Below are 72,089 nucleotides of genomic sequence, written 5' to 3'. Positions count from 1 at the left end.
TGAGAGGAAAGAAAACAAATTTAGGATTAGCTAATTGACTAAAGTACTGAAAAAATCTTTTTCAGCTTGGCTGATTTTAAATTAATTATTTGTACACTTTTAAATCTGGCTAGCAAAAAAAAATCATAAAGGCTAATTACAATGCTCAAGGATTTACAAAGATTTTAATCTCTCTGTCATTTATAAAGCCTGTAATTAGCATATTTTCAAATAATAGACTTGTATAGCAGGTAATATTATCATGACTCTGTCTTTAATTCATTTGATTAAATAGCTAGTTTTAAATTGAAGTCTCACATAATGAAGAAAAATCCTAATATTTAAGTTTTAAGCTAAGGATTCACATTTTTAAAATAGGTATATTAAAGTTTACTAATAAAATCAAGTTAATATTCATAACAAAATTATTGTATTCTGTTAGATTTAGATTGCTATTGAACCCATTTTTCTACTAAGCAGTTATTTAGAAGAAGAAGGAACAATATACCTTGATTTTCCAAAAGAAATAAACTCTTCAAAACTGTCTGTCAAATAATGAAACCACCAATTTAATTACTTTTCTCATTCTCAGGAACATAAAATGATCTAATTTATAATTAGTGTTGTTATGACAAGTGCCTAATAAACTTATAATGATTTGACATAAGGACTGAATTTTCATTGGAACTAGTGGAAAGTTTTATGAGTTGAGGCTTTACTAACTGCCAAGCATATTGATGAAATCCAAGTCTAATAAAAAATCATCCTGATCTTTGCCATTTTCTAATTAGAACTTTAGGTACTAAACACTAAAAATATAATATATATAATATATAAATAAATAATGAAGTTATTGACTTTTTATCAAAAAGAACAAATCCTTATTGATTTTATTTTTATGCCTCGTTATTGCTTTTATATGAATTATTTTCATATTCATATAATACAAACATGATAATGAATTGGCAGATGTACAGTATAGCTGTACAACTAGTATAAATCAAACTATTTTCTCATAAACCCTACCTACACACACTGATATAATAACAAGAATCCAAGTCTGAGGATTATAATATGCTTTTTGAATGTAAATTCTTCATTTTCAGTACTTGGAACAAATCCTTCATTTTGAGTAGCACATTATATTACTTTAGAATGGAAACTCTGATTCCAAAAACAACCAAAACACAAACCTGCACTCACACATTCAGATTATAGCAAGTGAATTTTTTGTAATGTCTCATTTTTGAAAAGGAATTTAATGCATATTTTTTTATTACAATGTCTTTGTAATCACACAATATGCTCCCAGGAAATTAAAAGTGGAACAGCTAATCCAATATCCTGCCCCTTGCAGGGGTCTACAACTGATGCTTCCAAGACAGTTGAAAATCACGAAGACATTCTCAGATTCCTAAGTAGGTAACTTGGCCATAACAATATTTGCTTCCTTTAAAACCTCAGGTGATTCATTTGAATATAGAAACATAACATTCAAATACATTAGATCAATCATAAATTTTCTATCAGCTGAAGAAAACTCTCTCATGTCAATACAGTAATCAAACTAGTTCATCCAAACCTCGGAATACCTTTTCACATCTCTAAACCAGTATTTCCTTCGAATGCCACACACATGATCTCTTTAAAAGAAATTGGTAAATTTGTCATTCTAGTACATACACTTTTAATAGAACGTATGCTTTTATTTTTTTTTCCAAATATTTTCCTATTCTGAGTTTGAGTTCATAATGATTCAACCACTATCTATGTAACCAATAAATCTTATTTTTAAACGAACTTGCAACTGAAATGTTTGTTTGTAATGATTTTTTCTATTCCTTTATTCACTGTCCCTTCCATTTTGCATCTCCTAAATCAAGTGTCCTTAGGGCAGTTCCTGGTTTCCCAGGGTCTCCCACCAATGCCATACTCCTCTCAGTCCAGGGTCTCACACCAGAGCATATCACTCAGACCCCCCAGCACACTCTCTAAATTTCACTACCTATTGTGCCTCTTTTTTCCTCTTCTGTACCTACTGTCCCTCCACTAGTATATAAGGAATGGTTAGTTAATCTAATAAATTGTCTTAAACTAAGTTTTCCATAGCTGCAGTTAATTTTCTCTATCAAAATAGGTGTTGTCTAAATGCATTGTGGCATTGTGGATTGGATCCTGAATCAGAAAAGGGCAAGCAGCGGGAAACCACATGACATCTAAATAAACATTGGGGTACAGTTAACAGCAATACACCAATGTTGGCTTCTTAGTTTTGATAAACATACCAAGATAGTTTAATATGTTAAAGGAGAAAGAGCAGAATGAATAAGGAGTCTCTATGAACTCTGTATTATCTTTGCAACTTCTCTGTAAAACTAAAATTAGCCCAAAATAAATAGTTTATTTTAAAAACAGATGTTGCATTTTAAAATAAGACTTCAGTGGATGAACAAACATAAAGAATAAAGAAGATGGAAATTTCAGGTAAAATGATGGTGTTGCAAAGAGAGAAATGAAGGTCAGTCACTCCTCACTTTACCTCATAGAGGGAACTGCCTCCTTCTGGCTTTGCAGAAGGGTTGGCTGCGAAGGAAACTGCATTCATTTGCATGACATCTGGTCAGGCCAGGGCATAATCTCAGATTTGTTTTTCAGAAAGATGAATCTTGTTGCATATTGAGTGTGGCCTTTAGGAAGGCAAGAGAGGACACAGGTGAACAGTTAAGGAGTTGCTGCAGAAATGTCAGGCAAAAGCTGTCCCAGACTAGAGCAAGCAAAGAGAAGGAGAAATGCTGAATCAAAAGATATTAAGGAAACTACACTGGATATGGTGAGAGAAAGGGAAGAATCAAAAATGATTCCAAGATTTTTTTTTTTTTGCTTAGGTCACTGAACAGATGACAAAAAAACTGACTGGAAAAGAAATTACAGAAGAAGGAGCCATTCGATAGAAGGAGGCAAAGATGATAAGAATGCACATGCTTATAAGGTGTAGAAATTTTAAGTAGAGATGAAAGGATAAACTCAGGAGAAGGGTCTGAGTTGAGATGGAAATTTGAAAATCATCAACCTGAAGGTGACAGGAATGAATTTATTGAAGATTATGCAAATAGTTTTTGAGATAACCCAAACAGATGCACATTTAGAAGAGAAAAAGTCAAGTGCCATGCTATAAAAATACATGGCCTAGAGATTATTAACCAGGTTATTTATTAAGGAGATTCACAGCCGTATGCTAAGGAATTTATACCAAAAAAAAAAAAAAAAAGTAACTTGTAGAGAAAAAACTGATTGTAAAAACTAATTTTGCCTCATGTAAATGTTTATATCACTTTTTCATTGTTTATCCCTGAGAAATACCATAATTGATAAAGAAATTTAAATATACAGGTAAGTACAAATAGAAATGATACACATGTAATACTTATTAACTGTTTTCCACAGACACACATTTATTTCTCTGCAGTCATAATGTTAAAAAATCAGCATAGAGAGTTTTCTTTAATATGAAAAGACCTGTAAGTTCTATGATCAGCAATCTATATAGTTACATTTTGGTTAAAATCAAGTTGGTAAAAGCTAAGATGATGACAAATTTTACAAGAATAATTCTATAATTATCTATTTAAATAATTTTCTTGCAAGGAGAGCTATCACTACAGTGCAATTATTGGTCTACAGTTGGTATAATTCCCCCCTCATTTAGGTTTCTCTGTAAAAGAGATTTATTTCGCAGAAGCATAAAGCATTAGCAGTTGCACTTAACAGAGATTTCATGTTGCACTGGTTGTGAAATTGAACTAAAAGTCAAAAACATGATTTGCTGTTCCCTTTGGAATAGTACTTCATTTTAATGAGAATTTCACATTGGGAAAATGGAAATAATGATTACATTGCACTTGGAAATCTGCACATAAAAAAACAAAAGTATTCACAGAGGGATATATATACATATATTTTAGACCTCTACCCACAGAAAAAAATTATATTGGCTTTATCTATATTTATTAAACACTACTTGTCTCTTCTACTTAAATGTTGAAAGGTAAGTTATATTGAATCTCACCAAAAGTAACCCTACAAAGTTTATCCTATACCAACAGATGTCTTAGTCACAATGTAATTTCAATTCAGAAGCTGAATTGAAATAATAAAAAATGGGTATTTCTAAAAGTAGACTGGAAAAGCGAGACTCCTTAAGCTACGAAAAACCATTTCCCAAGAGAATAAAGAAACAAGTTGCAAAGTGGGGGAAAACATTTGCAAAAGACACACCTGAAAAAGGATTGTTGCCTAAAATACACAAAGAACTCTTAAAAGTTAATAATAAGACTGACTAATAAATAGGCCAAAGGTCTTAATAGATACCTTACCAAAGAAGATATAAAGATGGCAATTAAGCTATATAAAAAGATGTTCCACATCATACATCACCAGGGAAATGCAAAGTCAAACAACAATGAGATGCCACTACACACTTCTTAGAAGGGCCAAAATCCAGAACACTGACAATATCAAAGCTGAGAAGGACATGGAGCAGCAGGAATTCTCATTCATTGGTGGTAGGAATGCAAAATGGTACAGCTACTTTGGAAGACATTTTGGTGGTTTCTTACAAAACTAAACATATTCTTACCATATAATCCAAAAATGGGACTCTTTGATATCTACCCAAAGGAGTTGAAAACTTACATGCACACAAAAATCTGCATGGCTGTTTATATCAGCTTTCTTTATAATTGCCAAAATTTTGACACAACCACGATATCCTTCCGTAAGTAAATGGATAAAATGCGGTACATTCACATCATGGAATACTTTTCAGCACCGTAAAAGAAACAAGCTATCAAGTCATACAAAGACATGTAGGAAACTTAAATACATATTACTAAATGGAAGCAGCCAATTTGAAAATTCTACCTACTACATGATTCCCAATGCATGACATTCTGGAAAGACAAAATTATGAAGATAGTGAAAAGATTAGTGGTTGGTGGGGGCAGGGCAGTGGTGAGGAATGAACAGTCAGAACACAGATTTTCAGGGCAGTGAAAATACTCTGTATGATACTATCATGGTGGGTACATTTCATTACACATTTGTGCAAACCGATGGAATGCATAACACCAGAGTGAACCCTAAGATAAATTATGAACTTTGAGTGATTATGATGTGTCGCTGTAGATTCATCAGTTATCATGTGTAACATATATAGCACTATAGTGGGCATTGTTAATGAAGGGGGAGGCTATGCATGAGTGGGGACAGGAAGTACACCAGAAATCTCTTCCTTCTTTTCAGTTTTGCTACAAACCTAAAATGCTCTAAAAAAATAAAGTTAAAAATAGTTTATGATGACAGGGATGAATTTTGACTCTTCTCTCTCTTTAACTTGCACTGTCCCTGAGACTGTAGGTATTCTGGCTTGACTCTCTTCCTATTTTAGTTTCAAATTACCTTATAATACCAAGAAGAATTTTGCTCTAATTAACTGAAGACAGATCCTGCAGGAAGAATATTGATCTTTTTAGGTTATTTTGTGAAAAAAATGTAATATGCTATGTGGAAGATTGTAATGAAATTATTGTATCATAGAGATAAAATATGACTGTTATATAGTTAATAATTAATACTCAAGGGTATGTGCACTGTAATTAGTACAATTTAAGTACAATGAATACGGAATGGCTGTTGTCTATATGGACTGACAAATCTGGATAGGCTTTAAAGGACAGGATTTTGAAAAATGCTAAGCATGACTTTAAAATAATGATATTCTGGGACTCCTGGGTGACTCAGTCAGTAAACATCTACCCTTGGCTCAGGTCATGTCTCAGAGTCCTGGGATCGAGTCCCATATCAGGCTCCTTGCTCAGTGGGGAACCTGCTTCTTCCTCTGTTTGCCATTCCCCTTGCTTGTGTGCTCTTTCTCTCATGAGACAAATAAATAAATAAAATCTTTAAAAGAAAGGATAAAGTAATGATAGTCCTCTTTATTTTATATCACCTTATGGTATAAAAGTGACTTTAAAATCCACTAACAAGGGGCGCCTGGGTGGCTCAGTGGGTTAAAGCCTCTGCCTTTGGCTCCGGTCATGATCTCAGGGTCCTGGGATGGAGCCCCGCATCCGGCTCTCTGCTCAGCAGGGAGCCTTCTTCCCTTCCTCTCTCTCTGCCTGCCTCTCTGCCTACTTGTGATCTCTGTCAAATAAATAACATTTTAAAAAAAAATCCATTAACAAGGTTATGAGATAAGCAATGGCATTGTAACCGGAGTTACTAAACTGGATATGGAAAGGAAGAGATCACATTAGACTCCCCAAAAATATTTAAGGGAAACTGGTTTTCAATTTTAACTCCATACCTTACTAGTTTTATGATCTAAGTGAATCATTTTCCAGACCTAAAAAATTATGAATAATAATATTTACCTCAAAGTTGTTGTTAGTAACTTTTGAAATTATATGAGAAATAATTCTTTAAATACTAAATATGTGTGAATGCTTATTATTTTTAGTTGTATTTCCTAATCAAATGGAATCAACCAAAAATGTCATCTCTACTTTGATGAGTAAAATTCAATAATTGGCAATGTGAACTATATCCCACATGCAAAATGAAATACAAACTTCCAAATTTTAGAAAATGAAGGCAAACACCGTGATGTAGTCCTGTTGAAATTAACACTAACACCATAGGCAGTTTATATGTATAATATACATAACAACTACTTTTTCAAATACAGTATTTCTCCTAAGGCTCAGAAATGACACCTGGACATGTCTATATATCATTCAACATTTAAGTCAAGAAGAACATCAAGTGTGCCAGCCACTGGCTCAGAACAAGTGAATGAGGCCAATACACAGATACACTTCCCTGCATAATGACAGGCAGTAATAGGAAAGACAGGAAAGTCAAAAGAGCTCTCCACAGAGTTCATTTTTTTTTTTAACATTTTATTCATTTATTTGACAGACAGAGATCACAAGTAGGCAGAGAGGCAGGCAGAGAGAGAGGAGGAAGCAGGATCCCTGCCGAGCAGAGAGCCCAATGCGGGGCTCAATCCCAGAACCCTGGGATCATGACCTGAGCCAAAGGCAGAGGCTTTAACCCACTGAGCCACCCAGGCGCCCCATCTCCACAGAGTTCTTGCAGACACAAGGCTCTAGTAACCCTTGGTTCTGTTTTAGAGTATTTTCAAGGATGGTAGGAGAATCAAAACTTGTTTTGTCTTCTGAGGAAATGGTTTTTACAATAACTCTTTCCAGAAAACTTTTCCAATGACTCTTTTTAACAATGATTGTTTCAAGCATTTCCTTCAAAAAATAGTAAGAGAAAGTTTGGCAATGCATAAACTCCCTTTTCAGTTTGCATCAAATCATAGAGATGTTGTTAAACATTGTAAAAGAACGGGCTTAAGAAGTTGTTAAGAATCAGCCAAGAAGCCTGCAGCCTCAATAAGGAGGTGGATGGGCATTACTAAATGGTAAAGGGCAAGGTGTACAAAGAAACTAAATGCAATATAAAATAAGCAGAGCCCAGGAATCTCAGCCTTATAGAGAAGGTTAGAAGACTGACTGTCTCAGCAACAAGCCGATCATATAAATTCTAGGACGCAGGAAACTGAAAAATAAATAAAAATCCCGAGTTTTATTTAATTTAAATAATTAACTGTTCATTTGGGGAATATAGAAAATCAATTATATCCTTAAATGATGAAATGAAGAATAAATATCTTGACAGAAAATTGAGATTGACCTCAGCATCTGTAGCAATAGAGTATTTATAATTTCTTATGAAATGCTTATTATTTTTAAGTTGTATTGCCTGATCAAATGAAAACCATGAAGATTGTCTTTAATTAGCAAAGTTCAAGCAGTTGGCAATGTGACTATATCTCATATGCAAAGTAAAAATGTAATATTCTCAATTTTTAAAATAAAGGCATACACAATGATGCAGACCTATTGAAATTAACACTGATTCCATATGATGTATACATATTATGTAATATACTATTTATTAATTTAATTTATTAGATTGGAGGTATAGAAATTAAAGACAAATGTTAAACAGGATCGTTATCACTTACCTGAAATTAGTTGGTTTTATTATTGGTAATGTGCTTAATAAATTCCATTAATAATTTGTCTCTATAGTTTTTTTTTAAATCAAATATATTTACAAGTTCCAGATAAGAATTTCAACAAAACAGAACAGTTTCACTACTTATGCTACGGCGTTTTATCACTTGATTCAATCAGAAATGGCAAATGCTTCAACTCATTTCAACAGTGAGTTGAAAAATGTGTGTAAATGCAAATTAGTAAAAAGTTTCTAACAGGTACTTTGACAATAAGAATAAAAATATACATTGTGCATAAAATTTGACCTAACAATCTTATTTCTAAGATTTTGCACTGACATAACTACATAGTAAAACATGTGACCACAGAAATGTCCATCATAGTATTATTTACAATAGTGAAAAAAGGGAAACAACCCAAACTTTAGTAGAGGATTGACGAAATACATCATGACGTCATTTGAAGACATGAGTTACTGTGGTCAAGAAATATATTAACTGACACAGAAAAATTAAAGGTTAGTATTGACAGGATCTCATACTTACACATTATAAATGTGATTAAATTTAATTAATTTGAAAATTACTATATAGTTTAGAATAATTTCAAATAGATCAATTCCTGAAACAATTCTGAGTCATTGTTTTTCCTTTTGAATGACAAAAAGAGGTTTAGAGACATTAATCTCAGAGTAACACAGGTAATAAGCTATTTGATCCAATAAATCACAAATTTAACATTTTACAAGTTTTGTTTGCACATCTAGCGGCTTGGTAATGTCAGGTTTAACTGGAAACAAATTGACAACACTGCACTAAATTCAGTGAAAAAAGTAGATATTGGTTGCCTAAATACATACAGAACTGATCTCACTAGTATGTGTACAAAATCCAATTATCTATTTTTTTCCTTTGAATATATGTTAGCATCATGATGAGCATAAATCGTGTATCCCATCATTAATTTTGTTTCTTAAAGCCATTACCCTAAGACTAACCAGGTCTCCTGCTTATCAAAGTAATGTTTTGAATATTTCTGACTCTGTGCACCTATTTTTGAAAAAAGTGAAATGTGGAAAGCTGTTTTAATTTATCTGCTTGTTCTTATTAAAGAAAAAAGGTATCTATGCAAAACTGCAGCTGACATAAGAAAAATAAAATTTATGACCACCCGTTACTCTGACTTAAATATTTGTAACTGAGGAATTAAAGTATTAGGATAATTTCATAGACTGTAAAGGAAAGAAATGTTTCTCAAAGGAGGTGTGTCATGCAATTAATGTAAAACTATAGTTAAATCTTTGCACCATAGTCTTGCTGCCTGAGACAATAATACAAATGAGCATTGGAGGTCAGCAAAGACAGGAAAGAGTAAAAAAAAGGTATCATGGTCCAAACCCCCAAAAAATCTACGTATACAGATTTCAACATTTGAATGGGATTAGGTGCTGGAACTTATTTATTTAAACAGCAGTATTCTAACCCAAAGACAAATTCCATCTTGCAGGTATGTTCTTGGCGAGGTAAAGCAATGTTGCCTTGAAAAGCTATTAAAGGAGGACATAGAGTATTAAAGTTATTTTTAATTCCATCTTAATTATATTTATACCTAATGTTATTAATATTCTATGTCCATCAATTTTGTTGTTATGTATAAAGTAATGTACTAAGTATTGAGAAGGAAGTCAAAGCTGAGTAAAAACGTACCTTCATGGATAAGAAATCTATAAGGGAGAGAAGACATGCTCCTACACTAACAGTATGCAAGTTAAAAAGTGATTAAGCATCCTATAGATGTGATGGAAGTTCAGAGCAGTAAGAGACCACTGCTAGCTCTGTGGTTGAGAAATGGGAAAGCATGTGAGCCAAATTTTAATTTATGGGAGGAATTTAGAAAATTAAACATGATGAGGTTAAAGCAAATCTGGAAGGAGTTTAGAATATGGACAAAGATACAGGATAGATTAATGAGAGTTACGTGGGAACAAAAAGAGTTTTCCTAAAGTAAACCCACTTTGAGACAATAAACTTTGGAAGAAAAAAAATCTAGAAAATGGGGTCAGAAGCAGATTATGGAAGATGAAGAAAGTCGTCTTAAGAGGTTCACACGTAATTTAGTAAGTAACAGAGGGATAGAAACTAGGACAGAAAACAGTGAGATCATATAAGTTTTCAGGAAGCTCTTCTATGATATATGGGATGATTTGGAGAGAGAACAATCTGGAGAGAGCGCAATCAGTTGAGACAGAGTGTTAGTCTTACTAAAAAGTGAGGGCGTGGGATTGGCAGACCCGGGGAGCTATAGATAAATGTGACAGATATCTACATGACATCTGACAATATATTATCTTTGTGTGAGATAACATTGACGATAACTGTGAAGCTTACTTCAGAGTGACTGAGAGTATAGTTTAGTAATGAGAAACATACACGGAATGAATGCTAGAGGATGGGAAATGAGGAAATCAGTTTTGACATACTGAATTTGATGACCTGAGGGATAACCAGGTTGAGGTGTTTAATAACTGGTAATGTGGCACTGAGGCTTATTTTGATAATTTAAAGGGTAATTGCAATATAGCAGATTACAGTATTGATCCCTATGTATATGTTGTAATAGCCTGTACTTATGGTTGATGTATACTGTTTGGTCGTGACAATCTCTTTAATAGATTGAGTGGGGGCGCCTGGGTGGCTCAGCGGGTTAAAGCCTCTGCCTTCGGCTCAGGTCATGATCCCAGGGTCCTGGGATCGAGCCCCACATCAGGCTCTCTGCTCAACAGGGAGCCTGCTTCCCTTCCTCTCTCTGCCTGCCTCTCTGCCTGCCTGTGATCTCTGTCTGTCAAATAAATAAATAAAATCTTTAAAAAAAAAAAAAAAAAAGATTGAGTGGTAGAGTACATGTAGCCTGGGTATATAGGAGCTCTGCATTCTTGTTTAGATTAGCTGCACATGGCTGTACAAATTTTGCACAACTCACTTTCTTCCCCTTTACTGGATCAAGAAGCTATAGGTGACCTGATTTTTTTTTTAAATGTATTGTTTTAAATAAACTGATTTTTCAAGTTTATTGAGTTGCACATGATGAATAGGAATTATAAACATTTAAGGTATATACTTGGTGTTTTGATATATGTATATATTGTGAAATAATTACCACAATCAAGCTCATTAACATAACCACGGCCTGACATAATTACCATTTTCTTTCTTAGCGATTGTGTGTAGTAGGAATCTGTAAGTTCTACCCTTTTAGCAAATTTCAAGTACAAAATACAGACCATAGTAACCATGCTGTATATTAGATCTCCAGAACTAATTCATCTTGCATACCTGAAACTTTATACCTTTTACCTAACATGTCTCCATTTTCACCTAAAGTCCACCCCTGGTAACTGCCATTCTATTCTGCTTCCATAAATTTGACTATTTCAGATTCCATGTATAAAATAGATCATGCAGTATGTGTCTTCCCATGTCTGCCTTATTTAACTTAGCATAATGTCTGAAGGTTCACCCGTGTTATCATAAATGGTAGAATTTCCTTCCTTTTTAAGACTGAATCAAAATCCTGGTGTATATGTGTGGATATAGATATAGATAGATATCATATTTTTTTTTCATTCATCCACCAATGGACACTAAGGTGGTTTCCACATCTTAACTAATGTGAATAATGCTGCAATGACCTGAGAGTGCAGATATCTCTTCAAGACCAAAATTTTATGCCCCCTGGATATATATCCAGTTATATCAGAGTATATTTTTGAAAAACCTTCATACTGTTTTCCATAATGGCTTTACCAGTGCACATTCCTGTCAACAGTGTACAAGGGCTCCCTTTTCTCCACATTTTCATCAACACATGTTATCTTTCTTTTTTATTTTCCTAACAGCCATCCTAACAGGTATGAGTTGATAGCTCACTGTGGTTTTAATTTGCACTTTTGGATGAGTTAGTAATGCTGAGCACCTTTCCATGTACCTGTTGGCCCAAATATATAAAACAGTAAAAAACATAAAGGAATTTATTGATATTAATACAGTCATAGTAGGGGACGTTAATATGCCACTTATATCAATGGGCAGATCTTCTCAACAGAAAATAAACAAGGAAATACTGGCTTTGAATGACACACTGGACCAGATGGACTTAACAGATGTATTCAGAATGCTCCATCCTGAAAGAGCAGAATACACATTCTTTTCAAGTGCACATGGAACATTCTCCAGAATAGATCACATATTAGGTTACAAAACAGGCCTTGACAAGTACAAAAAAGATTGAAATCATACTATGCACCATTTCTGACCACAATGCTATGAAACTAGAAGTCAACAATAGGAAGAAATTGGGAAAGACTTGGAGGTAAAACAACATGCTACTAAACAATGAATGGGTCAACAAGGAAATCAAAAAGGAAATGAAAAAATACATGGCCATTTGTGTGTCTTCTTTGGAGAAATCAGGTCCTTTGACTATTTTTTAAAATGGATTACTTGTTTTTTGCTGTTGAGTTGTATGAGTTCCTTATATATTTTGGATCTTAACCTCTTACCATATGTATGATTTGTAAATATTTCTCCCATTCTGTAAGTTACCTTTAAATCTGTTAATTATTTTCTTTGCTGTCCAGGAGGTTTTGGTGTAATCCCAGTTGTCTGTTTTTGCTTTTGTTGCCTGGGCTTTTGGTGTGATAACCAAAAAATAATTGTCCAGACCAATGACAAGAAATTTTTCTCTATTTTTTTCCTAGTAGCTTTTTTTTTTTTTTAAAGATTTTATTTTAAGTAATCTCTACACCCTATATGGGGCTCAAACTTACAATCCCAAGATCAAGAGTCACACATTCTACTCAGTGAACCAGATAGGTGCCTCTTCTACTAGTTTTAGTGTTCCAGATTTTATGTTTAGGTTTATAATTCATTTTGAGTTGATTTTCATATACGGTATGAGAGAAGGGTCCAATTTCATCCTTCTGCATGTTGATATACATTGTTCAGAAAATTAGACTAATTTAAATACCTAATTGGTAGCCAATTCCTAAATACCTAATTGGTAGGATAAAAATTAAGTCATAGTTATTTGGCAAATACCTGAAATCATCAAATTCCATGACAGGGTAGAAAAATTATAATTATATAGAAATTTAAAAATAATAATAAAAATATTTAATATTTTAAGTAATTATTTAAATCAGATGCAAAAGAATCTATAATTTTTGTTGAAAAATAAGAGATCAAAAATACATTTATCTTTCTCCTCAATAGACCATTTTGAAATAACATTAAAAGAATAAATATTATATATACCCACAATAACAAAGATATCTGGAGAAGGGTTTTGAGTAAAAAAGAATTTTTTAATTTGGAAAAGTTCTTTGATGCAAAAAAAATTATTGATGTAGCAGACTTAGACTAACGTTTCACAATGGAGAAAAAAGACCAAATGTAGAAGTGAAATTCAATATGTTTGTAGTCTAATTAATAAACTGAAGTACATAAAAAAGAAAGCAGAATTAAAAAGAATATATTGAGGGGCACCTGGGTGGCACAGTCAGGTAAACACCCGACTCTTGATATAGCTCAGCTCATGATTGCAGGGTTGTGAGATTGAGCCCCATGTCAGGCTCCACGCAGGACTCATGGAGCCTGCTTAAGATTCTCTCCCTCCTTCTCCCACTGCACCTCACCATCTCCTCTCTAAAAAAAAAAAAAAAAAGAGAGAGAGAGAGAGAGAGAGAGAAAGAAAGAAAGATTGTTTCTCAGATCTGAAAAACATCAAGCTCCGTATTGAAAGGATCAGTCATGTGTACAGTTCAGAGAATTTAACACACACACACCCCTCAAGGAAAAGCATCAAAATATTAAATAATGTCAGCAACAAAAAAATATAAATAAATGTGAATTACATGGGATTAGTATTCATCACTGGATGAAGGCAGACATTGGAACAATACCATCAAAATTATAGGGGAAAATGGGTTTCAATTTTAAATTCTATCTCAGACAAACTAGCAATTGTATACCCATTAGCAAAAATAAATAAATAAACCTAGACCTAAACTTCACACCTTATGTAGATATTAACTGTAAATTGATCATATTCTTAAATGTAAAATGTAAAACTCTCAATTCTTAGAATATAAAAGGGGACAATGTTTAAGACCTAGGATTTGAGAAAGAGTTCTAGAAATAACATGAAAAGCACATCCACAAAACAGTAACAACAACAAAATGATACATTGGACTTAACCAAAATTAAAAACATTTGCTCTTTGAAAGACACTTGTAAGAGGACAAAAGAGTATTATAAAACAATATTTGTAAGCTCTGTATCTGACAAAGAACTTATAAGATATACTATATACACATATATATAAAGACTTCTAAAAAACTCAACAGTTTAAAAAAATAACTAGTGTTGTAATTAGTAAATGAGCAAAAATCATGAAGAGATACTTCACCAAGTGGATATCTACAGGGAAAATAAATTCATTAAAAGATGTTTCCCCTCACTAGCCATAAGGGAACTAAAATAAAACCATGATGAGTTATCATTACATACCTATTAGAACATATAAAATACAAAACAGTGACAAAACTAAAGCTGGTGAGAATGTAGAAATACTAGATCTCTCATAAATTGCAAGAGGGAATATAAAATGGTAGTCTCTCTGGAAATATTTCATCAGTTTCTTTAAAAATATGTATGTGTGTGTATACATATACATATATACATACATGTACATATATACACACTTACCAGATGACCCAGCAATTACAATCCTCACTATACCTTCCAGATAAATGAAAACATGTCTACATAAATAACCTACACACAACTGTTCATGACAGCTCTATCTGTAGTAGACCAACAACTCTAAACAACCAAAATGGTCCTCAGTAGGTGAACAGTTAAACAAACAGTGGTACATGCATACTATGGAATACTAGTCAGAAACAAGGGAGAACAGGCTATTCACATACAACTTGGATAGATCTCAAGGACATTATGCTAAGTGAAAATAATCCATTTCTAAAGGTCACATACTGCATGACTTCATTTACATAGAACTATCAAAAGACAAAAAATGGAGAGAAGAGAATAGAGTAGTGGTTCCCGGGAGTTAGAGATGATGCAGAGGGGGAGACTAAAAAGGAGAGGGATGACTGACGAGATGGAAGCGGTCGTTACATGAATCTACACATGTGATAAAAGAACAGAACTATGTACTGTGTATAAAAGTGTCAATTTTCTCATTTTTAAATATTTGTGTTTATTTAATTATTTTTAGAGTAGGGAGGGGCAGACGGAGAGGCAGAAACTTAAGCAGGCTTAACACCCAGCATGGAGCTCAATACGGGGCTCCATCTCACACCCCCCCTCCCGAGATCATGACCTAAGCCGAAATGAAGAGTCAGATGCTTAACTGACTGAGCCACCCAGGTGCCCCTCAATTTTCTCATTTTAATATCATGCTATTATTTTGTAAGATGCAACCACTGAGAAAGACTTGGGAGTATATGAGACCTCTCTGTCCTATTTTTAGGATTTCCTATGAATCTATAATTATGTCAAAATAAAAAAAAGCTTTAAAAAGGTAAATAAAACATATTGTATGGCTTAAAATATAAGTCAAAATTATATCATTAATTCTGTGATAAAAATGAACTACTTTGACATATGGCTCTTTAAACACATTGTGGTTATAAAAAGATGGACTTCCTGTATATATAACACTGTCTTTGGGTCTGCATGTCCTTTACTAAGCTAGGCGATATTTTAAGACTCATCAAAGTGTAGTAGAAAGCATGTTTGGATTTAAAGAGATCTGAGCTTCTTCTATCCAACGTCCAGAAGTTGTTAATTTAAGAAGTTTACCAACTATGTAATCATAAGTAAAAAATCTCAGTTCATTTGCTGAACTTTGGTTTATCATCTTTAAAGTGAGGATAATAAATAGAGATTATATAGTTTTGTGGTCAAGAGAAAATACAATTTATAAGGTGATTTCTACCAACATTATTCCATTTTTGTTTTAAAATTGAATTTGTCTATGTTGGAAGGAACTTACATCCCTTCACAGAACAATGAGTATAACCTACTTTTATAATTGTATCATGATAGGCTACTTAACATATGTTTGTTTCCAATTTAGAAACTTCATGAAATAAAAAGAACAAGCAATGTCTAAATTCTGCTGCAATATTTGTAGGAAACTGAGGATCCCCCCCTGAAAAAATTCAGGGAAAGACAAATGCTGAAGAGGAGGAGATGGAACAAAAACTGAGCTGCAAACAAATACTAGGGAATAATAATGTACTGCTTATGTGTGTGTATTTAGCTTGCTAAGAGAGCCCATGTAATAAAGGACATAAAGTATGTGAAATAACTTAAAATTTGCAAAAGAAAAAAAAATCTTCAAAAGAATATGTGCTCTCTATCCACCCACCTTCACTTCCTTTCCCTTCTCCCACCAAGATTGGGTTGATGCTAGGGTAGCACTTCTTTTAAAATAAATCAGAATGCATATTCAACTTACATCATTACAACTCTTGAACCTGCCTAATGAGTTTGCACAACCTTACTTTTAAGTTTTATTTCATATACTTTTCCAAATAAATATTTAAGACCATATTAAGACCTATACCTAACAGAATTAAGGTAGGATCCTGAACCAATCTGTTCATGTTATTCTCAAAGATGTGTCTCCTACTTTAAAAAAAATTAATTTTGTAGGTCATCAGAACAATGCTTGATGCATTTGTTCTTTTAAACTTAAACCAAATATTTTCACATTGAAGGATGTACATAACTCGAAATTTTTAATTATATGCAAGTAAAGAGCATAGGTTTTGGAATCAGTTAAACCCATTTTGAGTCCTTACATGAATCCATACATTTGATAAAAAGGACAGAACAATGTACCCTGTGTAAAAATGTTGATTTTCTAATTTTAAAATTATTTATTTATTTATTTATTTATTTATTTATAGAGTTGGGAGGGGCAGAGGGAGAGAATCCTAAGCAGGCTCAGTGCTCAGCATGGAGTTTAATTCAGGGTTCAATCTCACCACCATGAGATTGTGACCTGAGCCAAAATGAAAAGTCACTTAAACCGAGTGACTTTTGGGAAAAAGAACTGACTTTTTCAACTTGTTTCCTCACATATATAATGAGAATCTTAGAATTTGTAGAAGAATGAAATTAAAAATTCTATATAAAGCTATCTGCAGTATATGGCATATAATAGAGGCTTACTACTCGGGATCATTCTCATTCACTAGATCACCTATTAACCTCCTTCTCACTCTTGTTTGTTTTTGTTTTTGTTTTTTAATACTTCCGGTATGTCCCTTAGTTTTACATGTACTTTCCTACCATATCCATCTCATTTAATTTCTTCTGCAAATACTCACCAGACATTCTCCAGCACAAGGTACTATGCCATGTGCTTTGAGATGTTACAAGATTCTCTCTCCTATCCGGACAAGAAAATAAAACTAGGACACAGTATTACAGTAGCAAACAGGTGATTAGTAACTCTGCAGTGCTACTTTCTGAAGGTTATTGGTAGGATGGTCTTTGGAGAACACCAAAGATTCCTAAGAAGAAGGAAATTTTAAGCTATGCTTTCGAGGTATTTCAGAAGACAAAAAATAGGTAAAGAATTCCAAGTGGGGGGGGGGCGGAACCATGAACAAGATAGTCCAAATAGTTTCCATAATGTTACGCTAAGGATTTCGGACAGACCGAGGAAACAATGGGAAACCAGTGAAGAATTTTGTTGCTCAGCAAAGTACACATTGTACGAGTATCTAGGTTAAGAACTGTGTATAATATCCTTCTGTGAAAAGCATATTGTCTAAAAGTCAACTGATTGAAAATTAATGTATATAAGACATTTCTGAATTTCCTGTAGCCAGTCTATAAGTCAAACCTAAGCACCGCTGATCAGAAGATTAAAAGGCTTAAGTAGTCAAGAAATGATAAATGATAAATTCAATGGAAGACAGTACCTCTGTCTGATTCCCGGCAGTGCACATATTTGATGACTTCCTGCCTTCTTTATAATGTTGAAAAGAGAATTCTTAAAGCAATAATCTACAAATTAAGAGTAACTCATTCAGCCTGTCAAAAAATTAAATGGTTGAATGTCCCTAAGTATCTAGCCAATATTTTACTCACACCTGCTATAAAGAGTGAAGAGCTTTTCATTGCCTCTTTCCTCCTCCATTCTAAAAAAATAATTTCACAAGTTTAGAAGTTATATATATATGAATGTATTTTTTTATTTATAATACATATTTTCATATCTATGAAAACAATTATTGTGGATGGGTAAATGCCATGTTATGAAGAAAAGAAATGGAAATAATCTTGTCATGTGTTAAGGAAGAAAGGTGACTGACTTGGTGAGAATTTTATTTGCCTCTTTCCTTTTCCATTCTGGATAACTAAAAAGTAGAGAGAGCCAAGTTGTCCTTAGTTGGAGTTTGGATTTGGTTGAAATAATATAATTAATATTTTTTCATTTGTATCTTGGCTTGGGTAATTGATTCTAATAGTAGATAATAAAATAAATAGAGCTATTGTTTTATAAAATAGTAAAGAATATTGTATGCTGTGCTTGAAATATATTTGGATGTAACAGAGAACTTTAGACACACATCGTGCGAATTGTGTTTCATCCTTTCTTTTTAGGGATTACTGCTCTCAAATACATGGAGCACCTTAACATCTTCTCTCTGTTGTACATTTTAAAAAGCTACAATGTACAGAGAACTAGTCACCTCAATATGTCAAAATTGCACTACTCAGACTGTGGCATTTTATTCCCTATCAAAATGTCTTGAATATTTTCCTGGGCCACAAAAACTGAACAAAGTATTTTTGACCAAAGATGTATATAGATTCCAGTGCCAATTGTGTTTTAGAAATCATATTACTAATTTTATTAATATCTCTAATGACAGCCGCCTTGCCTTCCATGTTTTTGCATTGAGTAGGGAGTGCTACCAGATCGTAAAGCAAGTAAGTTCAGCTTCGTAGAAAAGTCAAATAGTTGCTGCGCATACAAGATGGAAACACAGAAATTTGAACGTGAAGGAGAAAAGTCAATTAAATGGTTATTTATCCCTGTGTTGTTAAAAATCTCAGTTAGAGTAAAGAAAAAGTGCAAGGAATCATTAAACAGATATTATGAAACCTATGAGATTATAATGCAGATTTAAACATTCTTTACTAAAAAAAGAGAAAAGCTGATCTTTTGATTAAATAATACTTTTAGCTCTAGTCATTTCAAACTATCCAAATTTAATTTTAATTAATTAATTTAGGTATATGAATCCATTAAAATGTAAAACGGTATTTAACTTTTAAAACATCAGAGAGGCATTTTTGCTTGCGTCAGAAAGCTTGTTAAACTTCTAAACTACTTCACTTTACTGAAGCAGATGTTTCTTTGACTATCAGTGACTTGGTATTCTAAGATAACACAAAGAAAGTGCATTCAGGACATATAACATGAGATGTGACTAGCAAGTAATGTGACTGATCTGTCAGCAAGCATACTAAGGACTAAACATCCAAATGAACATCGTATTTCTAAGCAGCCACTTTGGGAGATCAGACACATTTCAGTGGTGTTGCCACCACTCAAAACATTTCAAACTTCTTTAGCATGCTCTCAGAAATAATTTATGAGCCATACAAAACTCGGGCTCATTGCTTTATAAATTGCACTCGTATAGCAGTAACTTGAAGCAAAGCAGAATTGAAAAATAAAATTTTCTCTTTTGTTTACAAAAAGGAACTTACATTTCTTTTTGCTTTTCCCTCAGACCTTCCCCCTCTCATGATCACTCTCTCTCATTCTCTCTTTCTCTCTCTCTCTCACAGATAAATTAATAAAATGTCTTAAAAAATAAATAAAAGCTTGTATGCCTTTGAGTTGGCTGTCAAAATGCTATGAGCTCTGTCTGACAGGAAAGTTAATCAAACATGACTAATAAACATTCTCATACCTCTAAATTTTCTTTTACTTATTGACTTCCCCAAACCTGCTTTTCTTTTGTTATTACTGTGATCATTAATGGGAAGTCCATCTTTTCAGAGTATGAGGTTTGAACACTTTGACACTCCCTATCCTATCCCTTCTACACAGGCATCACTTTCCTGATGTTCATTCTTCCAGCCCTCTCCAAATGCTCTTGACTTAACCTTTTCATCTCACACGTGGACCACCACACTATACTTCAAATACGCCCACCTTCCTTTATTTGCACATTCTCCCAATTCATTGCACACACAGCCTCATCATCTAATATTCCAAAATTACCTACTTTATACTGTCTGGTGAACTTTTGTAACCCTATACCACCTATCACAATTTTTTACACAATATAAAAAAAATTTTTATATCCTTATACAGAAATCCCCATTAATTGTATGATAGTAATATTGTCTGTAAGAGTCCCATACTACATCTTAACTATGGTCTGTGAATACTAAATGAGGCAAAAAGAAATTTTTTTTCTTTAAAGATTTTATTTATTTGACAGAGAGAGAGAGAGAGAGAGAGATCACAAATAGGCAGAGAGGAAGGCAGAGAGATGAGGGGAAGCAGGCTCCCCACCAAGCAGAGATCCCAGTGCAGGGCTCGATCCCAGGACCCTGAGATCATGACCTGGGCCGAAGACAGAGGTTTAACCCATGAGCCACCCACATGCTCCAAAAAGAAATTTTTAAAACATATATAAACAGCACTCTCTAAGACTCTTTGGCTTAGTACATTTCCATTTAGTCTCACACCTGTGAGAAAAGTACTATTTCAATTTCAGTAGCAAAAAGGCTCAGAGAAGTCAAGACTACTATTCAGCAGGAAGAGTTCATGCTACATAGGAACTCATTGCTCTACTCTCAAAATTTGTGTCCATTTTAATCCATCCTGTCTTCAAAGGGACTAAGAGGTGATGATATTTAGCTGTCTTGACTACACCTATGCATTACAATCTTTTGTCAAGAGGTATTGAACACAATAGGGAAACATTCAGCCCAGTTTATTTACTTACCTGTTCCTTTACTATGAATCCTCATGTTGATAAATAAAATCTAATTCTTAGTTTTTCCTGAAAAATTAAAAGAAATTTGTAAGAAACAAGCAATGTATATTACACAAATAATAAGTGCATGTTGTGTGGAAGGATGTGGGAGAAAGAGCATGCTTGCTACTGCATTGAAGTCAAAATAGAAATTTACAGTTTTTGTTTTAAAGTTTTAATATAAAATAAGCTGACTCCTGGCTTGTATTTCTTACAGAGTTAGCATGGTTTTACCAAGAGGGTCTTTACATTTTGACAGTTTATTTTTCCAAAACGGATTTGTTCAAATATATATTATAAAGTTCGTACTTCATTATACACCCTCAGCAAAACAAAAAGTCTAAATATGCTTAACGATTCCGTTTTTGCATAACATAAGAACATTACTTAATGGTGCTTGAATTAACAAAATGAATTGAGCTAATTGATGACACCCCTTCTTAATGATACACTGACTTTCTGAGTCATCTCTTCTACTTCTGTCAGTCTCATTAGCCCAGGGCCACTTGCCTACTAGGTGCCCTCTGGCATTTCTATAGATCAACTAAATGGGCCTGCTTCAGTGCTAAGTCAAGGAGAAGCAGATTTTTTGTGGTCTTCTGACTCCTTTCTTTCGTTCACCCTGAAAATCATCAATCTTTACTCAAATTTACTTTCCGGGTTATAAATATATACTGGTGGAATTTTACTACTGAAGGACTCTGTTATATTGTGATAAAAGCTAGATGAAGCACAGGGTTACATGTTCAATACTTTGACTACAAATAAAAATACCAATATATGGACTCTATTTTAAAAATATATTCAAGCATTATTACCTTCAACATCAGCACTGCATAAAGAAATACTGGCAGAACATGCCATGAGATTTGTGGTTAAAAGAAATAAGTGTGTGTTATTAAGCTATAAAAAATACATACATTTTGAAAAAATATAATGCCTTGTACTAGAAAGTTTTAGTCCATGAGTAAAATTGTAAAAATACTTAGACACACATAATTGTTGAAGATAAGTGTATTTAAAGTAGAGTTTTCCTTGGACTTTCTGAAAAATCAAAGAAAAAAGGGGAAAAAATGATCTTTTAGATAGAAGAAAGACCTAAAGGTGAATATTAAATTTTATATACATCTCTTTCTGAGTTGATTTCACCTCATGGGAACAGTAGTTGTCTGGCGAATGGATGTATATGAACTTTAGAAACCAAACTTTCAAATGGAATTTATTTCAGTTATGCCACAGACTCCTAGAAATGTCACATTTATTCAAAGAGTTATTTGTTACTTAGAAGTTTAAGTGTTTTGACCAGTGAAAAGTTAACAACAAAACGAAAAAAGCTGAGCATAGCATGATTTAAAGAATGCCAATCTGTAACCCAGGGGAGAGGTATTTGCATACTAATTGTAATGTTCCTGCTGTCACATTACCTTCAGCTTGAAGATCAGTCAGAAAAAGAAATTCGGCATCACCTGTAACAGTCAGACAGTGGAACGAAAAATGCCAGTGAAGTGAGTTGCTGTTTAAAGCTATTTTTATCTCGGAAGATGTACAAATGAAACATTTGAGCCTTCATTAGTCTTGATGTTTTGTTTCCTTCATTTATGATAAATATGCTAATTGTTGTCTTTCTTGCTGATTTATTTTTCCCCTTTCTCTATTGATTTCTTCTTCTTTTCTAAAATATGTCAACAATTCATGACTTGCTTTTGCAGTTAATTCTTTCATATTTGCTAAGATAAAGGAAGGTTATGCAAGGGAGAAAAAACAGTAAGTTTTTTTGTGTGTGTGAAGCTTTTCAAAATTACTAAATGTTAGAGTTTGTGACAAAAGATATGTATGATCCTTGCAAAAATTATTCATTATTGCAATATTTATTAAGAAATTTGAAAACAGATATTAAATGCTGGGTAAGTTAGCAGCTGTCACTTCCTGGAGCACATGGGCTCCTTGCTTGAATTTCCCATTCTCCAGCACACTGCTAATTGAGTGTGAAGAGCTAAGTTGTTGGATTCCACATTTTTTGATGCAATACAACTGGTTCTAGCTGGCACAATTAGCAAGATAACTGGTAGCTTTCACGCAGTTCCCATCTGGCCTGGCTCTTCTCCGGACACATAATATGGGGACTGCTGGCCTTGATGGCACTCGCTTAATGAAGGAAACAGAAAGGAAATCAGCCAAAACCCCATGAAACCCTAAGTGCAATTTTGGCTCCAGATACATGGTGACTTTTCATGGCAAATCATACACATATGAAGTTACTCTGATTATGCATCACAATTACACAGGAAATGCACACACACAAATGAGAAGAGTCAGACAAAAGCTCTGTTAGAGTTACAACCAAAATCAAAGTAAGAAAGAGAGAAAAAGAAATGATAGAGTGGTGTATTATCCACTTACTTAAGGTAGCATGTATCAAGTAAAATTTAGCCAAGTCAGCCTCCTTCTTTTTTTCCCCCAATTTGAATTCAATAGTTTCTTTCTTAACATGTATACAGCTGCATTTTTTAAAACATAAAACATATTTCTCACTCACATCTAACATGAGAATTGTCCTATTTTCATTTGATATTTCATTTTCATTTGACAATGAGATTTCAGAATCTATCTTCTGAAAACTTTCTACTGAGTACTCGATTACTGCAATTTAGCTATTATTTACAGGAAATATTATTTGTGTGAAATTCAGTAAACTCTATTACAGAAAAAGCATTTTTGAAGTATTTATTATCAATATTCCAAAACATGAGGAAAGTATGAGCATATACGTATTGACTCATTCATTCTAGGAAGAATTGTAAGAAGAGTTTAGGTTATAAGGAGACACACCTGTGTCTGAATTCTAACTACCCATTAGTACATGCAAAATACTGCACCATTCATTAGCATCTCTGAGACTCCTTATTCACTGGTGATGTAGGATTAAAACAGACTGTCATTTGCAAGATTAAATAAGGTAAAGTATATGACCTGCCTAACACAGTGTGGTATAGACTATGAACATTTAATGCATTGATGAACATTTTGATGCTAGGAAAAACATTATTTCACTTATTCATATATAACAATAATTTACTCTCCCACAGAATTATAAATATACAATCAACCCAGAATTTAAAAATTTGAACAGTTAATTAAGAATTTATTCCTTTAAATAGTTGCATCTTGACTAGCTCCAGAAAAGTGAATACTGCATTCCCACCGACCCTCCCATCATATCAGGTCATCAAAATTGAACCTTTCAAGTCAAACTTGAAATTGGTTAGAAAATAGTGAATTGAGAGCACCCCAGGATTTATCACACACCAGCAGGGGTATTCCTTAAGAGAGCTGAGAGGCAAATTTTCTTTTCATAATAATGGAACATCTGGGGGGCCTTAAGTAATACTAGAACATCCAAGTATCTCTAATTCTATTCTAATAATCTCTAGCTATAGAAAATAATATTCTAGTATATCTCTCTAATTCAAAACATTGACATTTTTCTTTTCTTTTGTTCTGGGTTTTACATCATTTCCCACATTTTGTTTTCTTCTTTTGTTTTTAAGGTTTTCCTACATTAATGAAACTAACAAAAATAGCTACAATTCATTTAAATATCTCCATTCCTAAAAGACTCCTTTACATCTGATAAGGACTTCCCTGAATATTCCTTTTGCTTTTGGTGTAAGCAAATTCTGGCTCTCCCTGAATGACATGACTTGCCTTGATGCCTTCCAGAATGGATGCTGTCCATTTCCCCCAATTTCACCTCCTCCAGGGGTGAGAGAGAGGTCCATGGTCTGCCGCTCCCCCATGACAATTTCACATCCTTCCTCCTCTTCCCTCCACCATTAATTACACCCTTTGAAGCTAATGCAATTCAGTTCTCACGTTCAATAGCCTTAGCATGGTCACCTACCACCATCTTGAAAGCCATTGTTCTGCTTCCATTGAAGGTTTTAATACTTCAGTCATTCATTCATTATTTGATATATATGTTCCACAACGTTTTTGGACCAGACATACTGTTCTTGGTAGTGGAAAATTGTTATGCCTGAGCTTTCGCGTCCAAGAGATCACCAAGGAGCCAAGCACCGATGCAATCACATGAGGGTTTATTTGACAGCTTAAGCTTGGGCCCAAGTATACCCTACACAGCGGAGTAGGGACTTGGACCCTGAACCAGATTACAGTCAGAGTTTTTAAAGGCAGAGTAGGGGTAGACTCGGTGGTGGGTGAGGACAAGGGGATTATAGATGATGTAAGTCTCCAAGGATTTTTGGAAGCAAGGTCTCCAGGACCTTGAGGGGCTAGCTATTGTTGGGAGAAAAGTTATTTATTACCAATAATAAAAATCTTCTTGTGAGACCCTTTAGATGTATATCAGTGGGCCATATACTTGGGAATGATTCTCGACACTATCTTGGAGGTTTAGAGATAAAGGAATTATTAAAGTAGACTTACAGGATCCTGGTCGGACCTGTTGGGGTAGGGGGTCGGTCAGGCTAAGATTGTCCTTAGCAAAACCTCAAGGTGAGGGCAGTTGAGTCCCCAGGGGAGAGCCACTCTGTCTATTTCAAGGGCTTGTCAGTAGGTAAGGAATTTTAATGATTTTCTTCTGTCTCTGTTTCCCACATCAGCTAAACTTGAGGTGGGATGGCCTTAATTTTCTCAGCCTCCACAAAATAACAATATTTATTCCTATCATCAGAGATCTTACACAACAAGGAAGTGTATGTTCTTCTCTGAATCCTTTCTGTCTACATTGTTTCTCAGGGTTTTTTATTTTTGTTTGGTTTTCTATATGCTTTTTCTGGTGGCTGTTCCTCACTCAGAATTGTTGTATGGTGTGGCCAGGCTTGGGCTCAACACTCCTCAGTGCCCTGTTCATTAACATATATTTCACTCATACTAAGTAATCGCAATCTGAGTACTCTGTTAACCACCAAATATCAATCTTCAAATAGAGACATTTTTAAACATGTGTATTTTAAGTGACCATATGATAATTTTAGCAGTATTCAATAGGACTCCTTACAAGACCTAGTATTTGAATCATGAAATATAACATAAGCTTATTAGCATAACAGGTTTTATAGTGCACAAAAGCTCTTCAATGTAAATTTAAATCTAGGTTTGGGTCCCCTTCTCCATTAATGAAAGTAGAAATCGAACAACCTAAATTATTTAAATGTCCATTAGAATGAAAAAACCACTATTTAAAAATGGTTTCACAGAAAATCTTGTGTGCCTAAGATTTAGTAAATCAAGGGAGAAAGGAGTATCAGCTGCCCACCATCAGGGAAGACAGTTTCAACAGGAAATGTAAATAATGGAAGGTAGTAAAATGAATCTCCAGTCACAGATCTTCCTCTATGTGCTCTCTATAAGGGCAACCGTTATTATCTGAAAACACAATCACATCTGCAACAGCAGAAGGGAGCACAACAAACCCCCACACAAATAATAAAAACGGCAGCAAATTACAAGAAGTAACACAATATAAAAGTATGGATATTGCTTCACATAGCATATTTAAGATCAGTCACCTTGATATGCAAAGATAGAGTTTTATAAGAATGACTCAATATGACACTGTCTCTATTTTATAATCAATCATTTTAATAAAAACTTTCAATTAGCTCATCCCTTTCCATAATAAGTAAGTCATTTGCACATCACAGCTATGTAATCTTAGTGTTTTTTCTTTTTTTTCTGGGTAGCAGATGCTTTCTATGAATGGGAGCTTATCTCATCAGGATCTTAGTTTATTAAGGCAAATAATGCATGATATACTCGTATCTCAGAAAGTTTATATCTTAAACCTGATTTACCATTTCTACATCACATCCCCAAAAGTATACCTTCTTCAGAAGACTTAAGTCTATAAATTTTTTGACTGCTTTGGAAAAGATATTACTCTGTCCTGACAGATTGCTAGATTTAAATAAATCATCCCAGAACTGGAGGCATACCAGTCTAAGGAAAAATAAAGCCTGTCTCGAAGTGGGGCAAAGGTTTCTCAGAACACTATAAATAAACACTTTTAAGATCATCACATATTAGAAATCCTTAATTGAAACACTTCAAAAACTTTTTTGAAGTACCTAATTATAACATGCATAATTTTATATACTGTGAAAACTTAGAAAATAATTCATTTATCACTATTGCTATCATGATAAGTTTTCGGGAATAGACCAGAGTAATGCCACATAAATTAACAATCAATATATTTACAGTTGAGAAGAAATTCACTATACTTCATAGAACCATGATCAACCTCTCTCCCATGCCTTTATTAAGATGTAAGAATTTGCAAATATTAATAACATTGTAAGCTAGATTAATAAATAATTGCTGATGCTGAATTATATCCCACTCTATGTTGCTATTGCTGTCCACTGTGGAAAACATTATACAATTTTTGCTGACCTTTTGCAGTTTGATTAATGGTGCAAAGCTCTTTTAAATTATGTAATTCAACAAATACATATAACTCAAATATTACTATAGGTTACAGAAGAAAAAGATCACAATGCTATTGTCAAGGGTAGATGTTGTTTCTACAGGTCACAAACAACAGAAACAATGGCGTGGTCTGAAAATATGGACACACTTTTAACCAACCAAGGTAAGATCTAAGTTTAAAAATATAATGATTAAAAGTAAGTCTTTAAATTCTGAAAGTTGTAGTCATTATAAAATATGAATTTCATCAATATTTGAAGCATAAGAGTCCCAACAGTCACACAAATCTAGGTGGAATATAGGTCCTAAACCTAAGTGGCATTAGGTAGAACCTAAAATAAGACATGATTATAGAAACTCCAAGCATTGACACAAAATGAAAATCCCAAATAGGAAGTAAGAAATCTGTCATTTTCTTAGACTCATTATCATTATATATATATATGTACATATATATGTATATATATATCATTATATATATATTATCATTATATATATAATGAAAATCAAATTACCTTCTGAGCCAATATTAAATAATATAAATACATATCCACACATGTACATATTAATACATTTAAATATTTTTTTCACTAAAAATTAGAATTGCAGTTGAGATAAATATTTAAAAACTGTTTTTAGCCTGAGACATGTATATATATATATATATATATATATATATACACTATTCTTGTTACAAGCTGAAAGAAACATACAAACTATTAAAAAAGTTGAAAATTTAGGGGTGCCTGGGTGGCTCAGTGGGTTAAAGCCTCTGCCTTCAGCTTGGGTCATGATCCCAGGGTCCTGGGATCCAGCCCTGCACTGGGCTCTCTGCTCAGCGGGGAGCCTGCTTCCTCCTCTCTCTCTGCCTGCCTCTCTGCCTACTTGTTATCTCTGTCTGTCAAATAAATAAATAAAATCTTTAAAAAAAAAGTTGAAAATTTAAATAAATCACTTGTTTTTTTCATGTCTTGAGGCTAAAAACAGTTTTTAAGTATTTATTTCAACTGAAATTATAATTTTTAGTGAAAACAAAAACATATTTAAATGTATTAATATGTACATGTGTGGATATGTATTTATATTATTTCATATTGACTCAATATAAGGTAAGCTGATTTTCAATAAATAATAACCCCAAAATTTAATTCAAAGTAGTCATTTGGAACTTCTGTTTCTGTTATAGACAATTCTGTTTTGCAGCAGTTTTATCTCAGTTGTATCTCATACAAGAAAAAAATGGCTCTGCAGAGACATGTATTAAAGAATGTTTAATAATTAATATTGTTGATACTAATCAAATGGAATTTCTACTTCAAATTTACAAAGTAAATATCAGAATATTAGAAAACTTTAAAACGTAATAAAGTTGGGTGAATTCTTCATAGTTGTTTATTCACATGCAAAATTAAATTGAATTAGACAAAACTATTTTGTTTTTATAATTCTTAAATGATTAATTCCTAAAGCATAGACATAAAATAATCCACATCACTCCTAGAATTCAACTAAGGACATATACTAAGGAATTGCATTTTTGTAAATTTTGAAAGGCATGTTTCTTTTTTACTTAAGTGTATAACCAGTGGGACAGATCAGGTTTACTAGAAGCCTGCAGGTGGTAGGGGAGTAGGGGAACTCTAGGGGACAGCGCCACAGAACAGAGGCATGGAAGATGTTGAGCTGAAGACAAATGGTCTCATCTGCATACCTCCTGAGCTTTTCTATTTCATGCCCACGTAAAGTAGAAGAGTCATAGTTTCATTTGAGTAGATGTTTGTTTTTTTGTTTTTTACAATACCAGAAAAATAGCTTGGAAATTTTTTGAACAGCTAAATAACTCACCAAATTATGTTTCTCGTCAACTTGGGGATATGTCCTGTAGGTACTGTGCATCAGCTCTCATGTAAGTTTCAACACCTAGGGCTTAATCCATTTGTCAGCCCTTGTTAAGCCTAACCAGTAGCCATTCCATTCTGCAGAGAGTGCCCTCAGACACTATCATTTAATTGCATGTAACATATTATTCCAAAGTCCCATGACATCTTTTGATCATTCATATTGTATATAGAATATATAAAGTTTCAATAAAATAGTGTGTTCAAGACCGAGATAACTAGCTCATTTTAGCTGTTGATTCTATTTCATTGTGTCCCAAACTGAGTGATGGGAGAGGGAAAGAAGACAATAGTTATTATCTCCAAGTAGTCTTTCATTAAAATTGCTGAATGTGAGAAAATAATAAGTTTCTTGATCTCTAATTTTCCATCTCTCGGGGATACATTTAGATAATCCTCATTGGGAGGAGGCCTCATATGCTTTAATGAAACACGTATAAAATACTGTCAGACAGGAATCTACAACATTCTTTCAATACCATTAAAGTGTACTTTGTCCTCTCTATAAAATAGATTTCAGCATAAATTCTGTTTTGAACCCTCCAATTCATCATTGTTCAGACAAAACTCATGGAAATTTTAACTGAATATTATTAAGAGGATTTTTATAACCTAAATTTGTGTCACAGAAGCTTCTTGGATGTATTTTTAAATGCAATAAATGTGTAGTTAATTGAATTTTTTATAGTGCTAACATATTAACGACATCCACACTCTCCAATATTTCTACTGGGAATTTTAATTGGTACCTGATAACCTTTGGTAATGACTTGTTTTTTCAACTCTATTTCAAATAATAAAAAAAATTATCAAATCTATTTTTAATTTCCCAGTGTTTTTTAGATGCTTTTATCTGGCTTCCTGAAGCCTTTTCTATTTTCTCTTACTAAAATCACTTTGCTTCCCACCTGCAACAACCTGTAAATAGCTGACTTTGGCCCCTTTTCCATAAACTTTCTCTTAACATTTCTTTTCCACTAGTTTATTTTCCCTTTCCCCTGATTCTCCACAAGCTTATTCACCCCTACTTTGGAACAAGAAGGATCAGAACTCTGAGTTTGCAGTCAGGGAAGAGCTGCTTTGAGCAAATGCAAAGGGGCCCTCATGGCAGATGGAAGAGAGTCACCAATGTTTTGGAAGGCAAATCCTTCCCAAGGCAAAAGCGCTGATGTATATTTTCCTCCTCAGAGAGATCCACAGTCTCATTGATAAACAGATACTCAGCTCAAACAGGTGCAATCTGTGAAACCAAATGATACGAACTCAAGGTACTACCTTAGTCCATGTGGAAATGTAATAATGACCTCTCTAACCTACTATCTAAGTAGAGGCACAATCCTTTTTTAAAAATATATATATTTATTGCATGTGACAGTCAATATTTATGCTACCAACCCCCTCAAAATTACACTATTTTAAAAATTCCTGATGTTAAACTTAAATTTTCATTAGTCAAGTGAAGACTCATATATTTTTCTCACTCTCAATTCTCCCCAATACTTTTTGTGTTATAAAAATAATTAGATAACCAAATTTTTTGTTCCATTTTTGTAGGTTTGATTTTCTTTTCTTACTTAAATTCAATTAGCCAACCTAATCATCCCTAACTGATTTAGCAAGAATTACCTTCTTCAGTGAGCTCTATATATTTTTTTTAAGATTTTATTTATTTATTTGACAGACAGAGATCACAAGGAGGCAGAGAGGCAGGCAGAGAGAGAAGAGAAGCAAGCTCCCCGCTGAGCAGAGAGACCGATGTGGGGCTCGATCCCATGACCCTGGGATCATGACCTGAGCTGAAGGCAGAGGCTTTAACCCACTAAGCCACCAAGGCGCCCCAGCTCTAGATATTCTAAAGAAGAATATTTCAGGGCACATTTTGATGAGGAAGGTAAAGAAAGAAACAATCTTAATCTCAGATAGGAATAATACCCATGTAAATTTGGCTGAAAGTCAAATAATGGGGAGAAGTGGGACCTAAGGGAATCACAGGGTGCGAGCGCTACCTGTTGTTATTAAATTTAAAGGAAATTACATATACTAATTAAGGCAAAGTAAACAAGCCTGTAAATAAGTGGTCTAAAGTTTCTGGAGAAATGCATGCTCAGAATACCTGGGAGCTGGAGAAAAATACAATGCACAGGCTAAGTTAGAGCAGGTACTATGAGGGAGAATGGGAGACAACAGTGTTTTACTTAAGACAACATTGGAGAAAAGCCCATTCACTTGCTTTATTGACTTAAAATTGCGTATCACCACATAGAGGGGAGAAATAGTCACACCAAGTATTTTGCTGGTTACTTTCTTGGTCTAGAGATTTGAATTTGCCGATGTATTCACTCAAGATTAACAAATGTCAGTCCTTTCATCTTTGCTTTGAGCCCAAACGCACATAATCTAACTCTTGAGCATCAAATTGTTTCCTCACCAACTCATAGCAGCAAAGATATTCTTACTCTGAAGTTAATATAGCATCATTGCTTGGTTTGGGCTTAGTTCATTGGGTGTAGAAAGCTAAGTCCATGGATTTCCCATGAAGTTACCACCATCAAGACTTTCCTCTAGACACAACTCCTTGATGTTTAAGATCTAGAAAGAAAAAGTACAGGTTTTCTTTGTTAATGGAGTTAACTGGAGAAATAGAGACAAGAATATTTTATATTTATGGGGTGCCCGGGTGGCTCAGTGGGTTAAGCCTCTGCCTTCAGCTCAGATCATGATATAGGGGTCCTGGGATCCAGCCCAGCCTCTGGCTCTCTGCTCAGTGGGGAGCCTGCTTCCCCACCCCTCCCCACCTGCCTCTCTGCCTACTTGTGATCTCTCCGTCAAATAAATAAATAAATAAAATCTTTTAAAAAATATTTTAAAAAAGAATATTTTATATTTATGATTACTGATTCAAAATAAGGTTTCTAAACTTAAAAACAAAAACATACAACTACATAGAGAGGGATGATAAATATTTGCCACTGAACACTCAGTAAATGCTCATATTATACAATGTATTCCTGTTGGTTATGTATACTGCACTGCCTGATATACAAAAGTTTTTCTTTTATATTTTATAGCTGGTTTGGATGCTTTTCGAACATTTCTAAAATCAGAGTTTAGTGAAGAAAATGTTGAGTTCTGGCTTGCCTGTGAAGACTTCAAAAAAACAGAAAGTGCAGAAAAAATTGCTTCTAAAGCCAAGATGATCTATTCTGAATTCATTGAAGCTGATGCCCCTAAAGAGGTGAGGAAAATACTCCAGGATAGTGACTATTCACCTGCTACCAAATCTGCTCCCAATTATAGGACTTAATCCATCTAAAAGGAAACAAATTGTCACTATGTATTCAAGTAGAAATGTCTGTAAACTCCAATAGAATTGCCTTTAAGATGATCCTATCTTTTACTGATTCAGCAAGTATTTTTCAACACCTACTATGTGCCAGATATGACCAATATTTTTGTTTCCTTAGCACAACATGCAGACTCCTGAAAAATTGTGTCCATTATCTCAGGTTAAATCACTCTAAAGTTTACCCTATAGAAATGTTACTTCAATGTGTTCTTGCATTTTAAGTTCACTTTCGTTTTCCCTTTTATAAATCATGGTGGTCAAGATGGAATAAAACTCTAGAATAGAATAATTTATATAAAAATTTAGAATAATATGTGAGGGGAAATAGGACTGTTAACAAACAGCATGAATTCTTCATTTTTAGTATTTTGGATGTCCACATTATGGCAGGTAATATCTTACTTTCCAAAAGAGGCATTTGCTTACCTTTATTTCTTTGATAGTAAAAATTAGCCAAAGATATGAAGCAATGTTTCAGGATCCACCTGTGCTGCTTTAAGATAAGAAAAGTAGAAAGGGTCTTAGAGAGAAACCTGGAATGACTGGTAATAACCCCCCCCCAAAAAAAAGTGTTCAATGTATGTAACACCTCACTTGTATTTGATTTCATTTCCAGACCCAAAACCATGATCATCCCCATATACCCTTTAATATTTAAAGTTTAAGCGATTTATAATTTAAATGATTTCAGTTCCTCACTGAATATATCATATAAGCAAAGAATTTTAATGCATAATTACTAAACAGAAAGCTACATGAATTACTAGTACCGAACATAAACTACTAGTACAAGTCATCTTTCCTACAGAGGCAAAAACACCAATTTCCTCTTAGGGGATAGTTATCATATTTTCTGACCCAAAATTAGGATTCATGATGTGAGAAAGGTTATTACACTTATGGGGACAAAGAAAAGAATAGGTGAAATGAAAACACTTTCAGAAAATCTAGGACATAAAGTGGCTGTATCAGTAGTTCAAGTTTTAATTGGACATTAATTACTATGGCATACATTGGCTAGTATAACTTTACAGACGTATGAGCTACTAAAGCATAGCTTTAAATTCACGAGGCGGGGGTGGGTGAAGAGTGAAGAATTTTAACTGCTGTGAAACTATTTCAACATTCATTTCCCCGTCACCATATAAGAATCAATAAATAATTCTGGAAAATTGAAAATATAGTATATGAGATTTGTCAAGTTGATTAATGTGTCATTTCCTAAAAGGGTTTGAAATCAGCTCTAAAGATATCCTATTTATTGTGATATTGATTTGAAAGCCAGATTTTTTTCTTCTCTATGAATTCAGCTAATTAACAGTGATTGTTTTAGAATAATATTCTCAAACATTTTGCATGAAAAGTCTTCTAATAAGAAACGTCATCTTTTAATTATAGCTCAATTAATCTTACAATATATAATAATTTATCAATTTTGACAAAATAGTTTTGTTTATCTTCCTAATCTTTTCTTCTAAAATAAATTTATGTGATAATAATTTAAATAAATAGCATAGTTATTATCTTAGCATATAAAAGTTTTATGGCTTTTCATACTTTGTCCATCTAATTAATTTGACTAAATAAAATATAATTAAATTTATGGCTGCTTTTCAAGTAATAATTATATTTTCTCCTTGAAGTATCTAAAAAAGTTATTATCAAATATGACAAAATTCACTGAAAACAAAGAACTATGTAGATGTACATTTGAAATAGTCATTATCTTTCCTATTATTTGCCATTAGTTGTTTCCAGTTCATCAGATTACTAAATTTCACCTTCCCAAATTACTAACAGGCATTTGCCTCTTATATTATATGTCAGTTATAGTCTTCAAGGTATTTCTCTGTCCATCAGCTGTATGTTAAATATAATACAACTGTGGGTATGTTAACTCATTAAACTGATTTTTTGAGTGCTCGTCCCCACAATGAAGTCACAAAAGCAGGAGAGACTGACATGTAATAAAACCAGTCAAATACACAATAAACAATATAATAATAAAGCCACATTTGAAGTTCATTATTAGCACACTGGAAAAGTGATTAAATCTGGAGAGTTAAGGGATGCATTTTCTGGGTGACTCACACATGAAAAATGTATGCCATGAGTATAATAAGAGTAATATCAAGACGTAAATGAAGAAAGAATATTTCGGACTGAGGGCACAGTGAAATCACATGGAAGTACAAAGCTCCCTAGTGTTTCCTGAAAGTTACAAACATTTTGATATGGCTAATGGAAAGTGGGGGAATGAGGTTGGATGGGCAGTAGTAAAGATAAAGAAAGTGTGGGAAGCATTTTAGATTTATCTAGTAGGCAAACTTATGAAGACAAGTTCATATATTTGATATGGAAGCTGGAAAACATGATTTTCACAAGTAAAAAAATTAATTCAAGAGTGACAGTTATATGAGAATAGTCTCCATTTTTCCATATTTGATTATAGTTGTATAAGTGACTCTTATAAAGAATCAAAACTGGGGCTCCTGGGTGTCTGCCTTCAGCTCAGGTCATGATCCCAGGGTCCTGGGATCAAGCCGTGCATGGAATTCTTTGCTCAGTGGGAAGCCTGCTTCTCCTTCTCCCACTCCCCCTTCTTGTGTTCCCTCTTCCACCCCCCTTGTTTGTGTTACCTCTCCTGCTGTCTCTCTCTCTGTCAAATAAATAAATAAAATCTTTAAAAAAAATTAAAACTCCTTTAAAAAAAATCAAAATTACAACTGATCTTCTTGGTAGAAAATCCTACAGTAAAGAAGAATGGCAAAATCATGCTATGTAGATGTCTATTAACTCCTATTTATTTTCTCTTTAATTTCTTGCGTCTCTATTTCCTCATCTATAAAATTGCTAGCATAACTTAATTTTCAATTGATGCAATTAAACAATTTATGATTAGATTATAATAAATTTACTAAACAACCCCTGTCTATAAATTGACATTACTAATGGTTCTCCCTTTCCTGTTCTAACAGGCAAAGACAGCACACTGAATAAAACAACAAAAATTGAAATTTTAGGTCTTGATGAGAAATGATAATAATCATAACTAGACTTTATGCTCTCTCACTTACACCATTACCTTTTCTCTAGTTTCTACACTAATAGTGTGATATAGTGGAAGACTGGAAGTTGAGAGATACCTAGACCTAAATTAAAATCCTGTAATCTTGTGGTGAGCTGTTCTATCCCTCTAAGCCTCAGTTTCCCATCTACTCATTCACCTATAAATCAAGCACATAACAACCAAACAGGACACATGAGAATGATGAGTAAGATCACATGTCTACGGTTTATATCATGCAAAACAGCTCTTAGGCAATTGTAATCTCTTTCTTTTTTTAAAACAAGTCACTATTAGGGCTATAGTTTCAACCTGAAAACAACCATTATAAAAACATGTTAGCAAATCACTAGTTTGAGATAAAAAGAGCTACTCGTTGAATGGACAATACCTAGACAATTTCAGAAGAAAATACTGAGGAAAAAAAAGTATAAATATAGCCAGACATTTTAACTAAGTGATTTAAAAATGAGGAAATTATTAGGCAAGCAATAATTTTAATTTTTTTAATTTTAAAAAAGATTTTACTCACTTATCAGAGGAAGAGAGACAGAGCACAGGTAGGGGGAGTGGGAGGCAAAGCAGGTTCTCTGCTGAGCAAGGAGCCCAATGCAGATCCTGGGATCATGACCTGAGTGAGTCCAAGGCAGACCCTTAACTGACTGAGCCACCCAGGCATCCCGACAAGCAATTATTTTTTAAGGTGCCTCTACTTTGTACACAATAAGAACCTGTAAGTGTAAAATAAAATCTTAAACTTTCATGTATTCATCCTTCAATTTGGACCACTCATTTCATAATATTTGGAAATTTCAAGAAAATAATTTTACTTGGTTTCAAGAGAATGGAACTTTTCAAAATATTTCAAATAATATTTTCATATTACTAAAAACACTGACAGATTTTAAATATTCATGTTATATTTATCTCATTTATGTATATTATATTTGTGTCATTCTTTTTATTGAAAAGGAAATTACTCAGGATGGAAAATATGTGATTAGAAAGAAGACTGTTTATGCTTATGTTGATTTTCATTTTGAGATAGTAGAAAATGTTCCAAATCAGAAAACAGTGTAATATTTAAAGTTATATATATTCAACTGCATATTATCACCAATCCAGGAAAAAATATATTGGCAGTTTTTTAAGTCAAAGAATATTAGTATGAAATATTTAATTCTTAAATGTATTTATTAAATGGGACGCTTGAGTGGCTGAGTCAATTAAGCACCTGTCATGATCCCAGGGTCCTGGGATAGAGCCCTGCATTGTTGCTATTGGGCTCCTGCTCAGCAGGAAGTCTGCTTCTCCCTCTCCTTTAACCTCTCCCTACAGTCTGTGTGCGTGCTCTCTCTCTATCTCAAATAAATAAACAAAATCTTCTAAAAAAAAAAATGTATTTATTAAATGTGAAGACACCATAACTCATAAAACAAAGAAGAAACTATAGTTACAGGGGAGAAGGTATCTTCATGGGTGCAGGAGCCTTCTTAAAATATCTATGTCTGGTGTTTTGCTTTTATTTTTAAGTCCGTATAATGTTATTTATTGACATTTTATTTCACATCAGCAAAAACTTATTCTGGGTCTACTCTTCGTCCCTTTATAAGACAAGTATCTCCGTGGAAGGGCAGCTCAGTTTAGGCAGGAGAACAGATTAAAAAAAACACTGAAGTATAATGCAATATGTTGTGTGAACTAGGCAGCTTGATAAGGAAATGCAAGAAAATAAAATAGGTTGAAATTACGGTTTGGCTCAAAAGAAATTTTGAAACGAGTTGGGTTTAAAAAATGAAATTTATGGAACTAGGGAAAAATAGCAAAGCAACAAATGATTAAGTGAAAAAAAAAGTTACAGAGGGAACTCTTTGCATTATACGTAGAAGGATATAATGATCGAATAGTAGTGAGACAAGATACTGAGATAAGGTCTTCATTATAAATAAGGTTAGATTTAAACAGAATCTCAAAGAAAGGAAATAGATATATGAATTATTGGTGGAGAGAGGCCCATGAAAATAGGCATTTGGAAGCATGTCTTAATACTACTGTCATGCCAACCTTGTATTCTCCATCTTAGATTCAAATGTTTTCTTTGCATTTTTAATGCCACTTCCACCAACATGTTGATGTTTTTGTCCGGCCCCACAAGTTGCTGCTTATCAACAGTGTCCCCCAACTCTAGGATCATCTCCAGATATAATGAGTTTGCCTCTTTATTGATTTCCTAATTTTTTGTACACTGATCATGAAATGTCTAGTATATGCCAGGAACCATACTGGAGCAGATAAGAAAAAAGACAAGAGTCCCTGATTAGGTAAAGCTAACCATTTTGTGGGGAGGACTCCAGTTAAAAAACAATTACAATAATCTTTCATGAGAGTTGTGGTAGGGAACACAGGTGCTATGTAGAAGGAACAGGAAAATCAATTTCTAGGGGGATGAGAAAATGTATCTCAAAAAAAGTAATACATGAGTTTTGACCAGAAATGGGAGTATAGAGGGAATTAGACATAATGGGAGAGAAGGATAGGAAAGAAAGATGAAGAGGAAGTCAAAGCACCAGCCAGTGCCTAGAAGGCTAGAACAGTTGTGAAGGAAGCCAGCACAGTCTGTATCAGAGGGCAGACTGAAGGAACGTCACCTCCTGGATCCCAGTAATTTCTTCTTCCTTATTTATTTCATCTTAAAAAGCCTCTGAAAATGTAAGAGAGAGAGAGAGAGGAGAAAAAGGAGGTGATCAAGAAGGACGAGAAGGAGAAGGGGTAGGAGGAAAGGAGGAAGGGAGGTAAAGGAAGGAAACAGAGCTAAAGAAACTATAAGTGATGTCTCTGCATGATGTTTTCATGTGGACTATCGTATCTGATCATCATGGGCACTATCTTAGGAAGGTATTACAATCACCCACATTGCACAGGTGAAAATGATCTGAGCCCTAGAGAGAAAATAATGAGTCCCGCAGTCATAAAGATACAACAGATCATGAGAGGAGAGGTCTACAGCCCATGCTCTTAGGTTTCAAATTCCTTTCTCTAGATCTACTATTTATTTTAAATGTTTGTAATAAAGCTGGGAACCTTGATGTTTATGCTAAAGGCAAAACATAAAATTATCTTGGCACATAGAGTCTATCTTCTTTTCTATCAAAAGCTTTACTTCTCTTCTCATATTCTCTTTAATTTGTATAAAACTTCTTAAACCACCAAGTTTGGATTCATTATGACATTAAGAGGCAAAAGAGTTGCAGGAGTACTTCTTCTAAATAATTTGCAGTGTCGTTTTGGCCCTCTGAAAAACTGGCTGCTACGTTTTAACTTGAAAAGAAAACACTCAGATGTTTTTCCAATTTCCATGTGTCTCTGTGCTACTGAAATTAATCTTGGATTAGCATGTTTGGTTTGGTGAATGAAATGAGTCAATTGGACTCCCTCTCAGCTAGTCCAGATAACTTTTGCTTATGTACATCCATTTTTAGCAATCATATGTGTTATCCATATACATTATGTACATCTATTTTTATCAATTTATGTGATTGCATGTGTTATATAATTTCTTCTGCTTCCTTTGCCTGATTTGAGACATTAATACTACCTTCCAACACATGTCACTGATTTCTGTCTCTAAAACCGATAAGAACAAAAGGATAAAGTCCTGTGCAGGGATGGATTCCTTCTAGGTGTTACAAACTCTGCCATTCTCAACTTTAATAGCCACCCTTGAGAATATATTTCAGGATATTCATTTTCCTTTAATAATGTCAAAAATGAAGTAATGCAAGAGGTGTTTGTGGTGAATAAACAGAACTATGTAACCAAAAACATGACTATAGGTGGCTTTAATCTGAACAGTAATTTTCAAGCTCTGTTGTGAATGAGTTCTAAGACGCTGCCTGCTCTGTTTTAGTAAGGTGCTTTCCATATGAAGGAACACACTCTGTGCTTAAGGACAGTCTCCTGCTCCACTGGACTTTCTAGATGAGGAAAAGACTATCTAATTTGAATGTGAGAACACAATTGAAAATTTTCATTCAAATTATGTAAAAATAGAGAAAGCAGAGTGGAGGGTCACGGGAAAGCCAGCTGGTACCCTTTAAAATGTATTCTTCCTGATAAAATAATTTGTTGAAAACCAAAAGGATTTAAAACTGCTGGTGTAGTAAGGAGGAATTTGGCTGCCATATCTTAGAGTTAACAAAATCCCATGAGTATTAAAATATTCTGAATCTTTAGAATAAAACTGTTTTTAAACAACTGCCCCAAACATCATTCACAAGGTAGTCATTTTAATGCAATGGATTGCTTTCATTGTCACCTATGTCATGGCCTTTTCAAAATTGACAGAATTTAAAAGCCTCTAATGGTTGTGATGACATCTTTGCTGTCAGAGATTCAGTAAGAATCACAATTCTTTTCTGAGACTGACAGTGCAGTGGGCTCAGATAGCTAAGATAATTCATAATCTTTTGAAAAAATAAGCAAAAGAAATATTATATTTCTCACAGTCCTTGAAACTGAACTCTGTATCCATACAAACAAAATGCAAGTAGCTATCATATTAGTAAGTAATGTAACTCTGTTTATTTCATTAACTGATACACTGTTTAGCCTGGGCTCTTTTTTATTTTTTTTTTTTAAAGATTTGATTTATTTATTTGACAGACAGAGATCACAAGTAGGCAGAGAGGCAGGCAGAGAGAGAGGGGGAAGCAGGCTCCCCGCTGAGGAGAGAGCCCAATGTGGGGCTCGATCCCAGGACCCTGGGATCATGACCTGAGCCAAAAGCAGAGGCTTAACCCACTGAGCCACCCAGATTCTTGACCTAAGAATTTGACCCTCTCAGCTTCCCGCTAGCTTCCAAGCAGTTCAGGAATGCCTCAATATCCTACAGCTGGAGAGGCTCCATCTTTAGAAGGTCACTTCCTGATGGGACCTTACCTTTGGTCTCCTCAAAGCTCACCATCTCCTGCCTTACTTTTTGAGATAGAAATTTATCCATATATCTTCTGGTAGAACCCAACCAAAAATCATAGCTGATATTTAAACAAAGTAGAAGATGCAGCTCACAGACATACCCCCAGAAGTGATTTTTTTTTTAAGGATTTTATTTATTTATTTGACAGATGGAGATCACAAGTAGGCAGAGAGGCAGGCAGAGAGAGAGGAGGAAGCAGGCCCCCTGTTGAGCAGAGAGCTGATGCAGGGCTGGATCCCAGGACCCCAGGATCATGACCTGAGCCAAAGGCAGAGGCTGAGCCACCCATGCACCCCCAGAAGTGATTCTTTTAAATCTATCTATCTATCTCTGTATTTGAGACCTAATATTTTCACTATTTTCCCAGTTTACTGAAATTTCAAGGGATTTGAGAAGAAAAGACAAGACACTTTCTATAACTTAATTCTCATACTCACTTATATTGACTTCTCAGGGGGGCATTTAACAAAATCGATCACTCTCTCTTAATTGAAATACTATCTTCAGTTGATTTCTAGTACTCGATTTCCTCCTTCCTTACCAACTATATTTAGCAATTTCTTTCACTGTTCTGACTCATAACCCAAAAGACACTATAATGAGGGAAGGCAAATCCCCTTCATTTTCTGCTCACATTCATTCTCCCAGTAATTTTTCTGGTCCCATATTTTTAAATATATTTTTATTTTATTTATATATTTTGCGAGAGAAAGCACACATGAGTGGAGTGGGGTAGGGGGAGAAGCAGGCTCCCTGCAGAGCAGGGGATCATGACCTGACCCAAGGCAGACACATAACCAACTGAGCTACCCAGGTGCCCATATTTTTAAAAGGGCAGCTCAAACTTAACAAATTCAAATCTGAGTCCTGATCTTCTGGTCAAAACTTTCTTCTACCTGAGTCTCCCCATCTCAGTTAATGGCAACTCTGTTCTATTTGCTCTGGATAAGTAATTGGTAGTCATCCTTAATTTTCTTCCACCTATGCCCCATGTACAAGCCATCAGCATTTTCTGTCATCTCATTCTTCAGAACACTGCTAAAATTCAGCCATTCCTCAATATTTTGTCGCTCATCCTAGTGCACTATGCAATCACAAGTTTCACCCATTCTACTTTCTAGATATTTTTAAAATCTATGCACTTCCCACCATTCCCTGTGACATTTCACTGCCAAATTCACCATCACTGCCCACCTGAACTTTTCGTAAGGTTTTTTCATTTTTCTACCTTTTATCCACACCCAGCCATTATACCACAGGGCAACCAGTGATACGGTTTTTTCCAAACATGTTCCTTTACTAAAATTTCTTCCCATTGGTCTCAGGTTAAGTAAAAATTCCTTAACAGAACTGCAAGGTCCCACATAATTTGGTACCTTCATTCCTTTCCAGGTCCTTGCTTTTCCTTTTCTCAAAATCCACTGGGTTCCTTTTGGTTTACCTGCCCATGTGCAAGTTTCTTCCTTAATCTATCTCTTCGTGATAATAATTCAAAGATCTGCTTACTATCTCATTTCCTTCTGAAAGCATATTTTTTCCTTCGGATTTTGTGCAGAAGGGAAAGACATGATAAGACTAGAAATTACAGAATTTGGGAAAGAGATTCCATTATAAAAGGCTAAACAAGAGAAATAAGAGTGAGAATGAAAAGAGCCATTGTGAAATTACAAAATAAAAGGGAAATGAGGGGAAAAAATAGAGAGATCAGAGAAATAAGAGGTGTCAGAGTTGATTCCTACATTTCAAGCTTGAAGAACTTTGGAGAAAAATAATGACATTTATACAAACATGTGGGTGTGATGTTTTGTCACTGACATTAAGCTGAATTGCCAAGACACAGCCTCATAAGACTACTAATTATCTCCTGGGATTAGTGTATCTGCTCATCAGTCAGCTATCATAGCTGATGTTGGCAGTTCCTTGGTAGGAGAACAGACAAGTCAGAGAAATGAGAGAGATAAGTCAGAAGTACAAGCTTCATCTATTTTAATAAATAATATTAATTACATGTTGGAATAGTTCCCTTTAAAATTTAAAAGTGATTTTTTAACAAATCAAGAAACATTTTTTCACTTTATTTATGCAGTCTGTATTTATGGAGTCCTTACACGGCGCAAGGCATAGAGAAGGATGCACAAAATGTAAATACAATCTAAGTAACACAAAATCCTTTGACGGGTCCAAAGGAAACAATCCACAAGTAAACTTCACAGGGTAGATATTATTTGAATGTAGGCTCATGGGCATAAAAGACTGTGAAAGACTTGGTGAAGAGGAGTGACTCTCAGGTGAGTAGGATGGTATAAAAAAATGTTCATAGGTGGGAAAATACAAGGAATTTGAGGGGGAGTGTCTAGCTTGGTAAAAATACAGGGCACACATAAAGGAGAAAAAAAGTGAAGTTAGGACTCCATTGTAAAAGCCATGAATGCCAAAATCAAGACTTTGAACGTTTTAAATAAGAAATGTGGAGTTATTGGAGGTGTTCAGTTCTAATTAAAATAATAATAAGAAGCCAAGCCAGGCACCAGGCACACACCAGCCGTGTTGTCAGTGAAAACTCCCCTCAATGAGTGAATGCTTCAGTGAGATAAATTGCTATATTTACTATTACGGGGGGTACCAAGTTAAGCAAATTGCAGATGATGCCTTTTAGTAATTAATGGTATAGCTAAAGGAGGAAACAAGCAACATTTATTCTCATATCTCCACAACATAAGATAGAATTTATGAAAGACTACCCCAGATGTTTAAAAAATTCTGCAAGGGCTTGACAACCACCACCATTCACTGATCCCCACCAAGAGGCAGGTAGTATACTAGGTTAATAACAAGTCATCATGCCACTTCCCTCCTCAAAACTGTTCAGTTGTCTTCTTATTATTTCTAGTAGAAAAATAAGAGCTCCTTATACTGCACTTAAGCACTACAAGACTTGTAGGCAAATCTCATTACAGGAACTTTCTTTCTCACACCCTCTACCCCAGCCGTCCAGACATGTGGCTTTTCAGAACATAACAAATTGTTTCTCGCATCAGAAACTTTGCATTTGTTGTTTTTTTCTGCTAGAAATGTCCCCCCCGCCACACACTTAGAGGACTGGCTTCTTCTCATCCTTCAAGTTTATTTCTAAAATAATGTTATTTATTTAGTTGTTGGTTATCATTTCCCAAGTATAGAAAGCATTTGGTACATAATAACCAAAAATAACCATAAATATTTGTGGAATCAATGATTGTAAGGATCATTTTATTTTAATTCTCATAAAAAACTCAGTCAGGAACTACCTAGCTTAATGATGAGGAAGCATTGCTCAGAGATATTAAAAACTCAACCTGGGTCACCAGGGTACTAAGTGTTAGAGCACAGATTAGAAAATTATCCCAAAGTCTTTCCACTGCCCTCCACCATCTTCCTATATAAAGAAGGAGACATTGATTCCAGATTTGAGGCCTTCAGAGAGTTGTAGCGTTTGGCTTGGAATTTTCATGGAGCACGTAAGAGGATGATCAGAGAAATAAAGGTGCAAATGTGGGATCGCTGAACAGCTGAAATCCCTCAAGAAGGAAGACATCTGTGCACAAATAGTGACCTCTTTCTGGTTCTTTCCAAATTAAAAGTTTTTTCTTCTTCTCTTCTTTCTGGAATAATAATATTAAAATATTTTGATATCACTTATCTCATTTAGTCCTAGAAACACTTTAAGATAAATGTCATTACTCTTCCCTATTATACCATGGAAATGAAAGATTAAAAGAAATTATAGAATGTCCTTCACTCATATGAATAGCAAGTAAGTAACTGAGGAAAGGTTTGATTATAGGTCTGTCTGCCTCTTTTAACCTCAATTCAATAAGCACAAATTGTCATTTGTAGTCTTTCTTTCACCGGACGCCTAAATTATGGAATTTTTACAATCTCCCCATTTTGCCAAGAGACATTTTAATTCTAGTCAACAAATATTTATTGATTGCCTATTATGTGGCAGATACTCTGCTAAGTGCCGGAAAATAGAAGGATGAATGAGATAGAGGGAGCACCTGCCTTTCTTGAGTTTTTAATTCTAAGATTCAAATCTCTTTTACACTTCATGAATATTTTTGATTTAAATTAGACACCCTGGATGTGAAATTTTCTGCTTCACAGAGTATATCCTGGAATATGTGTAGAGTTGAACAAGCATCTTCCAAGGGTTTGGGGCATTTTACAGATTTGCAGATGAATGGTGTGTTCCAATGTAATAGTGTACATCTTCCAAGGGTTTGGGGCATTTTACAGATTTGCAGATGTAATGGTGTGTTCCAATGTAATGCTCTCTTAGACCTTGCGGAAGATACTCATGTATGATAGTTGTTTGGGGACAAGGATACACACACACACACACACACACACACACACACACACACACACGCACACACATATACAAGTATACTTTGTGGAAGGCATGGTAGTCATTGAAGAGGGGGATGTTATTTGGTTTATTTTGGCAAACAAAAAGAAATACAAATTAGAAATACAAAAAAAGAATGTTGTGAGGAAAATAGAAATAAAAATATAGAAATACAAAAAAGAATGTTGTGTGGAAAACAAGGGGAAGTAGAGAGAATGGGAACGTGTTGGTAGTAGCCAACCTGCTAAATCCTAGTTATTGTTCTGCCTATGGAAAGTATATTATTGGTATTAGGGTTAAAGTACTAGAAAAAAAGGATTTATGGGAAAATATATTTAAAATCATGAAACATCTCGTTTGATTTTTCACCTTTGTTATTGTTTTATAATCTCAAAATAAGGCTTTACCTCTGTTCTCGGTCAATGCCAACCCTCTCAAACTAGGAAAAATAATTATTTTTTAAAGACATTATTTATTTATTTGAGAGAGAGAGAGGTTGCACAAGAGAGAGAAATAGAGAAAGTGAGAACCAGCAAGGGGAGAGGCAGAGGGAGAGGAAGAAGCAATCTCCCTTCTGAGCAAGGAGTTTGATGCGGGACTTGATCTGAGGACTTGATCATGACCTGAGTTGAAGGCAGACACTTAACCAACTGAGCCACCCAGGTTAGTTTTTAGCCTCTGATTGGTCTCTTTGCAATCAATGTGCCTTAGTTTGCTATTGGCTCCTTCCCCAAATGACCACCTTTTTACTGTTCTCCCATTAAAAATAAGAAAAGATCACCCAAAGAAAGAGAAATAATTATACCAAACATGCTTTCTGCATTCCAGGAAAAAAAAGTATGACTTTTTCTGCTGTTTTGCATCAGATTAACTTTGTGTTTAGAATATGTGCATCTACCAACTGTATAAACCATGTATTCCTTGACTAAACTAATATAATAATATGCTAACTTATTTCCACAGATCAACATTGACTTCAGTACCAGGGACCTCATCTCAAAGAATATTGCAGAACCAACTCTCAAATGTTTTGATGAGGCTCAGAAGTTAATCTATAGTCTTATGGCCAAGGATTCTTTTCCTCGATTTCTAAAGTCAGAGATTTATAAGAAACTGGTAAATAGCAAACAGGTTGGAAATCATAAGAAATGGTTCCCTTTTTTGTAGAGAAGGTAAATGATAAACTAATAATCAGGTTACAATTTGGAGAAAAACAAGTGACAGGAGAAATCAACTTTTAATCACCATACTCAAGGCTAAAATTGTTTAAATATACAAAAACAAGTTTTTTTAAGGTTTAGAAAACATTTTTTTACTCCAGCGGAATACTATATATATATGTATATCCATACATATATATATATAGCTTTAGGTTTTAAGTCATTTGTTTAGAATTTTTCATTTTATCAGGTACTTAGAAATCTCCTACTGGGAGAGTACAAGGGAGTTAATAGAGATGTAATACACTCTTAAATCGTAAGTGGATATTCTCATGACATTATGAATTCAAAAACTATATATCTTCACGTTGCTGAGTGGGAGCCTGTTTAGCACCATATACACGATTTTAAATACCATTTACATTTTTCAAAACCTTACTTCTGTAAAACAATAAATTCTGCACCAAAACACAATCCTCCCCTTTAGTGTATTCAGCTATGTCCTTTTAATCAGGATCTGCCACATAATAATATGGTGATTATCTAAATTGCCATGACCCTCAGATTCATTAAAAGGAAAATTACAAGAATGTGTGTGTGTGTGTGTGTGTGTGTGTATGTGTGTGTGTGTGTGTATGGAACACTGTGGATCAAAGTTTGTCAAAATACATCGCCTGGTTCAATTCAATGGCATTCAATTCTAGGTATATGTGTAGAAAGAATCTGAGGGTGCAGAGGACTGATTTTCTTGGATTTACAAGAATATAAGGAAAGAGAAGGAATGAAATGGATAAATGGATGGATAAGTCCTTATATAATGAACTGCGTAATTGTAATTGTCCCACAAAATAAAAAATTATTGCATTATCTACTTGAATTGGGGGGTTAAGTATCTGTTCACTCATTCAGTACTGGAACTTGTTTATGAAACTCAAAGAAATTTTCAAAATGCATTTTTTTTAAAGATTTTATTTATTTATTTGACAGATAGAGGTCACAAGTAGGCAGAGAGGCAGACAGAGAGAGAAGGGGAAGCAGGCTCCCTGCTGAGCAGAGAGCCCGATGCGGGGCTGATCCAGGACCCTGGGATCATGACCTGAGCTGAAGGCAGAGGCTTTAACCCACTGAGCCACCCAGGCACTCCTCAAAATGCATTTTTGAGATGTTCTTGAAATTGTTTCTTTCTATGTATTAGAATGAATAGTTCAATGTCAATATGAGAAGCTATAAAGATTCACAGATCATCTATGTTTCCATTTTATTTGTAAACATTTATTTATTTTTGTTAGTATCTCTGATTTGGGGATTATTTCAATATTTAAAAATAGAGGACAAATACCATGGCTTACTTTGTGTTTCCACAAACTGTTCATTTGATAGACAAAATTTTGTCTCCCCTTTGTCATGAAAAATAAACACTTAAGCACATGCAAATGGAATATTTCCTGTATATTTGCAAATTCTTTAAAGGAAAGCTTCACACAAACTGATTGTGAAGTATTCAGTGCCACATTAAAGGGACACTTAGTGAGAAATCGCTACAAACTTCTCACCATTTACTCTGAAGTTTCCAACCTTAAGCTAGTCTCTCTTTCAATATGAAATTTAAAAATTATTTCTTGGGGGGGGGGAGATGATTCCCAGAGATGAAAAAGAATAAAAAAAGACTTTACAAGTTAGAAAGACACTTAGAAGTTAAAATCACATCTTTCCTTTTAGACACACAACACAGGAGCTCTTCCCTCCAGTCTCACAGCTGGTAAGCATCAGAGCACTTTCTCCCAAGGAGCCACACTGCCTCTTCCCACAGTAGCCATGGCGACTCCTTTCCAGCTGGAACTGCATTGACTCCTGGCAGAAATACCCAGGCACTGCTCCTTTCACTGAGTACTCAAATTGTTTTTTTATACTCCGTGTGCAACTTTCTTCTTGTTACCCCAGAGTAAGAAAAGGCTTTATGCCTGTCTCTCAGGTTTTCCCTAACAATGCAGAGGAAGCCACAAGTCAAACTTACCCTACCTAGAAGTAGGGGATGGTTGATAATGAGTAAAAATATGGTAGGTGTCAAAACACCTTGTTGAAAAATTGGAAGCGGAATGACCCCTAATGAAATAGCTGTGCTTTCCTCCCACTTCCCTGACTCCTTCCCTATCCCCAGCTATAACTGTAGGTTTTCTGATTTAATAGGACAGATGAAGGAATAATGGCAAATTTTCAGAATTTTAAAAAATCAGGTTTTTGGAATACTTGGTGGTAAGGATTTTCATAAAATATCAGATATATAACTTCCACATGTGGCTCTGTTTATGTCTCTTTCACTCTATATGCTGTTTGATTTTATCAATTATCACTGATGAGTGATCTTACCAATGGAATTTTTAAATAAAAGAGATTAGCTTGCAAAAAATGAATAACAACATTAACATCTCTGGTAAAATATTTAAATATTCAATGAGTATATAATGGCATTTTCTAAAACTATGTCATTGGCATTAAGAAATGAAGTGCTTATCTTAAAAGCTAAGCTAAGCAGTAGAATAATAACAGAATTACAAGATATTGATATAGATATAATCTTCAAATTATGAGTTTTCTCAAGCACGAGGTTTTCCATTTTCTAACAGTTCCTACAGAATATATTTTAAAGCAATTCATGTTTGACCTCCATTAGGTCAGACTAAACAAATTCAGTTATATATTCCTTAAAAATTCTTAGTTTTTTAAACAATCCAATGTGGAACTAGGATTCATGAATTTATTCAAAACCCTTTTGAATTTACTTGACTATCAAATAACAATAATTCATTAATAATGATTACTTATTCCTATAAGTTTATGTAAATGTGGTTTCTTAATATTTGGTAAGAAAGGCTCTATTTTGGCCTCAAAATCAACAGTCTTGTTTTTTGTTTGTTTTTGGTTTTTGGTTTTTTGGTTTTATTTTTTTACTAATACTATATTGTAAGATTCTAAGACCTTTAGGGCATTGCAAACATGAGGTAGTGTCAAACTTTATCATTTCCAAACTTTTAAAAATTTGTCTGTCTATAGAATTCACTGTACTCACCTTCAGTGCTTTACTGTTCTCTAGAGTTTTCCTGATTTTTTGTGGTGCGGTAACTATGTGTGTCTATGGTATTCCTGATGAAAGTACTATTGATATAGTAAAGGCAGAGAAAATTTTTTTCTGTTTCCTTTCTTAGAAACTTAGTATCATCTTGGCTTTTAAACAATAGTAGCACTCTGGCCCATAACTTTGGAGAACAGGTTAGATTTCTTTCCTGGAATTTCAAGAAAAGTTCAAATCCATTATTTTGCACTTGAAATTTAGCTTGAATTGAAATTCCTTTTCAGTGGATGCTGGTCAGCTCATCTTCCCACTCATATATTTCCAAACATAAACAATCAATATGAATCATTGTTGCAAAAGCTACCAAAAAATGCATTCAGGAAAAAAAAAAAAAAGAAGATTCTTTTCCTGTTGAAAGACAAAAACATACTATTTGGTCTCAGTATCACTAGTACATTCAAGTGCTATGCATAAATTCTACTTCTGGCCTTCACCCATACAGTTTCTATATAACAGTTTCACCCCAATTATATCTAATGTGGGCCTGATTTGCTTCCCAACCATGCGGTCATGTAATTTATTTCATGGTGATGCCAATTAATTTAAAGTGAACTTCTCACAACTACGTGGAAAAGGGTGGATGCTGTAACAATAACAATCAATTATTATATGAATAAAGAGTCGCTTTTTCTATGTCCCTCTTACTGTTTTGTCAGATCTGCCATTTCATTTTAATGGGACATCATCAGGAAAGAATATCAAATGACAACCATTTACTTTAGCTATGTCATTTCAGAAGAATTTTTATAGTTATATACAATTACTGTTTATAGTGTACGTCCAACTATAAAATGCATATATGTAATTAACTCTAACAATAAATGAACAGACATTGGTGTGTTTCCAAGTATAACAGAGGTGGGAAAATAACATTTTTTAAATGACCTAATTTCTGAGAAACCACATTATTTTTTTCTCCTTATTTTAAGATGCAAAAACAGGATTGGATGTCTGGTAGAAGAAGAAAGAAAAAAAAACAAAGTTCAACCAGGTTATTGTTTAGCCATTAAATATTTATGCTTTGTATTATGTTATATCTAGATTAAAACCAGCTATGAATATTTCTGAGAAAACCATCTTGTTGAATTCATATTCTTTTCTTGAGTAATGAGCATGTAAGTAACTATTTCAGGATATCTCACATTAAAAAAACCTTATTGCATTGACATATTTTTATAAATAAGAATTTTGAATCAGTTAGTTCCTTACAAATATGATGTATTTTTTTGTTCTAATACTTTCAAGTTTTTGTGCATTTAGGAAAATAAACTGTAATATTTGGATCATTAATTTTGCAAATAATGATGGGTCAGATACAAAATATAATAAATATCTGGCTCTGTTTAAAAACTGACTTAAACAGTTAAAGTTTTCATGATGTAGATATATTAAATATTCTTGTATTTTTTTCATATAGATTTTCATTACTATGTCTTATTTTTAAATTACTCTTTTAGGCCTTTAAAAAGTAAAGATTTTTGTTCACGATGCTTCTGAATTACTGTTTTTGTTGTACTTTCCAAATATGTCATGTTTACCATGAAAATGTAATCATGAATGCAAAATCATAAGACTGGCTTTCCTTACTTCTTATAAACAGGAAACACAGGAGAAATTTTTATTATTTAGTAGGAAAAGTGGATTTTAAAATTAATCATTCAAAGCAGTGTTTGTTTCATATCTGAACATAAATCTTTCACGGGATCATACCAAAATCCATTATTAAAAACCAAGAGCACTTCAAGGGAGATTTGAATGTGGAATTTATGATTGGTTGATTACAAATTTGTTTTAAAGTGTTGTTTATTGTCCAGCAATTCTATAGATTCTTTTAAAGGATTTTCTTTTTGCTAGAAGCAGTCTTTTAAAATGAGTAAATAAGCCCTAACACTGGATGGTTAAAGATTGATTGGAAACTTCAAACCGTGAGCCCTAACTGTGTATTAAGCCAGATAAAAAGCCATTTTCCCAAATGTTGTTTATATATTAAGTGATAGAAGTCAATGGAGAGTAAAAAGTATCATTAGGTAGTGATTTTAAGTACACTTAGAACTTCATTGAGAATCTAAGGTTATATGAATATGTGAACATATGCATATATCCACTAAAGGAACTCTTTTTAAGTTTCTGTCCTTTGAAAACTTTGATTATTACAATTGGTTATTTTTAAGTCCATATAAATTGTGTTCATAATACTCTATTTCAAATAGGAATAAAGACTTGAAAAAAGAAAATGAAAGCAAGTGTTAATCAATTTAAAAGATTTATTTTCAAAATCAATAACTTTGAAAAAAAGGCTAAATATAGGCAAAATACATTTACTTTCTCATTATGTAATCAATTAAAATGAAATCATTCTCCCTGGAACATGGATGAACGTTTCTTAAGTCAATGTTGAAAAACTATAATTGTATATTCATAACTGTTTAATAACTATCATCTGATCAGTTGAGTTTTTAGAATTTCTCACCATTAATAATTCTGAAGTGAGCATTATAGAAGACAAAAAATTTTTTTAGGTCTTCAAAAAAAAATGCCATAAACTGGAAAGATAGCAGGTTTGTATGGCAGCTTACAAAGTATTTTCACACAGAAAAGTAATTTTTTAACTTGTGTAAAATATACAATTAAAAGAACTACAGCATACATGATAATTACAGGATAATATGTGTCTATAAATAATGATAATTAATGCCATTACATATAACATACAAAAAGACAAGGCTAGTTAAAATGGGGTCAGCCAAGACTTAGAAATTGAGAATCAATGTGTGAGAAATGCAGCGACCATTCATCAGAGAAGAGCCAGAGAAAACGTGAACAAAGCATGCAACAGCATATGAAAACCATAGGTAGGGGGCCCTGTCTGACACGGAAAGAAACTGCAAAAGAACTCCTTGTAGTGGTTCTTTGGGCCTTGGAAGAATGGAAGAATAATGCTAAAACTAATAGAAATATCTTGTTAAAAAATCAGAATGACTGAAGTAAGATCCTGACTTAGGTTCTCATTAAAAGTATTCAATGTAACAATAAAGCTGTAGGGCTGCCTATGTATGTCCTGTGGTTTTGACTAATATAAAAGAAGTCCATGTTCCCCCTCAAGTAGCTAAAACCTCTACCTCCTAGCTTCCAGGAGCAGTTACAAATGCTTGGGTCTTCCACTTTTAATAAAAAAGCTGCCACCACACTTAGTCCCTGCTCTGTTTCTCCCATGATGTATCCTCTCCACAACCAGGCATCAGGAAAATTTTGTCATCACTTTGTCTTCACCCTAAATTCATTATTTAACTTAGTACAAGTGAGGCTTTACTCTTCGGTTCTCACTTTTCACCAAACTGATATGGCTATTTGAGACTAAGTCTAGTGACCAATTTTCAGTACTCTCATTATGGTCATTCCAAGGTGTAGAACACTCTTGACCGCTTCCTTCTTAAAACTCGACTCATGTGATCTCTGTGATGCCCTTTTTCACGACTGTCTTCATTCCAAGCTGCCCTTTTTCCGTCAGTTTCATGGGCTCTTCTTTCTCTGGCTCCTTCATTTCACAAACTTTGGTTTCTGTTCTTGTTCTTGTTGTCCTGCTCCTCAGTACACTCTCCCGGGGGATCCATCCTCCCTGGTCTCCACCACGATGAGTATGTTGACTCCTGGAATGATTCAAGACCTGTGGGGTCTGCAGCTTAGACAACATGGAGGTCCCTCTTTAAGAAAAGGAACATGGAATTCTGGATACAAAATTAGGTTTAAAGAGGTAAATACATACTTAAACAAAAAAATCATCATCTTTAAAAAGCTGAAAAATACCACAGCATTATAGAATCCAAAAAACTAACACATTTTCATTAAATGTCTGGCATGAGTTTACAATTTACTCCATTTCCATTATTTTGTAACATTATAGAAAGAATGGAAAGATAAATCAGTCTTTCATCTAGTATGGTTTACCAGACATAATTTTTTATTACTGCTATATGGAATGCAAAATACTTGAGACTAATCATACAGATAAAATTGCTGTATGTGGTGTTGATACAAAATTTGTGTCAGACAAAGGAATTCAGACAGTTTTTGTTTTGTTTTGTTCTTAAAGATTTGACTTATTTATTTGAGAGAGAGAGAATACAAGGAGAAGCAGAGGAACAAAGGGGGAGGGAGAGGGACAAGCAGACTCCGCGTTGAGCACAGAGCCCAGCACAGGCCTCAATCCCAGGACCCCAAGACCGTGACCTGAGCCAAACCCAAGAGCTGGATGCTTAACCAACTGAGCCACCCAGGCACCCCTCAGACAAATTCATCTCTTGCAATACTCTTCCAAAAAAAGAGACATTTATAATTCTGTATTTCATTACCAAATACAAGCATGAAAGAAAAGAACTTCTGTCTGACCAAGCATTAGTAAGAGCCAAATTCTCCACTAACGTTTTACACATCTGGGTGATTAAAAGAATTTCCCACAGAACGACATATGGCTCCATACATTCAGACTTTGTTTCTCCTCCATGACCCACATTATTCTGTGCCAGGCACCTTGGGACACTTGGCCCTGTCTCTTCACATTATTTAGGATGAGTCAGCACATGGGGAGTAGATGTGTTCCTACCAGCCTTTCCAGCATCAAGGTGGCTAGCAATAGCATCCTAAGTCCTTCCTCCTCAACCTAAACTATTGCATCTTCATCCCCTTTCAGCTGGACCCCCAAAACTCACCCAGCCATTGTGGAAAGGGAGAATGTGTGTGTGTGTGTGTGGCTGGGGTGGGGCGGGGGGGTAGGGCAGTGAGTCAGAGTGGAAAGGGACATTAGTCTTAGGAAATTGTGGTTAAAATTCCTTATTTTTGCAAATTTTACAAAAGCATATGACCATGTGAGCCCATTGTTAGGGTCCCTCCCAGAGCCATGCTAGTGAGGTGGCCTAGTGTTCATGGAATCCAGATGGACCTCTCCTCCTGGCTGTTACACAAGCATCTCAAGTTGTATGTGCTCAAGAAGGATTTGGCAAGCTTACCTCTGGGCAACAGCACCTCTGATATCATGTGCTATTTTTTCAGTTATCAGTCACCCATCACCTAGGTGCCTTAGTCGAAATCAGGGAATCTTTCTAAAAATTCTCTTTCAATCTCATATCGCAAAAATTGTTAACTTGGCACCCAGCTGGCTCAGTTGGAGGATTGTGCGACTCTTGATCTCAGGGTCATGAGTTCGAGCCCCATGTTGGGTGTAGAGATTACTTAAATACATAAAATAAATAAGTAAATAACTGTTAACTGTGACTGATTCCACTTATTTCCATCAACACTGCCATAGTTGTGACTCTAGCCTACTTCAGAGGCTCACCACTGCTTCTGCTTTTCCAACAGCCACCTAATTGGCACCTTCTGCACTGGCCTTACTACCCTGTGATTCGCTTTTATGTTTTGCCAGGCTTTCTGGACTGAAAATCATGTGAAGTTGCCCTCTTGCCTAAACCCTTAACGGACACTCACTATGCTCAAGGCAATTTCCAAACTTCTCAGTGTGGCATATAAAACCCTTCACAGCATAGTTTCTGTTTTTCTTTTTTGAGCCACACCTCTTATCTATTCTCTACCCCCATCTCTGCATCATACTGTAGTTCCACAATATTAAAAGATTGTCGTCGACTACCCCAGTGTCAGGTATTTACATCTGTAGCTCTTTCTGCCTGAAATATCACCACCTAAAGAAACTGCTTAGATTCCTCTGGTCTTTTGAAACTCTTTCCAGGATGCCTTCTGTGACCACGGCTGCTCTCCCTCCAGCCTAGATCAAGGTTTCCCAGGTAAACCCATTCTGTGCCTTAATTAGGGTATGAGTCAGGTATTATAACTGATATCACGTTCATACTAAAGAAATGCATTAATTTAGGGCACGAGACTGACTCAGTCTATAGAGCAAGCCACTTGTAATCTTGGGGTCCTGAGTTCAAGCCCCACACAGGGTGTGGAGCCTACGTAAAATAAATAAACAAACAGACAAATAAAAATATCAAAGGCTTCGTGATTACAAGGGAAGTGCTTAAGTAAAAAACACAGGACACAAACATTACATATAGAATTATCTCTGCTATTTAAAAACAATGCACTAATTTAGTGGATAAGACTCTGATACCTGGAGGGCACGGCAGTGGTTTCTAGGTTTGCCATATTTGTATATGACAACATGTTGATACCCTGTTAAATGTTCCATGAGAGTTGATAATAATGTAAATTTCCTATTAAGACAGACACTATTAACTGTCATAAAAGCTGAGATTTTTTTTACTCTCAGGAATCATCAAAATATCTACTTTAATATCTTTATGGGTTTAAAGTAGTACGCTCCTTATTTGATCATAAATCATCTCGTTAAACATGATCAAGACCAATTAAAGTGAAGAATCATAAAAATAAGTCAATATATAAGAAAATAAGGATTAACCTAAGATATTTTTTTCTCTGTGAATCTACTTTTTGGTTTCAGCTTTTTTACCTTTGTCTTATGACTCCATACCCACAATCCAAATTCTTCAATTTATAGTTCAGTTTCTTTAAAGTGAATGCGAACTTCAAGAAATTATCTTAGTGCAGATACTCTTCCAGATTTTTATTTTCCAAATGTAGGAGCCCTGTCTACTTGTGGGGTCAGTAGTCAGACCATTTATAGTAGATCCTTAACTTGGGCAAGGAGAAGAAAGCATTCAGCTGTTTAGAACGAAAGGTACACCTGCTCCTTCATGCCTTCCAAATGTCTCACCAAGTCCATGCTGGGTTATAAGAGAAGAGTCTCTCTGTGACTGGGCTCTTCACCTCAGCGCCTGCCCACACGTAAGGACACATGACTACCTTGTTATCATACCATACAAAAGATAATAAACTTTCTAGTTGTTACCGTGCCATGAGACATGAAGATATAAGAGGGGATTTACATAGAGCATAGAGATTTTCAAAACCAGGCACTTCCAAACAGAGGCCACATCATAGTCAAGCACACCAGACTTTTGTTGCTGCTTCACTCACACTTATTTGTTTGGCTATTATTTAGCAATTCACCTTTGTCTAGGCTTCTCAAAGCATTCAGTGTGGTCTTCGTTGAATCAAATCTCTCTCCCTGCACTGATTTTGTTTGTATATTGTTTAATTAAATCATGTATTAATAACAATGAGTAAAACTTACATAAAGAGAAAAAGAAAAAAAAAAAAACTTCCCTGTCTTTTGATAAACATACAGTTCTACTGGTAGGAGGAGAGGAGCACTGGCTATGGGGATTCAATATTGCAGAACTCAAACAGTATGTTAACAAAAACATGGAAGGGGCACCTGTGTGGCTCAGTCAGTTAAGTGTTTACCTTTAGTTCAGGTCGTGATCCCAGGGTTCTGGGATCAAGTCCCACATTAGGGTGGGGGGGGTTCCTTGCTCAGAAGGGAGCCTGCTTTTCCCTCAGCCTGTGTGCTCTCTCTCTCTCTCTGACAAATAAATAAACATAATCTTAAAAAAAAAAAAAAGAAAAGAAACTGGTTAATGTTCTAGAGAGTAATACAACCATAATCTTAGGATATCTTTTCTGCCACACATAAATATATTGCTTCTGCAATGGACAAAAGTCATTTACAACTTATTAATTTATAAGTTTTCATCTACCTTCATGGAGTCTGAATCCTGATCAATAGTAAATAGCAAATCAAACAATGGTTCATCCCCCTAGAGCAGGAGTTGGCAAATATTTTCTATAAAGTGCCAGATAGCAAATATTTTAGTATTTATGGGCCACATAAAGTCTCTGTCACATACTAATCTTTGTTTCATTTTTTAATAACTCTTTAAAAATGTAAAATCTATACTTAGCTCAAAGACTGAACAAACACAGGCCTTGGGGCTGATGTTACCTTTGGGCCATAATTTGCCAAAACACTGCCCTGGACAATAAAATAACCCTTGTTATTTGTTGTACAAGGTCCTAGCATGACACTGAAAAAAACTTGCAGTCTTCCTCTGCCTTTTTTCCAGGTTTGGGGTAACTTTTTAACCATACAAATGAGGAAGCAGAAACAAAGAGAGTAAATTGGCTCAAAATTCTAAAGCAAGATGTGTAACTGGGACTGGAGTTTGATTGCAGTGCCTTGTTCTCTCATCTCTTTTAATCACAGATATGCATACAGACACAGACACACACAAACAGTTGTCACACAGTTTGCATGAACTACTTTAAAAAGAATTTACTGGGGCACCTGGGTGACTCATCCGGTGAAGCATTGGATCCTTGATTTCGACTCAGGTCAGGATCTCTGTGTTAAGAGATCAAGGCCCCAGTTGGGTTCCATGCTCAGCATGGAATCTGTTTGGGATTTTCTTCCTGCACTCTCATGCATGTGCTCTCTCTCGCTCTCTCTCACTCTTCTCTCATATAAATGAATAAAATCTTTTAAAAAAGAATTTATTGTACTTACTAATTCTTTTTATATTGTGAAACATAAGGTGTGTGATAAAAAATCCAGTCAACATTGTTTTTCCATATTGTTTTGTTGGGTAGCTGCAATCATAGCATGTTCTAGCTGCAAAAAACTCAATGTCAGTTGAGGAGTAAAAAGTTAAAAGAGAAGAGAGAAGAGCCAAGAAGGAAGGAATAAAAGAAAATGAAGAAACTCTGACTACCAAGGGCAATAAAGATCTTTATCAATTCAAGAGAATTGTCAGGGTCCAGTAGGGAAAAGAAAACCATTCTGGGTATGTTAAAGAGAAGACATTTAATACACGGAATTAGTTATAAAAGTGATGGATGAGCTGAGAAGCTAAGAAAAGGATGGTGATGACATGCAGAGATTAACATCAGCGGGAAGCCACTTCTGCTTTTCAGGCTAAAGAAACGCCAAGAGGAGTGGGTGTTAGTGGAGCTCAAAAGCCAGAAGTTTCTGGGGCCAGAACACCCTGGTCGGGGTTGACTGGCAGAAGTTGGAACCACAGAAGGAGGGCTATGTTTAGAGCATTGGAGAAGACATAGTCCCTGTTGGAGACACTACCCAAGACAGAGAGGAGGGAAAACACTATAAACACTGGATTCTCCCTTCCCCATGCCATTCACCAATTCTTGTCTACGGTTCCCATGGACCAACCCGCTTAGTTAAAAAAAAGGGGGTGGGGGGAGAAAAAGAAGAAAGCAAAGTAAATATGGAAATAAGACTAGGGAAGAAACAAGAACCAAAGAGGAATCAAGAGAGAAGGAAGCACAGTGCACAATACAGCATATTGATTCTCAGGACTAAGCTTTCATTTCTGCACGATAAAAGTTGCCAGCCCCTGATAAAAGCACCCAAAATAATGGAAGCATTATTCCAAATATCCAAAATAATGGAACATGTTAAAAAAGGGAAAAAAAAACCATGAAATATATATAACACCCTAATCTCAAATATATTTATTACATTAACATTATAATTATCAGACATTGACTATTTTAAAAACCTCCTAAATTTGCAAATGAAAAAGAACATTATTATCTCATTCAATTTCTGTTTTTCAGATAATTTGAAATCCTAAATATAATAATATGGTTATTATGCTGAAACACTTTTATTAACTCTTCAGTATGAAATAAAAAGGTATTTAAATCTTTGTGTAAGTGCTTAATGAAAATTCCTATTTTATGAAATGCATATATTAAGAAGCTATACTTGAGTTATTTAAAACTGTTGTTTAAATTAGGTTTTTTAACATTTTTGAGAATGCTATCAAACTTACAATCATTTATAATGTTCCATGAAGTTAAAATAGTATAGTAGTAATTAAATATTTACAAATTTTAAAATACAGACATATTTAAATGTGAACAAACATAAACATTTTTATTAAGCTTGAATATTTCAGAAACGTGCCTTGAGAAAAATATGATTTCTTAGGGACATGAAATGTAAGAAAATAATTCAAGAACCTTATGGTGGAAGGTACCTGAAATTTTTTAAATGTAAAACTTTTAATTTAAGATTACTTTTCTCCCAAGAATAAAATGTTAAGCTTAGAAAAGTTGCAACTTTTCAACAAAACGTGCAGTGTACTGGTTGTCAAAAACAACACAATACATTATGCAAATGTAATTTTACCCTCACTGTAACACTGAATAAATGCACATATTGTATCATAATGAAACATGTCTTCTTAGTACTACTCTAAACTTAGACACAACAATTTAGCTATCAGTGAAGGGTTAGTTAGCATATGTTACAAGTATTTGTTAAAACCTAAGCTATAATTAATTCTATATCACAATGCTTAAAATAATATATCTTACCTTACTACTCTCACTTACTGTGAAGGGTATGGGATATTATCTCCTTTTTAAGCTAACAAGTTAGCCTGCTAAAATTCAATAGATGCTAGCAGAAGACATAAGACTCCAGAATCTGAGACCAAAAAATGTTATTACTCATAGCAATAGTAGTAGCAAGACTCTCAGAATCCCTGAGTCTTACCTCCCGCAGGGCAGTGTGCAAAGGGGCAGGTGACGCCTGCTTGCTCAGTGGTTTGTTACAGAGAGAAAAACTGAGTTTAGGGATCATGCCTACTCTTTGTTCTGAAGAGAGACAATATTTCTCCAAGGCTGTTTGCTACAAAAACATCCTTGAAAAATTAGACCGCAACAAAATGGTCAGTGCCTCTGTATTGTATGGATGGAGGTTTCTGTGATTTCTCCTGTGCAACTGACCACCTTAATCAGCACAGATGCAGGTAGGCTAAAGAATGTTGTTGGCAGGGTACCTGGGTGGCTCAGTCATTAAGTGTCAGGATTTGCAATCCAGCCCCAAGTTGGTCTTCCTGCTCATCGGGAAGTCTGCTTCTCCCTCTCCTTTTGCCCTTCCCCCCTGCTTGTGCACACTCTCTCTTTCTCAAATAAATAAATAAATAATAATTAAAAAAAAAAAAAGAATATTTTTTTGTGAGACTTGTGTGCTTGAGTGATCTCAGGAGACTGATTAGTTGACATTAGCTGGCTTCCAGGTCAGAATTTGCCCCTCTGGTCTGGATTCTAAGAGATATAAACTTTGCCTTACATCCCATCTGGCTCCAGGCTGACTGTCCCCTCCTCCCAAATGGATTAGAAGGGAGGAGAGGCAAGCATACCTAGCCCAGGCTCCTTGAAGATGTAAAGACATGATAACATAGCAAGGCAGCTTGCTCTAAACCACACGTAGGTTCAATATCAGACCCACATCATTTGCCCTATAAATAGGGCCTTTATGGGGATGGCCAGTTGAAGTCTCAGCTGAGAGGAGGTCACTCTGCCCAGGCCTCTCAACTGGGACTCCATCCTGGCCATCTCCACAGGGCTTCCCCAGCTAATGAAGTTGGATGTCACAAGTACCCAATTTGCTGTAACTCTGTCTTATTCTCCTTTACTACTTACTATTGCCTTCATCTATGCGTAGATTTTCCTTTTCTTCTTCCTGTTTCTATTAGATTTTTATAATATTAATAAAGTGGGTTTTTTTCCCCTTCCAAACTAAGAGTACAACTGCCATCAATCTTTTCTTCAGAACAGTCTCCACTTTCAACATGGGCAGAAATGTGAGAGGTTCATGGGAAACTATCTCTCAACAACCAGTCAAAGACTAGAAAATAATTAGTCTTATTATAAGGAATACGGGGGAATGCTCAGACATCTTTGTTCCATTGGCTGTGACTATAGAGCTACGTTTGAACTTGCAGGAAGCAATTCCCTGAGAGAAGGAGGGAACAATCAAGAGAAGAGGTCAGAGTCATCCTTTGCTAGAGAAGCACAATATGTCAAAGTACATTACTTAGTATGAGATGGGATTTTTCTTTTTGGAAACTCTTCAATAAGCTGCCTACAAACGGATAAGAGAAAATGCCTGGGAAAAGAGGCCTATATTTTTTAAGGATGGTAATACTTTGAGCTAACAGATTGCATTTAAAATAAGTGTCATAAGTGAGATGACTCAACTGAAACTTCACTGCTCCCAGATCTGCTGTTTGCCGTCTTCTAAAAAGAAGTCATCACTTCAAATCCTAAATTAACCATATATAGATTCAGTTGTGTCACACCTTGTGGCTCCATATTGCGGTTATGCAATATTGCAGCTGAGCAATGTTGCCCACTTGAAAGTCAGCTTCATTTACTGTGTTGTTTTAGTTCTGAAAGCCCTACGCAGTAGACATCAGTCCCTTTCCATTTCTGCTTCAATCAATTTGTGTCTGTTAGGAGGAATACTAAATTCTGGTGTTGTAGAAATTTTTAAAATAATTAAATACAGTTCCCACTATGAGTGGCATAGGATAGCTCTTTATCAAGCCCCTATTCATCAAGTACAAAGATATAATTCATGCATGCACTAATCAACTACAGTAAAAAAATTTCAAGGAAGGGGCGCCTGGGTGGCTCAGTTGTTAAGCGTCTGCCTTGGGCTCAGCTCATGATCACAGGGTCCTGGAATTGAGCCCTACATCTGGCTCCCTGCTCGGCAGGAAGCCTGCTTCTCCCTCTCTCTCTCCCCCTGCTCGTGTTCCCTCTCCAGCTGGTTTCTCTCTGTTACCTAAATTAATATAATCTTAAAAGAAAAAAAAAAAGAAATCCTTAAAAAAAATTTTTTTCAAGGTAAAGCATAATCAAAACAATGAGTTAAAATCACTGTGTTTTCTTTTCTTTGTTAGGGGTGTGGTGGTCTATTTCATAAAATTTACTATCTCTCTATGCCAACCCCAACACAAATCTCCACAAAATAGGGAAATGTCTTAAGTAACTTGATGTAGTATTGTATAATATAAATGTCCAAGACTATGTATCAGGCTCCTTGTGATATGTTCTTTAATGTATTTTATTTTGTTTATTATTTTGTTATTAATTTCTTCCTCTCATCCACCTAATCTATTACTGGAACATAATAATTCAAGTTGACAAAATAATGGAAAAAAGCAGTTACTGCTCCAATCCCTCTTTCCATCATCCATCCGTCCATCCGTCCATTTGTTCAGTCATGTATGTAATCCTTTCAATCATTAATACAGCAAGTAATTAACTGTTGAGCTGCTTCATAATTGTGGCTGATAAAAAAGTGAATGAGAAGCAGGGACTTCTCTCAATGGGTAAATAATATGTCATTTTCACTGATCAAGTTACAGGACAATTATAAAAATGCAATGATACAAGACCCTGTATTAAGTCAGATGAGATGGAGTAAAGAGCTTAAAAACGAGTGTATTTATGTGAGTGTGTATCTGTTTGCCTGTTTGGAACAGAGGCTCAAGAGAAATCTGAGGAATAAGTGAGGTTTAAACTAATCCTCAAAACCTACCAGATAGGGTGAGAGGATCGGGAGAAAAAGAGAGAGAAAACTATGAGTTAAGGAACCTCAATGCCCAACCTGCTTCATACTTGTCCTATGTTAATTAGCATTTACTGATCTCCTCATTTTTGGAGCTGAATGTGAAAGTGGGGACATTCTAGCGGGCACCCCTAGAAATTCCACTCATCTCCTCAACCAACACCTAATAAACCAAGACTGAAGGTGTCCAGACAAAAGAGGAATGAACTTCCCTTGGCTTTGCTTTGCTGCCTGCTGATACGCCACAAGTTAGAGGTGTCAGTTCACACATTCCAGAAATTCTTGCTCTGAGGTATGCAATGTACTCTTTTCTACAGATACAAAAATAAATAGAATAGATAGGATAACTGCCTCTTTGGAAAGTGTAATTTAGCAGCAAAATTAAACAAGCCCAATGATATTTTATACTCAAGAGAAAGGACAGGGATCATGGAAGAATATATCAAAGTCTGACAGGGACCGGAAGCTCAGATAACGTTCCTTTCCAAAGTTCCTTTGGATTCTGTGTGTTGGAGTGAGAAGCAAACTCTGGTACAAGTTTAACCAACAAAGTAACCAATCAAAATTTTGTTTTAGAAAGATAAATGTCTGTAGTGCTGAAATGCCTTGGAAATGAACAGAATTTCTACTTCTAAGTTTTTTTTAAAGATTATTTATTTGTTTATTTATTTGACAGAGAGAGGGACAGCGAGAGAGGGAACACAAGCAGGGGGAGCAAGAGAGGGAGAAGCAGGCTTCCTGCTGAGCAAGGGAGCCCAATGCAAGGCTCAATTCCAGGACCCCGGGATCATGACCTGAGCCGAAGGCAGATGCTTAACGGCTGAGCCACCCAGGGATCACTCTGCTTCTAAATGTTAAATGTTTATGTATAATCTTGTGAATGTAGGAATGTTTATCAAAATAGTCTATTTCTTCCACCTCCTTTGCACATACAAGTTATAGGCAACTTCAGGGCAAAAAGCTTCTTTTCACAAAGCAGTGAGACAGTGCTTCATATACAATACACACATTTCAAATACTCTTATGATATCTAATCTAGTCCCAGAAAATACAAGGAACTGAAGCTGGCAGTGTTTGCTTTCTATAAACTATAAATAAGTTATAACCTTAATAGTGGTTACAAATATAGTAGACATGATTATAAACACCTTGATTTTGTAAGCCTTTCATGTTCTGCGTGCCATTGAATTAAAAAAAAAATTATGTCAAAGTTGACTAAAGTTCTCTAACTAGTTCTCTAAAAATATCAACTAGCCCCTCTCTTGCCTGTTTCCTTGGTCTACATCCTAGAAGTGTGGTGTCCTGGGTGGGGAAACAAGGGACACTTTTCATGGACTAAACTTTTCCCTGAATCCTGCCAGCTAATCTTCAGAGGAAATTCCCAGTGGGACCCACATAGAATGAGATCACCTTTCTACCTGATCATTTCACATCAGAATTCATACCATCAGGGTGAAAAATTCACCACTACACTTTCACCCAGTTCAAAGGCTATACATGGGAGGAAGTGAAAGACCACTCAGGTGGAAAATTCAACTGCTTGCCTCTGATTAGGTGCCTCCACCATCCCCCAAGGAAGGCCAACTAGCTAATTGAGCTTAATTGCTGAGCTCCAGGGCCTGGGGGTGTGGCCCCTACAGAACTCATGCTGGGACTAAAGGGACTTCATCACCCAGAGCAGGGTTTAAACCCCATGCTTCCCAAACTAATCTCAGTGACACTTTACCCTTATGCATTCAAGTCAAGAGAGAGGACATATCCCAAATTTACAATGTTGCCTTATCACTTGAAATTGACCTCCAGTTAGTTTTCTTCCTATGAGCTTCGACATATTCCCAGTCTTGCCACTTGGTTTACCATATCCATAGAAGTGCAGGAGAAAAATACACCTGTGGGGAAAGATTGCAAAATTATCATTATAAAACTCAAAATACACAATTTAATAAAACATCAGAATTCATTAGATATATATTTTTTAATTTTACACACACAAACTTATTCCTTGCCTTTAATTCAGGAAATATTCCAAAAATTGAAGTTGTAGGAATCTCAAATGACCTGCAGAAGAATAGATTGCAAATATCCACCTTTGTAAAGGTATGGTTTCCTGTTATTATCCTTTCTCTAAAGTTTTTTTTCAGGATCTTGATAACTAAGATTTTTCAGGAGACATTCTCCATCTAACATTGACAGGAGTAAAGTCGAAAACCTGTGCCTGACTCACTTTCTTTTCAGATTTATTTTTATAAGTAAGTTGCTATGCCTCCTAGTCACCATGACAGCTTTCTATAATGCCTGGAAACACACCCTTTCCACACTGACACTCCTGTCCTACTCAGATTCCACTATTTGCATTTAAAATGAACGAATGCTGAATTATATACTTATTCAAGGCCTTCTGTAAATGGGTTTGCATGAGGTTGCTGCTGGAGTGTGAGTAATTTCCATACTGCATTCATTAGTCATAGAAACAAGCAAAGGTGATCTATAGGAAATGATTGAATCTGGAGGCTATTTTTTTCTTCCTTTCTGGTAGCATTATTGATTTCTTGACTTCCTTCCATTTTTCTTTAGTTCTAAGAACATAAATAACAGGCAAGAAATTTACTAAATTATACCATCTTCCAAGAAAAAAATTTCATATGAATTAAGACAAGAAGTATATGTACATAAGAGAAATCTAGAAAGAAAGGGGAAAAAAAAGCATCAATGCCTACATAGGAAGGAAGGATGAAAAAAAGAAGAGGCCAAAAAATAGAAAGTCACATTACATAAGTCCTATACCAATTATGATTATAGAGAATGTGATGGATTTTATTGTGTGATTTTGATACAAGTGTCATTACAATCTAGTTACACATTATATTCATGCTTCTATACATTGATAGTTTTCTGTATGATGTCCAGTTGGTCCTAAGGTTTTTGATTCTTTAAAATTGCATGAATGTGTCAAAAGAGAAAAGTGGGCAAAAAAGGAAGTGACATCATGGAAATTATTTAAAATCAGATTCTTTCCAACCTCTAGTTTAGTTGAATAAATAACAGTATAAGTAAATTCAAGGGACAATTAGGAAAAGAGGTTTAAAAATAGATACATATGAAAAATTCTTTTCTACTAAGCCACTAATCATGTTAGAAAGTTTCAAGAACATTGAAAAAATGTACAGAAGAAAATAAAGCTACATACTTCCATAACTTCAGTCAGATGTTGTATTAGTTGCCAGGGTTGCCATAACAAACTACTACAGAGTAGGTTTAAGTGGATTAAGAAAGAGAGATTTATTTTCTTACAGTTCTGGAAGCTAGAAGTCTGAAATCAAGATATGGGCAGGATTAGTTCCTTCTGTGCCATGAAAAGAGCATCTATTCCAAGCATCATTCCTTGGCTCGTTGATGGCCATCTTCAGGTTCATGTGGAGTTCTTTCTGGGTCTAAATTTCCCTCATTTTATAAGGACACCAGTTATATGGGATTAGAAACCTACCCTGCTCTATTATGACTTTATTTTAACTAGATACATTTGCAACAATCCTACTTCCACATAAGGTCACATTCTGAGGTGCTGAGCTTTAGGACTTCAACCTAGGAAATTTGGTGGGGATACACAATTCAACTTACAGCAGATCTGAACACCTTCTAAAAGGAAAAAATATGTTAGCAGATAACCAACACTGAAGAATGATTTTTATTTTACTGTTACCTGAATAAGTAAAAAAAAAAAAAAATCTATTTTATAATTTGTGTAACGGTAAATAGCCAAAAACAAAATTTAAAATTGTACACAAATAGAATTAATTTAAATTAACAACACTAATTTATCAGAACAGAAATGCCATTTTGCTACAGCCAAACCATACTTCAGAAAATGAATGTGTTTTGGGCATCTACGATAGTAGATCTTTTGATTTCAATATGTGACATGGGTAATTCCATTTTTCCACAAATTTTTCTATTTGAACCTCCAAAAGCAGAAGTGTAAGTAAGTAATACCCTTACTTACTTAGTAAGTAAGTAAGTAAGTAATACACTTACTTACTTAGTAAGTAAGTAAGTAAGTAATAAAAGTTTAAGTGTAAGTAATACACAGCTTCCCCCTTTTGGACATCCAGTATAACTGAATTGAGAGACAACATTCTCTCTTGCTCCGAATCTCTTTCAAAGTATCAGTATAATATTGTATCAAATGTATCAAAATAATACTTTTCTGATTACATAATCCATTTATTCATTCCTTTATCCTCAATTACTATTCCTACATTTCTTCATTTGCACCCCAGCTTTTCCACAATTGGAAGGGACACAAGGTTCAGTCACTATGCTGGTCTGGATTGGTAGTAAATATTTCCACTCAGTCCCCTCCCATTTCATGCTAGGGTAAGGTTACGTGGGTATAGAACTGGTGGGCTCTCTTTTTTTTTTTTTTTTTTAAGATTTTATTTATTTATTTGACAGGCAGAGATCACAATTAGGCAGAGAGGCAGGCAGAGAGAGAGGAGAAGCAGGCTCCCCGCTGAGCAGAGAGACCGATGCAGGGCTCGATCCCAGGACCCTGAGATCATGACCTGAGCCGAAGGCAGCGGCCCAACCCATTGAGCCACCCAGGCGCCCCCTATTGGGCTATCTTGACCAGCAAGCAGCACAGCTACATTCACTGTTAGTCCCAACTTCGCCAGATGTGTAAAGGCACAGCCCACCCTATCAGGCCCTTAGGAAGTCTGACATAAAGTTTAAAAATACCATTACAATTTCTTGCTTGGGAGACATCCCTGTTTCCAGCATTTATTTTTGCAGTCCTGGTCCTATCTATGTCCACTGCATCAGGTAGGAAAAAGAAAGTTGAGTGATGTGAGAAGAGAGAAAGAGAAAGAGAAAAAGAGGAAGGAAGGAAGACTGAAGGAAGGAAGGAAGGGCGGAAAGTATAGTAATACCCGTGTCCTCTTCCATCCCCTCTGCTCCAGACCCACCAGAAAAGAGGAATCTATCCAGTGGGGACACTCCTTTGGCCAACGTCATGTCAAAGGCGAGCACACACCTGTGAGGATATATAAGCAAGCCCTTCGTGCCAATATCTCTTCCTGTTTTAGACAACCAATGTTCCAGTTGCCCATTCCAATTTTCTACCAAACTATTATTCTGAGAATATCTTTCTGCCCATTGTTGGCTACTATGGGCTATAAAGTGTTCTGAAGAAGTGATAGAACCTGCAGCTGCAGTGCATTTTATGACAAAGACATAACTGTAGAACTGCACTTGTAGCACTTGCTAGAAATATGTCCTTTAGAATGCCAAGAAAAGCTGTTCCTGAGGAGACGTCTCACCAGACCCACTCTGCTACAAAACCTCCCGCAATGCTACCAAGAGGAAGCTGCTGGCTGCCATGCACTACAGGAACCAGGCATGGAAGTCAGTGTGCCCCTTCTGCTGGCAGAGAATCAGTTCCAGCCAGCAAAGGAAAAATATTTAAAGGGCCCCTGTCCATTTTCACAGATCAGACAAAAAGGATTAATTGAGAGCTTAGAGGCAGTACATCAAGCAACACACACAGTTTATCATTACCATCTTTGAGTGCCCAGATCATTTGTGTACTAAGATCACTCCATTTTTTTCTTAATTACCAATGACGACAAAGTACCACTGGTTTATAATTGTTATCCTCACTTTCTACTCTTGAAATGATTTGAAAACCAAATGATTATCGTAATTCATGTGATGGCAAAATCTGACCTAACCTAACAGGAAGAGAATATTTATGGTCTTTATCTTCCCCTTAGTTGAATAGGCAAATCTGTCATTGTTGAGATGTGATTGTGTTCATTTCAGGGTTCTGCTCCTCGCTCTCTGGGGAAATTACGAGGCACTGCAGTACCTTTCTCAGATCTAAAATTATGAAGAACAACGGCCGAAGAGTGATAGGTAAGGGATCGTATACCTTACTACTTAGAACCAATCTGCTCTTGATACAAAAGCAGATATGGAGAGGTGACTTCAGTAAGATAGCAGAATAGGAAGCTGCTGAACTGATTCTCCAGCAGAAACATCAACACAAGAACATACAGTCCAGTCCAAGAAGCCTTCAGGAGAACTCCAGAAACCAATCAGGAAGTTGCAGTACCCTAGGCAAGCTCAAAGTCAAGGCCAGTCATACTGAAATGGGCAAGAAAAGCCATTTCCTGTTAACTGTGTTAACTGTGTAGGCATCCAAGAAGCCTTTAGGAGAACTCCAGAAACCAATCAGGAAGTTGTGGTAAAAACTAGGCAAGCTCAAAGTCCTTTACCTACACTTAAAAATAGTTAAGATGGTAAATTTTATGTTCTGTGTTTTTGAGCACAATAACAAATAACAAAACAGAGATGAGCTCTGAGATAGTCTAATTGTGCTCAGTTACACGATATTGTAGCTTACATGATATGGTAGGTATCTATATAATATATAAAATTTAAAAAATTTTTAATTTTCTCTTGAAGAACCAGAGTCCTTTCTGGAATAGTCTCAGAATGTGGGGAGTTGGAGAGAGAGTGTGTGAAGGAGATGGAGGCAGCAACTTCATGCCCCAATTTGGGAGACCCAGTGCACGTGATTAATTCATACCTCATATATGAAAGAGTAAATAAAGTTTTAGACACTGCTTCATTGTCCTTTCAAATGTCGGGTCACCAGGAGGAAACAAAATACAGGGTACCAACTTCCATAGTTAACCCTAATCCTGAACTTACCCTTAGTTTCAGCAAATTCTTATGTTTTTCATGGTAATAAACTTCATTTTAAAATAATGACCTTGCTGTACATGGTAGCAATGATAAATAAAGCCATTTCTATAACAAAAAATTTGACCTCTCTTAGTTTAAATTTCCACCATTATCAACAAACTTCTAAGCATCAAATAGTCTGGTAATAGTTTCTGTGTTTTATTTTCTTGGGTTGCCACTCTTTTTTTTTTTGGACGATATTAAATGTCAATATATTTGCTTCATAATTTCCATGAATTTTAACTGAAGTTAAAAGTGTAAAGCAATCCCATACACTTGTCCTGAGTTCAGAGCAGTACCATTTTACTATTTTGCCACCACCAAACTTGCTGCGGAGCAGACATTGTTCATTTCCCTTATATATATTTTTTCAAGTCCATGGCTCCAATCTTTACTGTAACTGCTATTGTAGAAAAATATAACATCAGGTGTAACCTCTTGTGCTAAGGAAAGCTGATTGATCAATTCAACACCAAAATCATTCAAGTCATATCAAACGTTCACTGTAGTGTTGGTATGCAACACGATACCTCACAACAGTAATTTAATAATCTCATTAAAATACCATACAGAATAAAATAGTGGCCACAAACTTGGAGGTAATGGAACATTAAAGCAAAGATTTAACTACCATCTAAAGCAAGAACTTCTCTATTGCACATTTGGCAGGCAAACAAAGACAGTGACATCCCGAGCTAATGCACAGATATCAGCATTATTAGCACACTGAGGCTTGCGAAGATGGCTCAGATAATTGTTATAAACCACTGAGAGTACACACTGTCAAGCATTCATATACTTGACCCCAAGCAATTGGAATGATTTTCTGCACTTTGAAATGTAACCGGCTAAGAATGTGTCCCCTTTTAACAGAAGGGAAAGTCTGCTATTTGGAAATTAAAATACAGGCCCACTCATTGCTGTAAATTAATTTTGTTAATGCATTTCATGAGAAAGTTTGAAATAATGGAAACCTCAAATAACTTTAAAGTTCCGTTGATAATGTCAAATTTGCAAAGTTGTCAGGCCAAATGGATTCTAAAGTCTGCTTAAGCCTATGCCTCCCATGAATGTAGCACTTTTTCTGGTAAACAGAAATATCCACTCCTAAACTTTCACAGTAGCTTGTGATACAAGCTGTTGTCAATACACATAGGAATTTTCACAGATGATTTTGATTACCATTGTGCTATTATTTTAACATAAAATAACATAATATATATTTTTTTAATTCTAATAATCTCCCGTAAGCATTCATCAACAACTTTGGAATGCAAGTTAATATTGAAAAAAAGAAAATGTGATGAGGATAGCCAAAGAGCCAGGACTTCTCCCTGTGCTGTTAATTTGGAAAATTGCATTCTGTGATATTTTAGAGATAAAGCTGAGAAAATAAATATACCATTAAGGCAGACACACCTTTAAGCTAGCCGGAATCACATTCCCAGCAAGAAAAATAGGAAATATGCAAGCAAATTGTTGACAACGTGGTTGCAAGATGAACCTCTCATATAAAGTGTCCCTAAGTTTAGTCCTAAGGGAAATTAAAACATGTTTGGTGACCAAATAGACCTTAACATTCTCCTCCACCTGACTTAACTTTTGACTCTAGGCCCCTGACCTCCCTTTTCTTAGAACACTTACTTGAGAAGTCTTGTAATTATAAATCTAGTCTCTGTCTTTTAAAAGCCACTTGTCTGTTTTACAACCAGGGATGTCTTTCTCAGGGACCTGAGAGACATTCTTTCACAATGTAATCATCGTGGAAGATTACACCCAGATCCCCCAGTCTCCTGGGAAGAAGGAGACTAACTTCAGTGGATGTCTTGCTTCAAGTTGTGATGCTACCTCCTGTCATAATGATGGGAGAAAGTTTACTTTTCCTTTAGGTAAGGTCAACTAGCAGACGCAGATGGCCTGCATTCCTTCCCTCCAGTTCTTAAAATCTCCTGGACTTCGTTTCAGTAAAACTGGTATTCAGACCTGGTCTTGCTCTCTCTCCTATTTCTGGAAATAGTGTTGGGAAAGAACAACTTCTGCCTGTTCATCTTGTTCAGTTCTCTCTTCTTCTTCAGCAGGGGAGTTTTGAAGCATGCTCTTCCACAGAAGGTGGTCTCTCTGTACTGTAGTGATGGGAGGTGGGAGCAGAACAGAGAAAACAAGGGCTCAGAGAGTGGTTCTGGAAGAGAGTAGAATGTCTCTGCTCTCAGATTCTCAAGGATTTAACTGTCAGAACTAAAAAAAAAAAAGAGAGAGAGAGAGAGAGAGAGAAGGAGGGGGTGTGTACTCTTAAGGAATTTTGTGGCAGAAATGTTCCAGTTCCATGATATTCTGGAAGCTCTCCAGTCTCCACACTCCCCAGGAGAAGAATAATGTTCAAAGGTAATAGGAATTAAATATCAAGAGGGGAGAAAAAGCCCAGGA

The 72,089-nt window shown here is 35.1% G+C and overlaps 1 protein-coding gene across 1 annotated transcript; it reads left to right on the top strand.

Moving 5' to 3' along the window:
• The first annotated feature begins 22,669 nt into the window (after window positions 1–22,669).
• Window positions 22,670–46,471, top strand: LOC111151177 (regulator of G protein signaling 21). Its single transcript, XM_022508979.1, has 4 exons — window positions 22,670–22,680; window positions 27,715–27,791; window positions 32,595–32,761; window positions 46,268–46,471. The coding sequence occupies exons 1-4, from the start codon at window positions 22,670–22,672 to the stop codon at window positions 46,469–46,471; spliced, it is 459 nt and encodes a 152-aa protein (XP_022364687.1).
• The last annotated feature ends 25,618 nt before the right edge of the window (window positions 46,472–72,089 follow it).

Source organism: Enhydra lutris, unplaced genomic scaffold (genome assembly GCF_002288905.1).
Source record: "Enhydra lutris kenyoni isolate GAN:26980312 unplaced genomic scaffold, ASM228890v2 scaffoldscaffold25, whole genome shotgun sequence".
NCBI lineage: Eukaryota > Metazoa > Chordata > Mammalia > Carnivora > Mustelidae > Enhydra > Enhydra lutris.
Note: the sequence above shows the minus strand (reverse complement) of the source record. Positions and strands in the feature narration are given on the sequence as shown.

Bases quoted from the DNA above. Each gene is read 5' to 3' on its own strand.
- LOC111151177 (XM_022508979.1), top strand. The intron at 27,792-32,594 runs GTAAGATCTAAG...TATATTTTATAG, and splicing joins CACACTTTTAACCAACCAAG to CTGGTTTGGATGCTTTTCGA. The intron at 32,762-46,267 runs GTGAGGAAAATA...TTATTTCCACAG, and splicing joins AAGCTGATGCCCCTAAAGAG to ATCAACATTGACTTCAGTAC.